Source organism: Cheilinus undulatus, linkage group 8 (assembly GCF_018320785.1).
Source record: "Cheilinus undulatus linkage group 8, ASM1832078v1, whole genome shotgun sequence".
Classification (NCBI taxonomy): domain Eukaryota; kingdom Metazoa; phylum Chordata; class Actinopteri; order Labriformes; family Labridae; genus Cheilinus; species Cheilinus undulatus.
Genome location: NC_054872.1, coordinates 1058365 through 1130453, shown reverse-complemented (window position 1 = coordinate 1130453; position 72089 = coordinate 1058365). Strand labels below are relative to the sequence as shown.

The 72089-nt window shown below is 44.1% G+C and overlaps 1 protein-coding gene across 1 annotated transcript; it reads left to right on the top strand.

Annotated features, from left to right (window-relative positions):
* Nucleotides 1-24837: 24837 nt before the first annotated feature.
* On the top strand, nucleotides 24838-50244 carry LOC121513460 (trichohyalin-like). Its single transcript, XM_041793229.1, has 6 exons — nucleotides 24838-24948; nucleotides 25373-25425; nucleotides 28630-29435; nucleotides 29489-31184; nucleotides 31282-32050; nucleotides 50101-50244. The coding sequence occupies exons 1-6, from the start codon at nucleotides 24838-24840 to the stop codon at nucleotides 50242-50244; spliced, it is 3579 nt and encodes a 1192-aa protein (XP_041649163.1).
* The last annotated feature ends 21845 nt before the right edge of the window (nucleotides 50245-72089 follow it).

Here is a 72089-nt window from a genome sequence, read left to right as displayed (position 1 = left end):
TCATTTAAAAGCAGATCAAACCAGTCCATTATATGTATAATCCTGGTTTTGGACTAAAAATGTGACTGGTTTTAGATCATGGGGACTCTTTCTGTTTCTGATGGTATATCCTGATCAGGAGAGGTTGTAATGGTGAGCTGTGTCCCTTTTATTGTTGCATTCATTGTGTTTGCTGTGGTGATCTTATCCTGGAATGGTGTACAAGGTCAGAATCCTGACAATCAGAACTTCCCATATACCACGTGGTACACCTATGAACAGTCATTTTGTAAATCACTATATAGTTTTTGTTTTTTTTAAATTGCCAGCCCATCAGTGGGCTTCAGATTTTTAAAGGTTCTTTAAAGTGCCGCTGTGACCAGTCCTGCATGTGGCTCATTGCTGAGGTGAGTGTTAGGCCAGCGTCTTAGACACTCTTAGCCAGTGTGAAAATGACAGCATCATCTGCATACATCTGAAAGTGTTGTCCTATACAGTCGTGGACAAGAGTATTGGCATGCCTGTGATGTTTCCAGAAAATACACCATTTCTCCCAGAAATTGTCGCAGTTACAAATGTTTTTGGCATACACATGTTTATTTCCTTTATGTGCATTGGAACAACACAACAAAACAGAAGAGAAAAGCCAAAATTGACATAATTTTACACAAAACTCAAAAAATGGGCCAGACAAAATGACTGGCACCCTTTTAAAACTGTGGGTAAATCATTTTATTTCCAGCATGTGATGCTCATTTAAACTCACCTGTGGCAGTAACAGGTGCTGCAATCTAGAAATCACACCTGAAGCCAGTTAGAATGTCTAAAAGTTGACTCAGCCTTTGTGTTGTGTGTCTGTGTGTGTCACACCAAGCATGGAGAAGAGAAAGAAGAGCCCAGAACTGTCTGAGGACTTAAGAAGCAAAATTGTGGAAAAATATGAACAATCTCAAGGTTAAAGACCATCTCCAGAGATCTAGAAGTTCCTTTGTCCACTGTGCGTAATATAATCAAGAAGTTTATAACCATGGAGCTGTGGCTAATCTCCCTGGACGTGGATGGAAGAGAAAAACTGACAAAAGAATGCAACGCAGGATAGTTGGAATGGTGGATAAACATCCTCAGTCAACTTCCACATAAATTCAGGCTGTCCTGCAGACTCAGGGTGCAAAAGTGTCAGCTGGGACCATACGTGGTCATCTGAATGAGATGAAGCGCTATGGCAGGAGACCGAGGAGAACCCCACTGCTGACAAAGAGACATAAAAAAGCCAGACTGGAGTTTGCAACAATGTACCTGAGTAAGCCTCAATCCTTCTGGGAGAACATTTAGTGGACAGATGAGACTAAGGTAGAGCTTTTTGGAAAAGCACATCATTCTACTGTTAACAGAAAACAGAATGAGGCCTACAAAGAAAAGAACACAGTACCTACAGTCAAACATGGTGGAGGTTCAAGGATGTTTTGGGCTTGTTTTGCTGCTTCTGGCACTGGGTGCCTTGACTGTGTGCAAGGAATCATGAAATCTGGAGAGTACCAAAAGATTTTGAGCTGCAATGTAGGGCCTAGAGTCAGAAAGCTGGGTCTGGGTCAGAGGTCATGGGTGTTCCAGCAGGACAATGACCCCAAACATACCTCAAAAAGCACCAAGAAATGGTTGGAGACAAAGCTGGAGAGTTCTGAAGTGGCCAGCAATGAGTCCAGATCTAAATCCCATTGAACACCTATGGAGAGATCTCAGAACTGCTGTTGTGAAAATGTTGCCCCTCAGTCTAATACTGAGAGAGCAACATGAACAGGAACAGTGGTGAGAGAGTCTCTTGCGCTTCAGCCCCTCCACTCGTGAAGGTCGGTGCTCACAGAAGGACCAGCAACAAACAGAGGTGTTTCAGTGGGTAAATCAGGTAAACCCAATGAAGAAACTGGAGCACACGAATCACTTGATGACGTTTAATCAGGTGCAGAGGACTAACGTTCTTTCGCACCATCATATGCCTGCTTAACCATGGGGTTCTGGGAAGATAAATACATTCACAATGCGAATAATAGTTCATTTCTCCCCAAGATTTCACTTTGGAAAAGATACATAGATGATATTCTGTTTCTCTGGACTGGCACTACCGACAAACTCAATGATTTTCTGGCCTATATTAATTCCACCACATAGTATCTACGTTTCACCGTTGAACATTGAGAAGAAAAAATAAACTTTCTGGACTTAACCATCTATAAAAACAATGAAGGAGGGTTGGAGACCACAATTTACCATAAACCACTAAGCAGAAATACACTCCTCAGAGCCGACAGCCATCACCCTCAAAAACTCATCAATAACATCCCAACAGGACAGTTTTTACGTCTGAAAAGAAATTGGAGTACACACGATGAGTTTGAACGCAAAGCAGCGGAGCTAAGCGAGCGCTTTCTGAGCAGAGGCTACAAGGAAGACGTCATCAAAGCAGCCTATCAGCAGGCGGTGCGCTCCGACAGACCCCGCCTCCTCGAGAAATCACAGCGCCCCCCCCACATCCTCACGCCCCTGTTTCTCCACGGAGTTCTCCCCCATCGCTGGCCAAATTAAACACACCATCATGAAACACTGGCATGTTTTACAGAGTGACCCGGCCCTAAAGCAGATCTGTGAACAACCCCCTCTCATCTGGTTTAGAAGAGCCCGCTCCCTTAGAGATAGACTGGTCCACACAACAACACAACCCCCTCACAAAGCCACCTGGCTGCCTGCTCCTCCCTCTGGTTTTTACAGGTGTGGTCACTGCGCTCACTGCTCAAACTCCTCTGATACCAAACACTTCTCTCACCCCCGGACGGGTAAAGGATTTCCCATAAACTCTTTCATTAACTGCAGTACCACATACGTCATCTACATGCTCAAATGTCCCTGCAGTATGGTTTCTATCGGTCAGACTAAATGTCCCCTCACAGCCATCTGCAACAACAATATGGACTACGCAATAGCACAACATTACAAACAGGTAAATCACGGCTCCGCTGCAACCCTCCGCTTCTGGGGCATTGAGAAAATCTCTCCCTCCCTCAGGGGTGGTGACAAGCTCCTCAGGAGGGAGGCATTTTGGATACACACCCTTATCACAGTTGAACCATTTGGACTGAATGAAGAACTTAGCCTCTCATGTTTTTTGTAATATGTGGATTTGTTACGCTAAGTATGTTACATTTTACCGTCTTTATTGTCGGTCTATGTATTTTGTAAATATTGTATACTTTGTATATATTTGTTGTGAATTATGTTCACATATTCCTGTTTGGAATAGATATTTTGACATGAGTGCTGTCACAGTATTGGTCCACTGCGGGCTGACGTCCCACCTTAAACAACCAATCAGTGTAGTAACTCTTTATTCAGGAGGGGATTTAAGGTTTTCAAACTGCACCAGTACTGTTTGACTCTGATGAAGACGCAGTGCGCGTTAAAACGTTAGTCCTCTGCACCTGATTAAACGTCATCAAGTGATTCGTGTGCTCCAGTTTCTTCATTGGGTTTACCTGGTTTACCCACTGAAACACCTCTGTTTATGAACAGGAACAGGTCCATAGATGCCCAGATCTATGGAGCTAAAACATGCATGAAAAAATCAAACGTCTGTCATTACAGCAGCAGTATTCATCATGAGGGCTGTATTCTTCTGCAGATTTTAGCCTCACCTCATCCACCAAGCTTTGAGTGACAGCAGCACCACAGGCAAACATGCCTTTAAATTAAAAAACAAACTTTTACTCTTTCTATTTTGGTGCTCTTAGCGTCTCTTTGTCTCTGATGATAAATAAATAAAGAACACAGCAAACACTGCTGCCACTGATTTTACACATTCTATTGTGAGCAGCGTCTGCAGTCCGCCGTGATCAGACACCTATCAGCCGCTCGCTCTCAGGGGAAGAAAATAAATCTTCAAACAAGAATTTCTTGCAGAGAAAAGCAAGGACATGGAGCGTCTAAATCCTGCCTCATTATCATATCAATTAAATGTGCAGCTGGAGAAGGCTTTAAAGAATCCACGTCGATGAATATTCCTAAAGCCTGATCAGCTCTGAGAGGAGAAAAAAGGTCTGAGGCCGACCTTGGATATCGCAACCGCTGACCCTTGGCTGGACCGGCCAATCACAGAGTGTTGTTGCCCACGGCTGGATGAGCCAATCGCTGCGTCCAGAGCTGTAAGCCGAGTGTCCTCCGCCAAGATGTGACCGACGTGGAGGTGATCACTCACATGTAAATGAAGCAGACTCAAACGGCAGTTACACATTTAGGATAGAATGAACAAAACTAATGGAAAAAAACGCATCGATTCTCTGATTTACAGACGTCCATGAACGCCTCTGGGGTTTTCAATCCTCCTGTCAGATTTATGATCAGACTTATCCGTCCTTCAGTTTTATGTAACTTTTGTTATAATCCTTACACCATCATAGTTTACTCTACCATCCACTGAGTCAATTCAAACTTTATTTAAACAGGAGTTTATATACAGATCAACACAGAGTGCTTCTGCAGTTCATACCACGTCCTTTTCTCAGAGAAGGGCCGTACTCTTGTCAGAGACCCGACTTTCATAGATCAGGGATGCATGCTATCATTATCATGTTGGTCTCAGTGGATAAAAGCTTCAAAAGTTCAGCATCAGTTTTGCCAAATGAAACCTGCTGCTACCTTTTACAGCCAGTACACTGTGTGTCTGCAGAATCACAAACCCTTTAAGGTAAAGTTGTCATTTTAAGATCAGTGTTTCTCCTATAATTATATAAAGGGGCGCCCCGCCACCCCCAACAGCACCCCCCACCTTCCTGGAAGGTCAAGTTAATTTTATTTAATTGACCTATGGCTAAGTCCCGCCCTCAAATGCGATGAGCCAATCACAGTGCGTATACCACTCCAATACACTCGGATATTGGCTGCCTGGACGTCCATTGAAATGAATGGGAGAAAATTCAGTTTTCGTCTTGTTTTATGAGGTTTTTTTGAGATTTTAAGATTAAAAATGGTCAAACGGTGTTCATGGGGCACATGCGACTCCAACACAAGGTGGAGGCTGGGCGACGGAGTGTATTTTTTACCCTTTCCTAAGCCACATCTAAACTGAGAAAAGTGTCTTCTTTGGATAAAAGTTTTGCAGTAGACCACAACATCAACTCAACGTGGATAAAATTACCAACATCTGCTCTAAGGTGAGCCAGCATCGTATTTGAGGCAACATATTGTGACTTTACTGGAAAGAAATATAAAGTTATCTTTAACATCTCTAACGTTAGCTAAAGTTAGCCTAATGTTAGCTCCTAGCTGCGTTGTTCGTTGTGTCATGTTGCTTGTTGGGAGTTCATTGGCCTATTTTGTTCTAGTTTTTGTTCTTTGGTGATCGTACATCATTGTTAGCTGTTGTCCAAAGGGCTCTAGTTAAACTAACGTTAACTTCTGGAGCTTAGCTTCATGAACTTCTCTGTAATAGCCGAGATAACAAAGGTTGGCAGATGTTATGCTGAATGATTCAGTGTAAATACTGTAGCACCAAACTACCGGAGAGACACTCTGGGTAAAGACGGTAAAAAGGCCGTTATATTGTTGTCATATTCTGAGCCAAAAACCTGAACTTCAGTGGCTCTTTGATGCTGATCCTCTATCTTGTGGTCTGAGATTGTGATGGCAACGAGATGCAGTTTATCACGTTTGCACTGGGACCTGTAAATTTTGGCAGTAACTGAAGCTTTTTATCGACCTTCTCAACAATAAAATGATTAATATATCCCTCCAACGCATAGTTTAGACCCTTTTGGTGACTTCTAGATGATATGTGATCTTTCTGTCTCCAAAAATCATCCATGGCCTCCAGTGAAATGTCTCCTACTGTGACACCTGCCATAGCATCTGTCAGTGAATGTTCATTGTTTGTCTGAGTGAGTGGAGGGGGCGTGGCTTAGCCATAGGTCACTTGTATTTTCTATATAGCCCTAGATCACAACAGAACCCTTTATTAAACAAACTAAATATCCTAATGTTTTTAATCATGTTGACATGAATGCGTGTCATTTCTGAGTCCTGGTTTTCTGCTTGTTCCTTCTGACTACATGAGCAGAGCTGAGCGAGCGGTCTCATTACATCTCCAGCAGGCTGGGTCTTCTCTCAACCCCACCCTATGCAGTTTTGCAGGGGTCCAGTAGACTGGATTTAAGATTTTGAACTGTATCAATCTGGAGGAATTCCTGGTGCTTTGCGAAATAGCAGCCCATTCTTCATCACTAAATGACCTGTTAAGGTCAGTCTCCCATGTCTGCTCGCCTAGCCCATCCAATAGAGCAGAATAATATGTAGATGCTTCTTTACCCTTACCAAAAAGCCAAGTATGTCCCAAAGAATATCTGGTTGTAAAGAGTCATCTGAGGGTCTGGGACGGCCTTGTTAAGTACAGTTGAAACCAGAAGTTTACATACACTATATAAAAAGGCACATGAACTTTTTTTCTCACCGTCTAACATTAAATCAGATTAAACTTTTCCTGTTTTTGGTCAATTAGGATTACCAAAATTGTTTCTATTTGCTAAATGCCAGAATAATGAGAAAAAGGATTTTTTTTAGACAATTTTTATTACTTTCTTCAGAGTCAGAAGTTTACATACACTAAGATTACTATGCCTTTAAACAATGTGGGAAAGCCCAGATGATGATGTCATGTCTTTGGAAGCCTCTGATAGGTTTATTGACAACATTTGAGTTAATTAGAGGCACACCTGTGGATGTATTTTAAGGCACACCTGAAACACACTGCTTCTTTGTGTAACATCATGGGAAAATCAAAAGAAATCAGCCAAGATATCAGGAAGAGAACTGTGGACTTGCACAAGTCTGGTTCATCCTTGGGTGCAATTTCCAGATGCCTGAAGGTGCCACGTTCATCTGTTCAAACAATTATACGCAAGTATAAACACCATGGGAATGTCCAGCCATCAGGAAGGAGACGGGTTCTGTGTCCCAGAGATGAACGTGCTTTGGTCTGAAAGGTGCATCTCAACCCAAGAACAAAAGCAAAAGACCTTGTGAAGATGCTGGCTGAAGCTGGTGAGAGTGTGTCATTATCAACAGTCAAACAAGTCCTGTACCCACATGGGCTGAAAGGCCACTCTCCCAGGAAGAAGCCATTACTCCAAAAGAAACATAAAAAAGCCAGATTACAGTTTGCAAATGCACACAGGGACAAAGACCTTAATTTTTGGAGACATGTTCTGTGGTCTGACAAAACTAAAATTGAACTTTTAGGCCATAATGACCATCGTTACATTTGGAGAAAAAAGGGGGAAGCTTGCAAGCCTGAGAACACCATCCCAACTGTGAAACATGGGGGTGGCAGCATCATGTTGTGGGGTTGTTTTGCTGCAGGAGGGACTGGTGCCCTTCACAAAACAGATGGCATCATGAGGAAAGAACATTATGTGGAAATACTGAAGCAACATCTCAAGACATCAGCCAGGAAGTTACAGCTTGGGCACAAATGGGTTTTCCAAATGGACAATGACCCTAAGCATACTGCCAAACTGGTTACAAAGTGGCTTAAGGATAACAAAGTCAATGTTTTGGAGTGGCCATCACAAAGCCCTGATCTCAATCCCATTGAAAATTTATGGGCAGAGCTGAAAAGGCATGTGTGGCTCAGTTACACCAGTTCTGCCAGGAGGAATGGGCCAAAATTCCTGCAAACTATTGTGAGAAGCTTGTGGAAGCATATCCAAAACGTTTGACCCAAGTCATACAGTTTAAAGCAATGCTACCAAATACTAATGAAATTTATGTAAACTTCTGACTCTCAAGAAAATAATAAAAAATTGTCTAAAAAATTATCTCTGTCATTATTCTGGCATTTAGCAAATAGAAGTAATTTTGGTAATCCTAATTGACCAAAAACAGGAAAAGTTTAATCTGATTTAATTTTAGACGGTGAGAAAAAAAAGTTTATGTGCCTTTTTCTGTAGTGTATGTAAACTTCTGGTTTCAACTGTGTGTCTGATCTGCAGGTATCTCCAGAATTGATTAGGACGCCAATCGTATCACTCCGTCAGAGAAGTGAAGGATTTAAGAATATATCCTTCAAAGCCATGATACACCCCCCCCCCCCCCCAATTACTTTCCAGTAAAAGGTTTCTTTACCAATAGAAAGCTTTAGATTCAGCCATACCCACGCTGAGGGAAACAAGAAAGGGCCAGACTTGGCTGCTGATACTTTCTTGGCTTTCTTTCAATTTTGCTGCAAATGTCTAAAAACTGGGTGGTTTTAACTCTCTGAGGTCGTTGAACAGAAATCAGAAATAGTGGGGGTAGAGCATTAGTGACAGAGGTCTCCACTGAGCCCTCTCTGTGACCAGTGTGCCAGATGTGTATATGTGTATAAAAACACATCTGGAAATCTAATGCCCCCCCTTATCCACTGGTCCCTGAAGCTTTTTTAGGTTTATTCTGGGGCGGTGACTCCCCTGAAAAAAAAGGTTTACCATAATTCATCACATTGTTTAAAATATCAACTTGGAATTTCTAATGGCAGAGATTAAAGCAAGTATGTGAATTTAGGGACACTAATCCTTGTGATCACATCAGTCTGCCCCACAGAGAAAAAGGAGGTGTTCATGTCTGCTCTGGACCTCATCAGACAGGGTTCAAAGTTTGCTTTAACAGCTGCTAACGCTGAGATGGACAAAACAGCCGCTCTCTTGGGAAACACTCATCAGGACCACAACAAAGTCCTAAAGTGGCATGGCATGGTGTGGAAGGTCCACTGGTTCCTGGCTGCTGCTAGTGTGGGTTTGTTTTTATAGAAAGTACTGGGGCCATTCTCTGATCGATCAAACTCCAAATTAAAACTTCTGGACCAGAGACTGACTGAACCAGAGACTGACTGGACCAGAGACTGACTGGACCAGAGACTGACTGACTGGACCAGAGACTGGCTGACTGGACCAGAGGCTGGCTGACTGACTGGACCAGAGATTGACTGACTGGACCAGAGACTGAATGGACCAGAGACTGACTGACTGGACCAGACACTGGACAAGAGACTGGCTGACTGGACCAGAGACTGACTGACTGGACCAGAGACTGACTGGACCAGTCACTGACTGGACCAGACACTGACTGGACCAGAGGCTGACTGACTGGACCAGAGATTGACTGACTGGACCAGAGACTGAATGGACCAGAGACTGACTGACTGGACCAGACACTGGACAAGAGACTGGCTGACTGGACCAGAGACTGACTGACTGGACCAGAGACTGACTGGACCAGTCACTGGACAAGAGACTGGCTGACCCAGACACTGACTGGACCAGAGCCTGACTGACTAGACCAGAGACTGACTGACTGGACCAGACACTGGACAAGAGACTGGCTGACTAGACCAGAGACTGACTGACTGGACCAGAGACTGACTGGACCAGTCACTGACTGGACCAGAGACTGACTGGACCAGACACTGACTGGACCAGAGGCTGACTGACTGGACCAGAGATTGACTGACTGGACCAGAGACTGAATGGACCAGAGACTGACTGACTGGACCAGAGGCTGACTGACTGGACCAGAGACTGACTGACTGGACCAGACACTGGACAAGAGACTGGCTGACTAGACCAGAGACTGACTGACTGGACCAGAGACTGACTGGACCAGTCACTGGACAAGAGACTGGCTGACCCAGACACTGACTGGACCAGAGGCTGACTGACTGGACCACAGACTGACTGACTGGACCAGAGACTGACTGACTGGACCAGAGACTGACTGGCTGGACCAGACACTGGCTGACTGGACCAGAGACTGACTGGCTGGACAAGAGACAGACTGATTGGACCAGAGACTGACTGATTGGACCAGACACTGACAGAACCAGAGACTGGCTGACTGGACCAGAGACTGACTGACTGGACCAGAGACTGACTGACTAGACCAGAGACTGACTGGCTGGACCAGAGACTGACTGACTAGACCAGAGACTGACTGACTGGACCAGAGACTGACTGGACCAGTCACTGGACAAGAGACTGGCTGACCCAGACACTGACTGGACCAGAGGCTGACTGACTGGACCAGAGACTGACTGACTGGACCAGAGACTGACTGACTGGACCAGAGACTGACTGATTGGACCAGACACTGGCTGGACAAGAGACAGACTGATTGGACTAGAGACTGACTGATTGGACCAGACACTGACAGGACCAGACACTGACTGACTGGACCAGAGACTGGCTGGACCAGACACTGACTGAACCAGAGACTGGCTGACTGGACCAGAGGCTGGCTGACTGACTGGACCAGAGACTGACTGACTGGACCAGAGACTGACTGACTAGACCAGAGACTGACTGACTGGACCAGAGACTGAATGACTGGACCAGAGACCGACTGACTGGACCAGAGACCGACTGACTGGACCAGACACTGACTGACTAGACCAGAGCCTGACTGACTGGACCAGAGACTGAATGACTGGACCAGAGACTGACTGACTGGACCAGAGACTGACTGGCTGAACCAGACACTGACTGACTGGACCAGAGACTGACTGGACCAGAGGCTGACTGACTGGACCAGACACTGACCGGACCAGACACTGATTGAATGGACCAGAGACTGACTGGCTGGACCAGACACTGACTGAACCAGAGCCTGGCTGACTGGACCAGAGGCTGGCTGACTGACTGGACCAGAGACTGACTGACTGGACCAGAGACTGACTGACTAGACCAGAGACTGACTGGCTGGACCAGAGACTGACTGGCTGAACCAGACACTGACTGACTGGACCAGACAGTGACTGACTGGACCAGACACTGACTGACTAGACCAGAGACTGACTGACTGGACCAGAGCCTGACTGACTGGACCAGAGACTGACTGACTGGAACAGACACTGGACCAGAGACTGACTGACTGGACCAGAGACTGACTGGCTGAACCAGAGACTGACTGACTGGACCAGAGACTGACTGGACCAGACAGTGACTGACTGGACCAGAGACTGACTGACTGGAACAGAGCCTGACTGACTGGACCAGAGACTGACTGACTGGACCAGACACTGGACAAGAGACTGGCTGACTAGACCAGAGACTGACTGACTGGACCAGAGACTGACTGGACCAGTCACTGACTGGACCAGAGACTGACTGGACCAGACACTGACTGGACCAGAGGCTGACTGACTGGACCAGAGATTGACTGACTGGACCAGAGACTGAATGGACCAGAGACTGACTGACTGGACCAGACACTGGACAAGAGACTGGCTGACTGGACCAGAGACTGACTGACTGGACCAGAGACTGACTGGACCAGTCACTGGACAAGAGACTGGCTGACCCAGACACTGACTGGACCAGAGGCTGACTGACTGGACCAGAGACTGACTGACTGGACCAGAGACTGACTGACTGGACCAGAGACTGACTGGCTGGACCAGACACTGGCTGACTGGACCAGAGACTGACTGGCTGGACAAGAGACAGACTGATTGGACCAGAGACTGACTGATTGGACCAGACACTGGCTGGACAAGAGACAGACTGATTGGACTAGAGACTGACTGATTGGACCAGACACTGACAGGACCAGACACTGACTGACTGGACCAGAGACTGGCTGGACCAGACACTGACTGAACCAGAGACTGGCTGACTGGACCAGAGGCTGGCTGACTGACTGGACCAGAGACTGACTGACTGGACCAGAGACTGACTGACTAGACCAGAGACTGACTGGCTGGACCAGAGACTGACTGACTAGACCAGAGACTGACGGACTGGACCAGAGACTGACTGGACCAGTCACTGGACAAGAGACTGGCTGACCCAGACACTGACTGGACCAGAGGCTGACTGACTGGACCAGAGACTGACTGACTGGACCAGAGACTGACTGACTGGACCAGAGACTGACTGATTGGACCAGACACTGGCTGGACAAGAGACAGACTGATTGGACTAGAGACTGACTGATTGGACCAGACACTGACAGGACCAGACACTGACTGACTGGACCAGAGACTGGCTGCACCAGATACTGACTGGACCAGAGACTGGCTGGACCAGACACTGACTGAACCAGAGACTGGCTGACTGGACCAGAGGCTGGCTGACTGACTGGACCAGAGACTGACTGACTGGACCAGAGACTGACTGACTAGACCAGAGACTGACTGGCTGGACCAGAGACTGACTGACTAGACCAGAGACTGACTGACTGGACCAGAGACTAACTGGACCAGTCACTGGACAAGAGACTGGCTGACCCAGACACTGACTGGACCAGAGGCTGACTGACTGGACCAGAGACTGACTGACTGGACCAGAGACTGACTGACTGGACCAGAGACTGACTGGCTGGACCAGACACTGGCTGACTGGACCAGAGACTGACTGGCTGGACAAGAGACAGACTGACTGGACCAGAGACTGACTGATTGGACCAGACACTGGCTGGACAAGAGACAGACTGATTGGACTAGAGACTGACTGATTGGACCAGACACTGACAGGACCAGACACTGACTGACTGGACCAGAGACTGGCTGGACCAGACACTGACTGAACCAGAGACTGGCTGACTGGACCAGAGGCTGGCTGACTGACTTGACCAGAGACTGACTGACTGGACCAGAGACTGACTGACTAGACCAGAGACTGACTGGCTGGACCAGAGACTGACTGACTAGACCAGAGACTGACTGACTGGACCAGAGACTGACTGGACCAGTCACTGGACAAGAGACTGGCTGACCCAGACACTGACTGGACCAGAGGCTGACTGACTGGACCAGAGACTGACTGACTGGACCAGAGACTGACTGACTGGACCAGAGACTGACTGGCTGGACCAGACACTGGCTGACTGGACCAGAGACTGACTGGCTGGACAAGAGACAGACTGATTGGACCAGAGACTGACTGATTGGACCAGACACTGGCTGGACAAGAGACAGACTGATTGGACTAGAGACTGACTGATTGGACCAGACACTGACAGGACCAGACACTGACTGACTAGACCAGAGACTGACTGGCTGGACCAGAGACTGACTGGCTGAACCAGACACTGACTGACTGGACCAGACAGTGACTGACTGGACCAGACACTGACTGACTAGACCAGAGACTGACTGACTGGACCAGAGCCTGACTGACTGGACCAGAGACTGACTGACTGGACCAGACACTGGACCAGAGACTGACTGACTGGACCAGAGACTGACTGGCTGAGCCAGAGACTGACTGACTGGACCAAAGACTGACTGGCTGAACCAGACACTGACTGACTAGACCAGAGACTGACTGACTGGACCAGAGACTGACTGACTGGAACAGAGCCTGACTGACTGGACCAGAGACTGACTGACTGGACCAGACACTGGACAAGAGACTGGCTGACTAGACCAGAGACTGACTGACTGGACCAGAGACTGACTGGACCAGTCACTGACTGGACCAGAGACTGACTGGACCAGACACTGACTGGACCAGAGGCTGACTGACTGGACCAGAGATTGACTGACTGGACCAGAGACTGAATGGACCAGAGACTGACTGACTGGACCAGAGGCTGACTGACTGGACCAGAGACTGACTGACTGGACCAGACACTAGACAAGAGACTGGCTGACTAGACCAGAGACTGACTGACTGGACCAGAGACTGACTGGACCAGTCACTGGACAAGAGACTGGCTGACCCAGACACTGACTGGACCAGAGGCTGACTGACTGGACCAGAGACTGACTGACTGGACCAGAGACTGACTGACTGGACCAGAGACTGACTGGCTGGACCAGACACTGGCTGACTGGACCAGAGACTGACTGGCTGGACCAGACACTGACTGACTGGACCAGAGACTGACTGACTGGAACAGAGCCTGACTGACTGGACCAGAGACTGACTGACTAGACCAGAGACTGACTGGCTGGACCAGAGACTGACTGACTAGACCAGAGACTGACTGACTGGACCAGAGACTGACTGGACCAGTCACTGGACAAGAGACTGGCTGACCCAGACACTGACTGGACCAGAGGCTGACTGACTGGACCAGAGCCTGACTGACTGGACCAGAGACTGACTGACTGGACCAGAGACTGACTGGCTGGACCAGACACTGGCTGACTGGACCAGAGACTGACTGGCTGGACAAGAGACAGACTGATTGGACCAGAGACTGACTGATTGGACCAGACACTGGCTGGACAAGAGACAGACTGATTGGACTAGAGACTGACTGATTGGACCAGACACTGGCTGACTGGACCAGACACTGACTGACTGGACCAGAGACTGGCTGGACCAGACACTGACTGAACCAGAGACTGGCTGACTGGACCAGAGGCTGGCTGACTGACTGGACCAGAGACTGACTGACTGGACCAGAGACTGACTGACTAGACCAGAGACTGACTGGCTGGACCAGAGACTGACTGACTAGACCAGAGACTGACTGACTGGACCAGAGACTGACTGGACCAGTCACTGGACAAGAGACTGGCTGACCCAGACACTGACTGGACCAGAGGCTGACTGACTGGACCAGAGACTGACTGACTGGACCAGAGACTGACTGACTGGACCAGAGACTGACTGGCTGGACCAGACACTGGCTGACTGGACCAGAGACTGACTGGCTGGACAAGAGACTGACTGATTGGACCAGACACTGGCTGGACAAGAGACAGACTGATTGGACTAGAGACTGACTGATTGGACCAGACACTGACAGGACCAGACACTGACTGACTGGACCAGAGACTGGCTGGACCAGACACTGACTGAACCAGAGACTGGCTGACTGGACCAGAGGCTGGCTGACTGACTGGACCAGAGACTGACTGACTGGACCAGAGACTGACTGACTAGACCAGAGGCTGACTGGCTGGACCAGAGACTGACTGACTGGAACAGAGCCTGACTGACTGGACCAGAGACTGACTGATTGGACCAGACACTGGCTGGACAAGAGACAGACTGATTGGACTAGAGACTGACTGATTGGACCAGACACTGACAGGACCAGACACTGACTGACTGGACCAGAGACTGGCTGGACCAGACACTGACTGAACCAGAGACTGGCTGACTGGACCAGAGGCTGGCTGACTGACTGGACCAGAGACTGACTGACTGGACCAGAGACTGACTGACTAGACCAGAGACTGACTGGCTGGACCAGAGACTGACTGACTAGACCAGAGACTGACTGACTGGACCAGAGACCGACTGACTGGACCAGAGACCGACTGACTGGACCAGACACTGACTGACTAGACCAGAGACTGACTGACTGGACCAGATACTGACTGACTGGACCAGAGACTGACTGACTGGACCAGAGACTGACTGGACCAGAGACTGACTGGCTGAACCAGACACTGACCGGACCAGACACTGATTGAATGGACCAGAGACTGACTGGCTGGACCAGACACTGACTGAACCAGAGCCTGGCTGACTGGACCAGAGGCTGGCTGACTGACTGGACCAGAGACTGACTGACTGGACCAGACACTGACTGACTAGACCAGAGACTGACTGGCTGGACCAGAGACTGACTGGCTGAACCAGACACTGACTGACTGGACCAGACAGTGACTGACTGGACCAGACACTGACTGACTAGACCAGAGACTGACTGACTGGACCAGAGCCTGACTGACTGGACCAGAGACTGACTGACTGGACCAGACACTGGACCAGAGACTGACTGACTGGACCAGAGACTGACTGGACCAGAAACTGACTGACTGGACCAGAGACTGGCTCTACCAGAGACTGACTGACTGAACCAGACACTGACTGACTAGACCAGAGACTGACTGAATGGACCAGAGATTGACTGACTGGACCAGAGACTGACTGGCTGGACCAGAGACTGACTGACTGGACCAGAGACTGACTGACTGGACCAGAGACTGTCTCTACCAGAGACTGACTGGCTGAACCAGACACTGACTGGACTAGAGACTGACTGACTTGACCAGAGACTGACTGGACCAGAGACTGACTGACTGGACCAGAGACTGGCTCTACCAGAGACTGACTGACTGAACCAGACACTGACTGACTAGACCAGAGACTGACTGAATGGACCAGAGACTGACTGGCTGAACCAGACACTGACTGGACCAGAGACTGACTGACTGGACCAGAGACTGACTGACTGGACCAGAGACTGACTGACTGGACCAGAGACTGACTGGACCAGAGACTGACTGACTGGACCAGAGACTGACTGGACCAGAGACTGACTGACTGGACCAGAGACTGACTGGACCAGAGACTGACTGACTGGACAAGAGACTGACTGGACCAGAGACTGACTGACTGGACCAGAGACTGACTGAATGGACCAGAGACTGGCTCTACCAGAGACTGACTGGCTGAACCAGACACTGACTGGACCAGAGACTGACTGACTGGACCAGAGACTGACTGGCTGGACCAGAGACTGACTGGACCAGAGACTGACTGGCTGGACCAGAGACTGACTGTGGGATGATGGTTTTAGTGTAATGCGTGTACCAGTAGCAGCTTTGCTCTCTAACAGTGGCTCTTAGATGTGTTAGAGCTTGCAGCAGTGGTAATGAAAGCTCTCCTGATGCTGCAGCCCTGCTCTACTCTGATACCTGCTGCTAATGCTGCAGTGAAGAGTGCCAGCAGCAGCTTTAATGCATTGTTTGTTTTAATCCTGGGCCTCAGGCGTCGCACGCTAAGCTGAAGCTTTCAGTGTCTTTTTCGCAGTAATGGTTGTTTGAACACTACCTGCTACCATCAGCACATTCAGCCTCTTTTTAAATGAGTTTCTCTCGTTAAACATGTTTTACGCAGCTCGCATTGGTGACAGCTTGTCTAAGTTATGAATCCAAATAAAAACTTTAAAAGCATGTGGGCATCCATCTGCAGAAAATGTAAATGTAGCAAATCACCACTCTGTCATTCCATTAAAAACAACTTTATGGTAACATGACAGCAGGGAGAAAAAGGAGTAATTGATACAAAATCATTTCACACTGGGGCGCAGGATGTTAACCACCAAGGTAGGGGATTTATGCTGGAGGATTTACCTCATCTATCAAAATCAGGACACGTAGGTATGTTTAGGACAATTCTAAGGTCCAGTCAGCCCAGCATCTTTAGATTATCAGAACATGCAGGATAAGTGAGTGATAGAGTAAGAAACCAGATATTCACTGTGCTGAAAACTCAAACTTGTTGTTCCCATCATGTAAGTGGCCCCTTAAGAAAAACAGACTTAAAGCACATGCTCATCACAGGTCCAGTCACACAGTAAGAGCAGTCCATCAGGGTACATGGCCTACATGATCCTAGACCCGCTTCTTTCTGAGTGAAATTACATCATTTAAACGAATGGTGGTTAATGGTAATGCCAGATTTAAAAGCTCAAAATGCTAAAACAGTACAGTTTAGAAGCCATTAGGAGGTCGAATCCAACAGACAGAAAAACATTAAACAAGGATCTGTCTGTATTGAGAGTATGGATCCAAAAAATTTCTCTCTGGGCTAGTCTCCTCAGGATGTCTACCGAGGAGACATCCTGAGAAGACTAGCCCAGTAGAGGAGGAGACATCCTGAGAAGACTAGCCCAGTAGAGGAGGAGACATCCTGAGGAGACTAGCCCAGTAAAGGAGGAGACATCCTGAGGAGACTAGCCCAGTAGAGGAGGAGACATTCTGAGGAGATTAGCCCACTAGAGGAGGAGACATCCTGAGGAGACTAGCCCAGTAGAGGAGGAGACATCCTGAGGAGACTAGCCCAGTAAAGGAGGAGACATCCTGAGGAGACTAGCCCAGTGGGGGAGGAGACATCCTGAGGACACTAGCCCAGTAGAGGAGGAGACATCCTGAGGAGACTAGCCCAGTAGAGGAGGAGACATCCTGAGGAGACTAGCCCAGTAGAGGAGGAGACTTCCTGAGGAGACTAGCCCAGTGGGGGAGGAGACATCCTGAGGAGACTAGCCCAGTGGGGGAGGAGACATCCTGAGGAGACTAGCCCAGTAGAGGAGGAGACATCCTGAGGAGACTAGCCCAGTAGAGGAGGAGACATCCTGAGGAGACTAGCCCAGTAGAGGAGGAGACATCCTGAGGAGACTAGCCCAGTGGGGGAGGAGACATCCTGAGGAGACTAGCCCAGTGGGGGAGGAGACATCCTGAGGAGACTAGCCCAGTAGAGGAGGAGACATCCTGAGGACACTAGCCCAGTAGAGGAGGAGACATCCTGAGGAGACTAGCCCAGTGGGGGAGGAGACATCCTGAGGAGACTAGCCCAGTAGAGGAGGAGACATCCTGAGGAGACTAGCCCAGAGAGAAATGTTTTGGATCCATACTCTTAATACAGTGACACCCAATGGCCTCAGTGATGACATTTAAAAATGTTTCTTAAAGTAATACTGATGTAAAAGAAGTGTGCTCAGATTAATGATCACAGCGTTGATTAAATTTGTTTCTGGTGTTGCGTTGTAGAGTTTAACTTGGCTGTGAAGTGTTGTCAGCTCCTGTACATTTAACAATGATAGAGAGGTGATTGGTTCTGTCTAAGTAGAAACAGCCTCCAGCTGTGTAGTGACTCTGCTCTTGTGAGTTGTTTCAAAAGGGAATCTGTAGATTCAGTTTAACAAATGCTCTGATGAAGGCCTTGTGCCGAAACACATAAGCGCTAGCTTGTGATGTGAGCTTAATAAACTAATAAAAATGGGGATATTTTGTCCTCCATAACTTGAAGTCAGAGATGTGCTGCCTTTTTGAAACTTTCCAAAATTTGCTCTTTCTTCAAAAGTATCGGTACCGTATTGAATTAAAAAACATTGGCATCGCCCATCTCTAATTTACGCTACTCAGTCTGTACGTATGTTTTTGGGCTGCACGGCAGCGCAGAGGTTAGTGCTGTTGCCTCACAGAAAAAAGGTTCCTGGTTTGCTTCCTGGTCAGGGCCTTTCTCTGCAGAGTTTGCATGTTCTCCTCATGCGTTGGTGGGAGCTCCGGCTTCCTCCCTTCACCAAAGACATGCTCATTAGGTTAACTGTTGACTCTAAACTTGCCAGAGGTGTGAATGTGCCTGGTTGTCTGTCTCTGTATGTTAGCCCTGTGATTGACTTCTTTGCTTTTGGCTCTGGAATGCTTGAAGGCTTGGGCTTTGGTGAAGCAGAGTTGCTCCCATGCACTGGTTTAAGCACTAGTATGGAATGTGGTCACTACATTACTTCTCTCGATGAGGATCCAGGACTGTTACAGGACTTAATCTGACGTGGACAAGTCAAAGTAGAAGTCAGTGAAGAGAGCTGCAGCCATGTTCTCTGTGCTCTCCTTCATGCTGGTACTGAGAATGCTTTTTGTAAACTAACTAGCTAACATCATGAGGATGCATGTAGAAGAGGTAACCATCCACAGGTAGTTGGGCTCAGAGCCAATGGAGAACCGGGGAGGACTGGGGAGGGGTACGACTGTACTTCAGCTTTTGTCTTATCATGCTTTTGTCCCCAGCAGACGCTGTGATGCTTCAGATTGAACATTTTATGTTTTCTATGGATTCTGTTTGGTGATGTGTAAATTAGGACATCCTTTGATTGTTGTTTTTACAAATGTGGGTCTTATCCTCTGTGTTACTGAAGAGAGTTAGCAATTCTAGAGTGAAGCATGGCAATATAGTGTATGTCTAAGATCACATCATACAGACACTTTCACCTGGGGTGAACACCAGCCAAACACTGCTGACGAGCAGGATCTGTCATCTGTTTGACGTCAAAGACCGGTGTAACGACTCAACCAGTGACTGTGTTAGCTGGTGACTATACGTCACATCATAACAGATATCCAAAACATTAGGAGCCTTTTTTAGATATGTCTTATTTTATCTTGTCTTCTAAGCAGATATTAGACATAACAGGGAATGTTCAGTATTGATATTGGTATCGGCATATCATCACTAGGGAGTATGCGGCCTCAGGTACTCCCTCACCTTTGCCTGCTGGTAAAACCAACCATGTCGGTGCTGAAGGATCTTGTATCATGTTTGCGGCGGAGTCTTTCCTCCTGTTCTATCATTACATTTCTTTGACGCTGTCACTTTTTCTAAAACTGTTGGACAAATGCTGGAGCGTCCTACATCCCCCCCGTAGAGCTGAGGTTTGTGTGCCTTTCACACGTCTCTTAATCTGCTCGTCCAGATTTCATTTCCTATTTTAGAAATGCTTTGCTTCCAGCGGCAGCCTCTGGAAAGGAACAGGAAGTGTAGTGCAATAGGTGAATTAACTAAAACGACCCAGTTTTGCTAAAAAGGCCGTTCTGCACTAAGATGATTTGAGGATTTCTCCTTTGACGACGAGGATTCCAGCATGTTTACAGATTAGGGGGATCATTTTCAGAATGCATCTCTGTTCTCTAAGGCGGTAATAATCCAAGATGTTCTTTTGACGCTTTTTAGCGATTTGATGAGTAAGATTGTGCTGGATTTGGTGTTGTTCTGCTCCATCCTCTCTCTCTCCCTCTCTCTCATTTGTTTTTGGGCCTGCAGACTCTTTGCTGTGGTTTCTGAATTTTCTCTGACAGTTCAAACACTTTTCATCCGAGCTGTTAGCACAATACTGCACAGTGCTGATATTTACGCTAAAGAGCTCTAAAATTTAAAATGACTGTAGTCAAAAATAGTCTCTCATGTCTCCTCATTGAGGATACTCAACCTTCATGGAGTGGGACATGAATGTGGGAGGCTCTCTTTGGTCAAATGTGTTTTAGCTTTTCTGCTAACAGCCAAAGAGAGATTTTATGCTCCGAAAACTGCTGACAAGATTCCAGTTTGATGAGCATTTCTAGAATCTGATGGAGCTGTGCTCACACAGGTTTAACCCCAGGTTGATGAAGCTTTATTTTTTGCTTCTTTTAGCAGTCTTAGGTAAAATATGTGATGTTTAATCATCTTTACTTTGCTGTTTTTGCACATTTTACTGCAGAAAATGAGCACCGGTTTATTGGATGAAACCTCAAAAGAAGGGTTATTATGGAATAAAGACAGATGTGGTAAATGAACTCTGATGCAGCATCAGCATCTCTTCTGAAGGACTGGTAACAGCTGAATAAAGGATCCACGATAGACATAGATCTGATTCCACTCCTGGTGTTGATTACCAACAGTGCTACCTGTAGATCTAGCTCTTTGAAACTTCCCTGTAACATTTGAACACTGGTTTCTCTCCTTTGTTTTAAAATTAATCCTGTCAACACGTACTGCATTCTTAAAAACGTCTCTGTCCACATAAAATCTCTGCAAGGGCTCATTTTCTCTATGCATGCATGAAAATAGATCCATGCATTCTGAACGTTACAACCATCAAATCCTCAACTGACGTCAGTCTATCATGTTGGAGTGAACTTTGAAAAAGGAATCCACTAGAGGGCGCTGTCTCATGCACATGTCAGCACCATGGACAGCACCACATTATATGAGTGACACATGTCAGCACCATGGACAGTGCCATATTATATGAGTGACACATGTCAGCACCATGGACAGTGCCATATTATATGAGTGACACATGTCAGCACCATGGACAGTGCCATATTATATGAGTGACACATGACAGCACTATGGACAGCACCACATTATATGAGTGACACATGTCAGCACCATGGACAGTGCCATATTATATGAGTGACACATGTCAGCACCATGGACAGTGCCACATTATATGAGTGACACATGTCAGCACCATGGACAGTGCCACATTATATGAGTGACACATGTCAGCACCATGGACAGTGCCACACTATATGAGTGACACATGTTAGCACCATGGACAGTGCCACATTATATGAGTGACACATGTCATCACCATGGACAGCTCCACACTATATGAGTGACACATGTCAGCACCATGGACAGCGCCACATTAACATGCACAACATTTTCAGTACAAACATCAACAATCTCATCTTTTACAACATAAATGCACACTCCTACACTGTAACTTACATTCATTACTCACCAGAAATATTTAAATCATCATCAACTGTATCAGTCCTCTGAATGATAATGACTTCCCTGCAGCAGAGTAGAGAATGACAATAAAACGGGAGCTTACCTGTTTATTTAGCTGAAACAACCCACTATTGATCCCTTCTTTCTCTCTGACTGGTGCTGTTAAGTGTGAACTTGTCTTTGTTTTTTTATGCTGGTGTTTCCATTATCATTGTTCACATTCTTTGCTGACACTACTTTAGTCCAACGTATGCACCACTTTAGCATGAAACTTATCAATTTCAGAGTTCTTTTCACTGGAACTAAGGGGCCAAGCCCAGCTCCTGAAAAACAAGCCCACACCATAATCCTCCCTCCACCAAACTTTACACTTGGCACAATGCAGTCAGATAAGTACCGTTTTCCTGCCAACTACCACACTCCAACTGGTCCATCAGATTTTTCATTTTACGTGGCCTACCACTTGGTGGCTGAGTTGCTGTCGTTCCCAATGGCTTCCACTTTGTTATAATACCACTGACAGTTAACTGTGGAATATTAAGGAGCCAGGAAATTTCACCCCTGGACTTGATGTACAGGTGGCATCCTATCACAGTACCATGCTGGAATTCACTGAGCTCCATTCTTTCAGAAATGTTTGTAGAAACAGTCTGCATGCCTAGGTGCTTGATTTTATACACCTGTGGACATGGAAGTGATTGGAACACCTGATTTACATTGAGTAAATACTTTTGGCAATATAGTGTAGCTGGAGCCAGCCCTGTGTGACTGAATCTATACATGATCTCAGAATGTTCAAATCTTGAGTTTTGCAGTAACAGTGACTCTGTTGGCTATTTGTGTTTTTATATTTCACATCTGGCTCCTCTAAAAGAAATGCTTCTTCATAGTTTGTTCACTGGCTGTGACGCTTTCAGCTACATGAGGAAGGCCTTCCTCCAGCTGCAGGCCTCCAAAGAACTGAAAGCTGCTCTCAGCACAGTGAGGACTCTTCACTTAAACATATAGATTCAGGATAAATCAGTGAATCTGCTGTTTGGAGGGAGAAAAGCTGCAGATCTCCAACTCCACAATCTTCACGCTTCAAGAGGGAGGAAAGGGGGACAACATAATGCCCATAAGCATTTAACACAGTTATGAAAAGCTTATGTTAAATGTTTAATTAAGCCACAATCATGTTTTTTTAATAATGCAGGACCAAATCTCTGAAATATTTCTCTGTTTTTAAGCGTGCCTCCATCACAGCATGGTACCGGGCCGTTCAGAAAAACCTCGCTGAGGTGCAAGCTGTGACCCTGCCTCCGTTTGCTGACAAACTCCCCTGTATATTTGCTTTAAATTTTAATTGCCTGGTAAATTATTGAGAGAGTTAGAACCTGGCTCAGCCTCCCCAGGCTAAGAGCCATGCAATCACACAGCAACAGACTGTTGGTTTGCTGAGGGCCCCTCCCTCACTGTCCCCATGTCTGCTTCTCATGGCCGGCCCCACTCCAAGCATCATCTGGTGCTTTTCTTTAACAGTATCCGGAAACATGATTATTCTTTCTGATGTTTTATTTGTTTTTGTCCACAGGCTGTATAAAATAATGGATCTAACCACTATCATGTCTCTCGTTAGGTTTCTGAAGTCTTCAGTTGACATTTGGCTGTCAGCATGTTGATTTTTGGAGACAGAGCAGCCATGTTTGCGTGAGTGAGACACTGGAGAGGGGAGAGGGGTTAAGCTGAGGTCAGACACACATTATAAGCACCATTACAGCCCAGTCAGGCTGGCATAGGGTTTTAGAATCAATTGGCCTTATCGATAATTATATCCTGTGTGTATAAGCCAGTGGTTCTCTAACCTTTTCAGCCCGTGACCCCCAAAATAAAGGTGCCAGAGACCGGGGACCCCACTGTACCTGAAGGTGGCTGAACACAGACATGCACATTCTAGAATAGTTAAGAAGTTAAGCTGTGATATCCATATTTTATATTTGACCTGAATAATAACCACTCTGATAAAAAAAACAAATATCTTTATTCACTTGTGTAGAAAATAGCCATCTTAAATGAAAACAACTTCTGTTAAAAACATAATTACTAAATTGGCAAAACATGTCAGAAAGATGGGGAAATTAGATTTTTAAAGAATATATTTGGGTTAAAAAGAGGCAAAAAATAACCAAAAATGGGTTAAAGTGGCAAAAGCGGGTACACGAAGTGGTAAGAGGGAATTAAAAAGTGGCTAAAATGGCTTGTCAGTCCAAAGAAATTGGTGGAAATTAGGTGTAATGAGATTAAAATTTGATATAGACTGGCAAAAATTGGTTAACTTTGGTTAAAATGGGCAAAAAAGGGTATAAAAAAGGAATGATAGAGGCATTAATGGGTCAACAGAGGCAAAAATAGGTGGAAAGTGGCATGAATTGGTTTAGAAGTGGGAAAAGCAGGAAGAAAAAAGTGATGGAAAGAGTTTAAAATGGACAAAAACAGGGTTTAAGTGGCAAAAAATGCTCTAAAATTGGCAAAATTGGTGTTGAAAAGTGACGAAAACAGGTTAACATTGGGTAAAATTGGTTTAAGTGGCAACAGTAATTGAAAAAATATTCTTAGTTTTTTTAAGGCATCTGGAGACCCCCTCTCAGTGTCTCGCGACCCCCAAGGGGGTCCTGACCTCGAGGTTGGTTGGTTCACACATTGAAATTGTTGTTGTAAGGATTTTGTCCACAGAGAACATGGATACCACATTTTACTTCTAGAACCAAAGCTGAACTGGGCGCTGTTGAGCTCTATAAGTGATCTGGGTGTAAAGCCCAAAGCACACTGGTGCTGGACCGGCATGCCGCGTCCTTTGACATGGTTCAACTGCCGTCCCAAGCGTATGGACTGCAGTGCGTCAACAGTCAAAGTCCCCACCAGCCACCGCTGGGCTGAGCGTGTGGCTATTGAGGTAAGTCAACTAACACAAGGTGCTGGTCCAGTGCTGGTGTGTTTTGGGCTACACTCCATCAGCCACCGCCGCTGGTTTCAGGGGTAGAGGCGTGTCCTCAAGTGCAGCAGCGTGGCACATCCACGGCTGCTGCTGATGTTGGCATCCATAATGGGGCAATCATTTCAACACTTCAGACTGTGCCGATGTGTTTTAAGCTTAAGAGCCATTGGCAGAGTTGCTAACCAATTAGAAACATTCTGCACTGTAGTCCCGCCCACCACAGTTCTTGGGCCTTTAGAAAGTACTGCCCCCTGAACTGGGACTCTACATTTTGTTAATCCCAAATCTTGATTTAGACCCTGGATCCTGTGGTCAGAAAGCACCTGTACATCCTCACTGACCTTTTGTAGTTAACCCTGATTTACCACTGTCCTGTTCATAGGGTGGACCACGCCATGCTGAGTGTACAGAAGACCAGCCCAAGGATGGTGAATGGTATGAATTCCTCCACCTGCTGGGGAAAACTTGCCATTTCAATCCAGGATAACAGAAGCTGTTGGAAAAGGACAAATGCTAAGGTATATCCATAAACCACCTCTAGATTCCAGCATTTCCTTCAGTATTTGAACGTGTGCAATGCCATATAAATATGATCAGTGACGGGTGACGGGTGCATGTTGCATGCACTTCTTAAATTCCCTGCCCAGATGGACACTGGCCAGTATGCTGCAACCTGTGTTCTAATGATTTTTGGTCAAATGATGATATTTGTTACCTGTTAAATTTTGTATATAATGCTATAATTCTATTGTGCTGCCGACAGATTTTTAACCTCTATTGCACCAAAGTTAACGTACATCCCTATAAAGTATTACGCAGGCCCTCCACCCGTGTTAAGACTAGGACAGCCTCCCATTAACAGCCATCTGAGGTGAAAGGCCTGTACCTGTACATCTAAAGTGGACTGGGAGTTTATTGTGATTCTCAAAGACGAGCAGGAGGGAATAAGAAGTGAGCTGTACCTTACTTAACCTGCTGTTAACTCATCCATTAATAATCCATCCACTTGAAAAATGTGCAGCTGAAATTTTAATCAGAGGTACAACTATCTTTAATAAAAAGCCATGATGAAATGTTTGGTCACAGAGCTCTCTTCCACTCACAGCTCCACAGGAGTCTGGGCTTGTTTTTGTTCCAGTGCTGCTGGAAGTTTAGCATGCAAACACTTCCTCAAAAGACACGGACATGACAATGTGTCTAATAGATTACCAAAAGAAGGTGAGGGCTGGCCTTAAGTGATGATTTCAGCTGAAAACAGGAGCCTCTGGATGCTCCGGCTGATTTATACATGATAACAGCATTTCTGCTGTTTGACAATGGAAAATTCCAGTCAGTATCCATATGCCAGAAGGTAGACAACAACAGCAGCATCCTGAGTTCTGTGTGTTAACATTTTCTGAAAGTCTCTCTCTTTAGAGTTTAGGATGACTTGGAGGAATAACCCCACCTCATCATCCATCCACACAAATCTTCCTGTGTTGTGGAATTTTAAGCCACACCTTTCGGTAGAAGGAGGATGAATTTGAGCACGTCTCGGGGTGGCTGCGCTCTTAATGGAGGGGTCAGTCTGGAAAATACCACTGCCCGGGCCTGGAAGCCGGTCATCAGGAGGCCGCGGCAGTAGAAGTGCCAAACCGGAACATGCTCCACCCAACCTGACCTGACCTGTAATACAAACACAAATCCACAAGCTGCTCCTCCATTTCAGCAGACCTGAAACAGCTTTCACTCGGACTTTAGGCACAGAGAGATAAAGTAGATGAAGAACAGCGAAGTAACCTTGCAAAGCAGATGGATCCATCCCAGAAATATTAACTTTATCCTGTTTGAGGTGAAACAGACAAACTTTACATATTTAATGTCCAAATTGCTCTACTAATCTTGTTTCACATCTCGTTTCTATACAAAGTCCCGTTTAGATAGAATGGACCGAAAGTTGTGTCCATATTTCACGCAAAGAATCATGGGTGCTAGTAAAAGGTGAATAAATCCTTAAATCATTATGCCACTTTGCTTCACAAGTTGGTCCACGTTGCTCTCACACTTCCAACAAACCATTTCAGGGTTCATATGGAACCGAACCTTGACCCCGCTTTTAAGCAGACCAGAGACCGTGTGAGCCTTCACACCCTCCAACACTGATCATCAACTGGGGGCCCAAGGGCCGTATCAGGCCCCCAAAGCTTCCTGTCCGGCCCCCATAAGATCATTAAATTCACAAAAGAGGAAAAGATGTAGTTTTAAGGGTTGCTGTCTGCAGCTGTTAAATCCACCACAAAACAGTTCATATTGAAACAGTTTTACAATGACTTCACATTTCTACAGAAATTTACTGTCATCCATTATAAGTGAATAGAAAAAATGGGTTGAGACTGGCAGAAATTTTGCAAAAATGTCTGCATAAAGCTGTAAAAAGGAGTTAGAGAGCGGCAAAAGTGGTTGTGGAGTGGAAAAAGGGTCAAAAATTGATAGGAAAAGTGGTGAAAGGTTAAAATGGCACAAATATTGGAAAAAGGGGCATAAAGTATCAAAAATTAGTCAAAAGTGGTGAAAATGGTGCAAAAAAGTAATGACAAGTGGTTAAAAGTGGCTAAAATAGATGGAAAGTGGCAAAAATTGATAAAAATAATGGCACAAAATGGATAAAAATGAGCAGGAAAAGTGGTTTTAAAGGGGTTAAAGAGGCAAAAAATCTAAATAATGTGTTAAAAATACCAAAATAAAGCAAAAATAGCCTGGAAAGAGTCTCCCAGAGTCTCTGTCAAGACCAAATCTGGCCCTACTTGATGCCCCCTGCCCCCCAATAAACTGGACTATCCGGGAAAATGGACCAGAGTTCGTTTAAAACAGCTCTGGTGTGGATGCCACCTTTGACTAGAAAAAAGCCATGCATGTGCAGATTTGTTTGTAGGAGTTTTGTTTTGTCCTTCGGCCATTGTTACATAAAAACCTGATGCACTTTGTTTATTATCAGGAGAACATCATTCAGTGACTGTAAAGCCCCGTCTTATTCTTATAGGAGTAACTGTTGATGTGTCTGTATTATAACTGTGATTGTTTTCTAAATGCACGTCTCAGCTCTTTTCTAAACATGCTGCAGCCTTCGTTTCTGTGTATTATTGCTGTTTATATGTGTGTCGGGTTCATTCCCTCCTCTCCCTCTGATAGTAATCATCGTTTAAACACAAGAGCGTCTACACGGCTGCTCCTAAAGGTGCAGACTCTAACTTAGTCACAGTCACTGAGAGGAAGTCAGCACTCATGTTAGCCGTGTGTGGTAAAAAGCTCTTCCTGATGCTCTCATTAATATGGAAATTTAAGCCCGTAAGTGCATCCTAACACCATTACACAGTCATCAAGCTCCTCTTTACACATTTTGTTAATGGAGCGTGAAAATGACAAAAGAAATGGAAACACATTTAATGGCGGAATAAAGCCAAGCATGTATCTTTACTGTCGAGGGAGCCGGCGTCTCCTAGAATGAACCCGACCCTCGTACAGTGAGGTCAGAGCGCCGTTAAGACGTGGATCTAAAACTGAATGAGGGAAGAAACTGCTGCTGAAGAAAGTCCAAACTATTTACTGACAATTGGCTCGAATAAGGGATGAGACTAACCCTGTCATTTCCTCCTCTCACAGCCCTGAGCGGCTGGAGGAGAGATCACATGACCAGAAGATACCCAGAGGAGGACCACAGGAGAACCAGAGGAGGACCAGAGGAGGGCCAGAGGAGAACCAGAGGAGGACCAGAGGAGAACCAGGGAAGGACCAGAGGAGAACCAGAGGAGAACCAGAGGAGAACCAGAGGAGGACCAGAGGAGAACCAGAGGAGGACCAGAGGAGAACCAGAGGAGAACCAGAGGAGGACCACAGGAGAACCAGAGGAGGACCAGAGGAGGGCCAGAGGAGAACCAGAGGAGGACCAGAGGAGAACCAGGGAAGGACCAGAGGAGAACCAGAGGAGAACCAGAGGAGGACCAGAGGAGAACCAGAGGAGGACCACAGGAGAACCAGAGGAGGACCAGAGGAGGACCAGAGGAGGACTAGCAAAGAACCAGAGGAGGACCAGAGGAGAACCAGAGGAGGACCAGAGAAGAACCAGAGGAGAACCAGAGGAGAACCAGAGGAGAACCAGAGGAGAACCAGAGGAGGACCAGAGGAGGACCAGAGGAGGGCCAGAGTAGAACCAGAGGAGAACCAGAGGAGGACCAGAGGAGAACCAGAGGAGGACCAGAGGAGAACCAGAGGAGAACCAGAGGAGGACCAGAGGAGAACCAGAGGAGGACCAGAGGAGAACCAGAGGAGAACCAGAGGAGGACCAGAGGAGGGCCAGAGGAGAACCAGAGGAGGACCAGAGGAGGACCGGGGGAGGACCAGGGGAGGACCAGAGGAGGACCAGGGGAGGACCAGGGGAGGACCAGAGGAGGACCAGGGGAGGACCAGAGGTGAACCAGAGAAGAACCAGAGGAGGACCAGGGGAGGACCAGAGGTGAACCAGAGGAGGACCAAAGGAGGACCAGAGGAGGACCAGAGGAGGACCAGAGATGGACCAGAGAAGAACCAGAGGAGAACCAGAGAAGAACCAGAGGAGGACCAAAGGAGGACCAGAGGAGGACCAGAGGAGGATTAGTGAAGAACCAGAGGAGAACCAGAGGAAAACCAGAGGAGGACCAAAGGAGAACCAGAGGAGGACCAGAGGAGGACCAGAGGAGGACTAGCGAAGAACCAGAGGAGGACCAGAGGAGAACCAGAGATGGACCAGAGAAGAACCAGAGGAGAACCAGAGGAGAACCAGAGGAGATCCAGAGGAGGACCAGGGGAGAACCAGAGGAGAGCCAGAGGAGAACCAGGGGAGGACCAGAGGAGAACCAGAGAAGAACCAGAGGAGAACCAGAGGAGAGCCAGAGGAGGACCAGAGGAGGACCAGAGGAGAACCAGAGGAGGACCAGAGAAGAACCAGAGGAGAACCAGAGGAGGACCAGAGAAGAACCAGAGGAGAACCAGAGGAGAGCCAGAGGAGGACCAGAGGAGAACCAGAGGAGGACCAGAGGAGAACCAGAGGAGGACCAGAGGAGAACCAGAGGAGGACCAGAGGAGAACCAGAGGAGGACCAGAGAAGAACCAGAGGAGGACCAGAGAAGAACCAGAGGAGAACCAGAGGAGAACCAGAGGAGATCCAGAGGAGGACCAGGGGAGAATCAGAGGAGAACCAGAGAAGAACCAGAGGTGAACCAGAGAAGAACCAGAGGAGGACCAAAGGAGGACCAGAGGAGGACCAGAGGAGGATTAGTGAAGAACCAGAGGAGAACCAGAGGAGAACCAGTGGAGGACCAGAGAAGAGCCAGAGGAGAACCAGAGGAGAACCAGAGGAGGACCAGAGAAGAACCAGAGGAGAACCAGAGGAGATCCAGAGGAGGACCAGGGGAGGACCAGAGGAGGACCAGAGGAGGACCGGGGGAGGACCAGGGGAGGACCAGGGGAGGACCAGAGGAGGACCAGGGGAGGACCAGAGGAGAACCAGAGGAAAACCAGAGGAGGACCAGGGGAGGACCAGAGATGGACCAGAGAAGAACCAGAGGAGAACCAGAGAAGAACCAGAGGAGGACCAAAGGAGGACCAGAGGAGGACCAGAGGAGGACCAGAGGAGGACTAGCGAAGAACCAGAGGAGGACCAGAGGAGAACCAGAGATGGACCAGAGAAGAACCAGAGGAGAACCAGAGGAGAACCAGAGGAGAACCAGAGGAGGACCAGAGGAGAACCAGAGGAGAGCCAGAGGAGAACCAGGGGAGGACCAGAGGAGAACCAGAGAAGAACCAGAGGAGAACCAGAGGAGAGCCAGAGGAGGACCAGAGGAGGACCAGAGGAGAACCAGAGGAGGACCAGAGAAGAACCAGAGGAGAACCAGAGGAGGACCAGAGAAGAACCAGAGGAGAACCAGAGGAGAGCCAGAGGAGGACCAGAGGAGAACCAGAGGAGGACCAGAGGAGAACCAGAGGAGGACCAGAGGAGAACCAGAGGAGGACCAGAGGAGGACTAGCGAAGAACCAGAGGAGGACCAGAGGAGAACCAGAGGAGGACCAGAGAAGAACCAGAGGAGGACCAGAGAAGAACCAGAGGAGAACCAGAGGAGAACCAGAGGAGATCCAGAGGAGGACCAGGGGAGAATCAGAGGAGAACCAGAGAAGAACCAGAGGTGAACCAGAGAAGAACCAGAGGAGGACCAAAGGAGGACCAGAGGAGGACCAGAGGAGGATTAGTGAAGAACCAGAGGAGAACCAGAGGAGAACCAGTGGAGGACCAGAGAAGAGCCAGAGGAGAACCAGAGGAGAACCAGAGGAGGACCAGAGAAGAACCAGAGGAGAACCAGAGGAGATCCAGAGGAGGACCAGGGGAGGACCAGAGGAGGACCAGAGGAGGACCGGGGGAGGACCAGGGGAGGACCAGGGGAGGACCAGAGGAGGACCAGGGGAGGACCAGAGGAGAACCAGAGGAAAACCAGAGGAGGACCAGGGGAGGACCAGAGGAGGACCAGAGGAGAACCAGAGGAGAACCAGAGGAAAACCAGAGGAGGACCAAAGGAGAACCAGAGGAGAATCAGAGGAGAACCAGAGAAGAACCAGAGGAGGACCAGAGAAGAACCAGAGGAGAACCAGAGAAGAACTAGAGGAGAACCAGAGGAGAACCAGAGGAGAACCAGAGGAGATCCAGAGGAGGACCAGGGGAGGACCAGAGGAGGACCAGAGGTGGACCAGAGGAGGACCAGAGGAGGACCAGGGGAGGACCACGGGAGGACCAGGGGAGGACCAGAGGAGGACCAGGGGAGGACCAGAGGAGAACCAGAGGAAAACCAGAGGAGGACCAGGGGAGGACCAGAGGAGGACCACAGGAGAACCAGAGGAGGACTACAGGAGAACCAGAGGAGGACCAGGGGAGAACCAGAGGAGGACCACAGGAGAACCAGAGGAGGACTACAGGAGAACCAGAGGAGGACCAGGGGAGAACCAGAGTAGGACCAGGGTTTATGCAGGAATTCCCAGATCCTGTGAGTCCATCGTGCGAGTATTGAGTAAACATAAAGTTACTTTTACTTTCTGAGGCTGTTTTTATGTTTTCAGTATTTTTTGATTGTGTTGCTTCTACCAGCAGTGTTAATGTAGTCGACTAAAACTATGACTAAAAATGTTCATCAACATCCTTCCTTTCCATGACAAAACTAGACTAAGACTGGCAAAAACAGATCTGTGATGACTAAAACTGACTAAAATTGAGTTTAGTTTTTGTCAAGTTAACTAAAACTGACTAAAATTGAGTTTAGTTTTTGTTAAGTTAACTAAAACTAGACTAAAATGGGATGTAGTTTCTGTCAGACATTGAAAATCTGTGATGTTTCTCCACTGTGGCTAAATCTGTTCTGCCTCACAGCTGTAGAAAGCAGGGACCCCAGGTTTGGCAGAGAACACACTACCATGGTCTGGTACCAGATTTAGACAAGAGAATAAATGCTTGGACTAAAAGTAAAGACTTAAATGTGAGGACTTTTTAAGGAGTAAAACTAGAATGAAACTAAAGACGAAGACTAACATCCAAAATCAACACTAGTGAGCACATCAGAACGTTGAAGGATATGTGCTGTCAGATGAAATCCTGTGATTTTCAGTGGTGTAAAAAGTCCTTGAAAGCTATACTTGAGTAAAAGTAACGATATCTCACTTAAAATCTACTCAGGTAAAAGTGAAAGTCACCCATTAAAATAATCACTTGAGTAAAAGTCTTAGAGTAGCTCGTATTAAATGTACTTAAGTATCAAAAGTAAAAGTACAAAGAAACAGAACAGCTAGAAATAGCTGTTTCTCTCAAGCTTTATTTAGTTTAATTTTCACTCCCTTCACCTCTTGCTCCCTCTCTCCCTCCCTCCTTCTCCTTCTCCTCTCCCTCCCCTCCTTTTCTCCCCCTGCTCCTCCCTCCTTAAGTAAAGTCCACAGATTTGCGGTTCATCTTCAGCAGAAATTGGTTTTCAAAATAGCTGTGTTCAGCCGTGCTCTTCGTGGGCTGAAGACAAGTCCTGCAATGCTAAATAGTCGTTCACAGGCTGCAGAGGCAGGGAGAGGTGTGTTCAGCCTCACAGACAACTTGCAGACGGCAGGAAACGATTTCAGCAGGTCAGTGGGTCCGTCTTCTTCTGAAGCACAACTAGCAGGATGTGGTGTGGCGGTATCTCCACTACCGCCAGTGGACGAGGCTGATTCCATGTTGCTGTTGACTGACAAATATTTGCAGGTGTGGTCACAGGTCTGACTGAGACGAGCCCTCGGCTTCTTCTTCTTCTTTTTGAATTTCCAGCAGACTGGACGCAACCAAGGCGTATTGTCGCCTTCCACAGGTCTTTAGCGCTGGTTAGTCAGCGCCTCAAATTCTGAGCCTCAGCTTCATTTGAGAGTGCCAGTTAGTGAGAGCATGCACAGTCTGGATAATCCATATATGATGACACAATTATATTCACACTTTATTTTGTAGCAAGTAACGACAGTCACAATATAAATGCAGCGGAGTAAAAGTATATATTTTTTTCATTTGAATGTAGCAAAGTAAAAGTGAAAGTTGCATAAATAAATATAGAAACTCAAGTAAAGTATAGATACTCCCAAAACTTACTTAAGTACTGTAACAAAGTACTTTTACTTCGCTCCTTTACACCACTGGTGATTTTCCACCTCACAGAGCTAAAAGTAACTAAACCTAATCCTGCCACAAACCTAAAATATGTTGATGTAAAATGTGATGAACCCCGAAAATCAAATTTCAGCCATAAAAACATCTATAAGTTTATGAAATTAAACTTCAGATCATGAGAAATGAGGCTTTGAAATCGGTTGGATGGTATGGGCGTGTCTGTTCAGTGAGCTGAAGCCACGCCCACTCAGGAGAAATACAATCCTCTCAGATTAGAGTAGAGACAGAATACTGGGGATTATGAAATTTACTGTTTTCTGGCACAAATCCCTCTGTTATAAAACTTTTTTAATTGTTAATTTTTTGGGGCTTTTTTTTCTTTGGCTTTATTGACAGAAGAGGACGGTAACCTGACAGCCAGATGGATTTGTTTCACACGTTCATGTGGAAACCTTCAATACTTAGTGCTGAGAAAGGGCAGAGGATTTGAAAAAAAAAAAAAAAAAAAACTAGGGAGTGTGATTGGATGAACGTTCTGTCTGTCACATCTTCATGGGCCAATCAGAGCAACAAAATGTGTAAAGTAGCCACGACGGGGTGCGCATGCGCAGCTACTGAGGTATAACGTGAACCATGGTGACTGTAGACATGTCAGTACACGACTTTTGTTCTTCTTTTAACCAAGAAATGTCGTCAAGTTTTGATAAAACTGGTACTTCAGCAGCATCCACGCTAATCTCTTCTGCCATAACTGCACCGGTCTCTTGTTGCTGCTTGCTTACGTCAAGACTCTGCCACGCCTGAAAGTCCTGCCCCTCTTTGCTGATTGGTCCTGTCACTTTCTAACCGCGCCCAAACTGTTCAGACGAGAGCTTTGCAAGATGGATTCACCAGTGAGAAACAAGGAAATGGGCCTTGCTTTGCAAGGTTAGCAAAAAGTAGGATTCTGGTCTAATTCCCCCGGTTGATGCGTCTCTCTCAGTTCCGTTTAACAGTTCATTAGTTCAGACCTATTTTCAAAAATCGACTTCCAAATTCTACACTCTCATTTCAATCATTTTTTCCTATACTCTCTTATGGTCACATTTAGTCATTTCCTGTTTTACAGAGGATTTTTGGGCTGGCCTTGTTAGCTGTTGGGCTACTAGAGGGGTTTGTTTTTATTGGCCCTCGGCTGGTTTAGTCCCAGGCAGCCTCTGCTTTCATGGAGGACAGATGAAGACTGAAACCCAGTTCCACAAAAACCCTAAAACCAAAAATGTTTTGGCTCATAAATGTCTGGGGTATTCCTATGGAGTCTCCACAGTTCTGTAAAGTAACATCAGTGTTTTCTGTCTCTAGTGGAACAGCAAACACCAGAGAAGGTCCTGGGCTGTGCTGGGAGTGGCTTGAAATCTTAATATTGATACCAGCAGTTTTCCCACTCATCTTGAAAAGATCTCCCAAACTCTAGAAAATTCAGACATGGAGCTATTTTTCTTCCTGCAGCTTTTTAAAAATGTCCTGTTTGAGAGGGTGAAGCAAACAAAAGCCTGTTCAGACGTCTGCAGTACCAAGAATGAACACTAACATTTCCACATGGTTTAAAATCAGACCTTACTGTCAAACCAAGCTTGCTGCATGGCATAAAGTCTTCCACATGGTGAAGCCGTTTCCTCCACTCTGACTTTGTCAGCTGAAGTTTTCCTCCCGTCCCGCTCGCTGTAGAGCAGATAAGAGATTAGATTACCTGGAGATTGCTCTATAATTACCTGTTGATCTGGAGATTACGGAGTGGACATCTCTTGATCTGCAGACACTTTATCAGAGGATTATCGAGAGGCAATCAAACAAAGACCCATCTCTGGGGAGGGATCACAGCAAAGTGATAAATGCAAAAGAAAGACAAGGCAATTAACCTTGGCTTCTGTTTTCAGGACCACCGAGGAGAGACGCCGAGCCCTACGACGCTCCGTGAAACTTCACCAGTCTGATGACCTCAACATTTTATCACAGCAAAGGTCAAGGCAACAGAGGAAACATCCAGAGATGTTCCTGTTTTCATCAATTTGAAAAATAAACTACAATAATAGGACACTAGATGCTTCATAGAAGACGAATTAGATGTTAAATTATCCAAACACCTACAAGAACTTAAGAAAAGTCTTTAGAGTACGTGAACATAGAAAATAAACCAATCATTATCAGATTTCTGGAGTTACTGATGTAGGCAGGTCATTATTGGACTAGCTTTTTTCATTAATCAGGTTTTATTCAGTGCATGAACACTTCTGAGTAAAGTCCATGTTTTTATGCTCATTTAAATAAAGGATATGGATATCCTTCGTTTCCTAAATGGGAAGAAGAAGTGAAATTGTTTGATACTAGAGAAAATTCCTACAAAGTGGTTGAGGCTAGGACTGGGCAATCAATTGCAAATTAGATCAAATCACAATATGGCCTGCTGCAATTTACAAATCTCAGAAGGTGAGATATTTCTGTAGCTTGAATGTGCCAAAAAAGCACTTTAATGCCTTCATTTTTGCAGGAGCAGAAGTTTTCGGAACATAATGCAAACATCAAGTGTCCATTTTTTTTTTTTAGAATGGTTTACAAAAATCCCCCTTTCTTTTTTTATCCTGCAGGCCGGGTAAAACTGCACCAAGGGCCGGATTTGGCCCCCAGGCCCTGGGTTTGACACCTCTGCTGTAGATCCATTTGGCAGTAAAATGGTGAAATGTATGACGAGAGTGTTCCTGACTGAATGAAGGTTATATTGATTTATCGCTTGTATTTGTTGAAAAAGACATACCTAATAATAACAACATATTAAATCACAATCACAATAATGGAACAGAAAATTGCAATTAGATTATTTTTGCAAATGGTACAGCTCTAGACGGAGCTAAGAAGCATGGAAGGTCGGTTCTCACTGTAAGTCACTCTGAGCAGCTAAGAGCTGAGAGAGCCAGCAGCGCTGTGATGCTGTAGCTACAGGTACGTAGGGCTGTACATGCATGTGAATGATGGTAGGAACATGTCTACATGGAGAAATAAGGCAGTCATACATGCAGGGAAGGAGATTCCAGAGATGTGAAGACCTGGTTCTGTTTTTATAAAACCCTTCACTCAGCAACATTTCCACTGCTCCTTGTTCCCTCACATAACATTGTTTGATCCCATCACTTGTGCACAAATGTAGGCCTGCGTCAGTTCTCGTAGCGAGGAACAGAAGGCCGAGTTCTGTATTTTTGAAGCTGGGTTGTATGAGCTGCTCGGTAATAGCAGAGCCGTTAGCCTCCAGAGATTTCTGTCGGCTTTACCCTTAGAAACAGTCAAAACTGTAGACAGGTGCAGCTGCTCTGGATAATTTAGCTTTCTCTCTGTAAAAATGAGCAAAAACAATACTGGCTCGTTGCACTAAGGGTATAATCGATTTTATTTTACTTTTCTTGCTCATTTTTAAGGAAAGGTTGCTAAATCAGGTGGAGTAACACAGCTTATCCTGGTTATAGGGCTCAGCTGACTGGAATCTCTGGAGGCCGGTTCTGCAGAACCTCAGACCTGCTAACTTCAGAAACACAGAAATATCCCTTTAAAGCACATCAGTGCTGTGAATCAAACTGAACTAAACATGAGACCTTTGGCTGTCAGTAACGAGATGTATTCAAGGTCAGTTCAGTAAAAATGAGGATTAGGACACTGGTAAATAAAACGCAGCGTTCAAATGTGCAGGGCCGTGTCCAGCTTTGTGGGAGCCCCATGCAAGATGCTGTTTGGGGCCCTCTAGTCTGCCAAACTAGGTTGGACAAATTCCTAATCCATTAGATGATCCACAACCATGCCACAGTCTATTAGACTTCACCAGCAAAACAGGTGACAGTCGTGATAACCCCTCATATTAGATTATTTATGGTCTTAACCTGTATTTGTTGTTTTATACTGCAGAGTTTAAATTACATTTACTTCAGTTTGTGATATTATGGTTCTGTGAAACAAAACAAAACACCACATCAAAAACTACTCAGCTGTAGGAATGGAGGCAGGATAGTTCAGATTAACAAACTATACTGTCACAATAAACAAATGTGGAGGGAGACTGCAACTAACGCAAAACCCAGTCAGAGCAATGACCCACTACCACAACAGTCCAAAATGACCAACAACAGGCCTGATATTTATTAGCCACTTAATAAATAACTAGTGTTATTTAGAAAGCACCTTTAGATAGAGGCCTATAGAATACACACTATGCTGGAATTAACCATAAATAATCCTAAAGTAATGATAAGTGCCAAATATCTGAGAAACAATTCCACTGGACAATGAGGTAGCAGATATCTACACAACAACACAGGTAACGTTAACGCTCCTCAGATAAGGCTGAACAGCCTCAGCTTTGGGGCCCCCTAGTGGCCTGTGGGGTCCTATGCATTTGCGTACTCTGCATATATCAAGAAACAGCCCTGTGAATATGTCAGTGTTTGAGCAGAAACTCTAATATCTACTTTTATGAAGATGGGAAATGTTTTTATCATTGATATAAATCAATATAACAGAAGGAATCATGTAACTGTTCATAGTAGATCTACAAGCAAGTAGATTATGAACCTGTGTTTAGACATTGTTCGTCTGTGATCCAGGGTAACAGTTATCGATAATCCTACAGAGTCCCAGCAACGTCTCTAACAGAACCCCCCAGTCTCTGTCAGCCTCTTTGGTTCTAGAAGAAAAAGCCAGCATTCTGTAGACATTTTATATTTTATTTCACAATTTTAAAGCCTGAAGCAGCGACCTGAGAAAACCACGACTATAGAACATTTGACTCGGCACAAACACAGCAGCGGTACAACACTGAGGACATATTTTATTACAAGGATGAAGGAACTACGTTTCCCAGAGTCCAGTGATCATCAACTGGTGGCCTGGGGCCACATCAGCCCACCCTCACATCTTCCCATCCAGCCGCAGAACCAGTATCAAATTCAGAACATGTGCAGAGGAAAACGTGGAATTTCAGGTATCCTTTCTTAGTAACTCCCTACAGCTATTAAACAACTCCAAAAACAACAGAAACAGTTGAATCAGGAATGACTTTATTAATGACTTTACGTTAGTAGCGTTTATAACTCATGTTAAAGACGTATTTATCAGTCCATTCTTGGTAAAAACTGACATTTTCTGTGGAAATGTTTGCCTTCAGATGCTAATCACTACACTGACTACAAATATCAGCTTATCATTTAGCTCTCAGTCGCCCCCTTGTGGCTGAATGTGGTGTATGGACTGATCTCACTGTGAGAGCCTCACAATTTAACATACGTTTGAAAGAAAACAATATCTTAAAAAATGTGTGAACGAGACCATTTTAGAAATGTCTTTGTCTGAAAGTTCGACCCCTAAAGTGCCTGTTTAGGAAACAACGGGCCCTTGCACAAATGTAGTTGATGGCCCCTGCTGTAGTCCATTGTGATTCTTTTTTTTTTTTTTTAATTGTTAATGATATTTTTTAAGCTATAAAACCATAAATGTTGCTTTATACAAACTAATTGTAAGAGCTGAAGTTGTTGATTGTATTTTTTAAATGCTCATTTTAAATTTTATCCTAATTTATTGCTTCATTCTACAGCAGCAGAAACTGACAGTTTCATTCTTGGCCATGCTTTCTGGAGTCAGCAACATCACTGGGACTCTAGGATTGTGGGTATTGTGGTATTTTTTGGTTAAGACTGCCATGTTTGTCTCAAAAGAGGTTGATGATAGAGCTGAAAGATTTGCAAAAAACTAGTCTATTATTAACAAGCTTTAAGCTATAAAAGAGGAGGCTGGGGTGGAGGAGGTGAAGCTTTAGTCTATAGAGGAGGAGGCTGGGGTGGAGGAGGTGTTAGTCTATAAAAGAGGAGGCTGGGGTGGAGGAGGTGAAGCTTTAGTCTATAAAGGAGGAGGCTGGGGTGGAGGAGGTGTTAGTCTATACAGGAGGAGGATGGGGCTGGAGGAGGTGAAGCTTTAGTCTATAAAGGAGGAGGCTGGGGTGGAGGAGGTGAAGCTTTAGTCTATAAAGGAGGAGGCTGGGGTGGAGGAGGTGAAGCTTGAGTCTATAAAGGAAGAGGTGAAGCTTTAGTCTATAAAGGAGGAGGTGAAGCTTTAGTCTATAAAGGAGGAGGCTGGGGTGGAGGAGGTGTTAGTCTATACAGGAGGAGGCTGGGGTGGAGGAGGTGAAGCTTTAGTCTATAAAGGAGGAGGATGGGGTGGAGGAGGTGTTAGTCTATACAGGAGGAGGCTGGGGTGGAGGAGGTGAAGCTTTAGTCTATAAAGGAGGAGGCTGGGGTGGAGGAGGTGTTAGTCTATACAGGAGGAGGCTGGGGTGGAGGAGGTGAAGCTTTAGTCTATAAAGGAGGAGGCTGGGGTGGAGGAGGTGAAGCTTTAGTCTATAAAGGAGGAGGTGAAGCTTTAGTCTATAAAGGAGGAGGCTGGGGTGGAGGAGGTGAAGCTTTAGTCTATGAAGGAGGAGGTGAAGCTTTAGTCTATAAAGGAGGAGGCTGGGGTGGAGGAGGTGAAGCTTTAGTCTATAAAGGAGGAGGTGAAGCTTTAGTCTATAAAGGAGGAGGTGAAGCTTTAGTCTATAAAGGAGGAGGTGAAGCTTTAGTCTATAGAGGAGGAGGCTGGGGTGGAGGAGGTGAAGCTTTAGTCTATAAAGGAGGAGGATGGGGTGGAGGAGGTGAAGCTTTAGTCTATAAAGGAGGAGGCTGGGGTGGAGGAGGTGAAGCTTTAGTCTATAAAGGAAGAGGTGAAGCTTTAGTCTATAAAGGAGGAGGTGAAGCTTTAGTCTATAAAGGAGGAGGCTGGGGTGGAGGAGGTGAAGCTTTAGTATATGAAGGAGGAGGCGACGCTTTAGTATATGAAGGAGGAGGCGAAGCTTTAGTCTATAAAGGAGGAGGTGAAGCTTTAGTCTATAAAGGAGGAGGCTGGGGTGGAGGAGGTGTTAGTCTATACAGGAGGAGGCTGGGGTGGAGGAGGTGAAGCTTTAGTCTATAAAGGAGGAGGCTGGGGTGGAGGAGGTGAAGCTTTAGTCTATAAAGGAAGAGGTGAAGCTTTAGTCTATAAAGGAGGAGGTGAAGCTTTAGTCTATAAAGGAGGAGGCTGGGGTGGAGGAGGTGAAGCTTTAGTATATGAAGGAGGAGGTGAAGCTTTAGTATATGAAGGAGGAGGCGAAGCTTTAGTCTATAAAGGAGGAGGTGAAGCTTTAGTCTATAAAGGAGGAGGCTGGGGTGGAGGAGGTGAAGCTTTAGTCTATAGAGGAGGAGGCTGGGGTGGAGGAGGTGTTAGTCTATAAAGGAGGAGGCTGGGGTGGAGGAGGTGAAGCTTTAGTCTATAAAGGAGGAGGCTGGGGTGGAGGAGGTGAAGCTTTAGTCTATAAAGGAGGAGGTGAAGCTTTAGTCTATAAAGGAGGAGGCTGGGGTGGAGGAGGTGAAGCTTTAGTCTATAAAGGAGGAGGTGAAGCTTTAGTCTATAAAGGAGGAGGTGAAGCTTTAGTCTATAAAGGAGGAGGTGAAGCTTTAGTCTATAGAGGAGGAGGCTGGGGTGGAGGAGGTGAAGCTTTAGTCTATAAAGGAGGAGGATGGGGTGGAGGAGGTGAAGCTTTAGTCTATAAAGGAGGAGGCTGGGGTGGAGGAGGTGAAGCTTTAGTCTATAAAGGAAGAGGTGAAGCTTTAGTCTATAAAGGAGGAGGTGAAGCTTTAGTCTATAGAGGAGGAGGCTGGGGTGGAGGAGGTGAAGCTTTAGTCTATAAAGGAGGAGGATGGGGTGGAGGAGGTGAAGCTTTAGTCTATAAAGGAGGAGGCTTGGGTGGAGGAGGTGAAGCTTTAGTCTATAAAGGAGGAGGCTGGGGTGGAGGAGGTGAAGCTTTAGTATATGAAGGAGGAGGCGACGCTTTAGTATATGAAGGAGGAGGCGAAGCTTTAGTCTATAAAGGAGGAGGTGAAGCTTTAGTCTATAAAGGAGGAGGCTGGGGTGGAGGAGGTGTTAGTCTATACAGGAGGAGGCTGGGGTGGAGGAGGTGAAGCTTTAGTCTATAAAGGAGGAGGCTGGGGTGGAGGAGGTGAAGCTTTAGTATATGAAGGAGGAGGTGAAGCTTTAGTATATGAAGGAGGAGGCGAAGCTTTAGTCTATAAAGGAGGAGGTGAAGCTTTAGTCTATAAAGGAGGAGGCTGGGGTGGAGGAGGTGAAGCTTTAGTCTATAAAGGAGGAGGCTGGGGTGGAGGAGGTGAAGCTTTAGTATATGAAGGAGGAGGTGAAGCTTTAGTATATGAAGGAGGAGAAGCTTTAGTCTAGAACGGAGGAGGTGAAGCTTTAGTCTATAAAGGAGGAGGCTGGGGTGGAGGAGGTGAAGCTTTAGTCTATAGAGGAGGAGGCTGGGGCGGAGGAGGTGTTAGTCTATAAAGGAGGAGGCTGGGGTGGAGGAGGTGAAGCTTTAGTCTATAAAGGAGGAGGCTGGGGTGGAGGAGGTGTTAGTCTATACAGGAGGAGGCTGGGGTGGAGGAGGTGAAGCTTTAGTCTATAAAGGAGGAGGCTGGGGTGGAGGAGGTGAAGCTTTAGTCTATAAAGGAGGAGGTGAAGCTTTAGTCTATAAAGGAGGAGGCTGGGGTGGAGGAGGTGAAGCTTTATTCTATAAAGGAGGAGGTGAAGCTTTAGTCTATAAAGGAGGAGGTGAAGCTTTAGTCTATAAAGGAGGAGGTGAAGCTTTAGTCTATAGAGGAGGAGGCTGGGGTGGAGGAGGTGAAGCTTTAGTCTATAAAGGAGGAGGCTGGGGTGGAGGAGGTGAAGCTTTAGTCTATAAAGGAAGAGGTGAAGCTTTAGTCTATAAAGGAGGAGGTGAAGCTTTAGTCTATAGAGGAGGAGGCTGGGGTGGAGGAGGTGAAGCTTTAGTCTATAAAGGAGGAGGATGGGGTTGAGGAGGTGAAGCTTTAGTCTATAAAGGAGGAGGCTAGGGTGGAGGAGGTGAAGCTTTAGTCTATAAAGGAGGAGGCTGGGGTGGAGGAGGTGAAGCTTTAGTCTATAAAGGACGAGGTGAAGCTTTAGTCTATAAAGGAGGAGGTGAAGCTTTAGTCTATAGAGGAGGAGGCTGGGGTGGAGGAGGTGAAGCTTTAGTCTATAAAGGAGGAGGATGGGGTGGAGGAGGTGAAGCTTTAGTCTATAAAGGAGGAGGCTGGGGTGGAGGAGGTGAAGCTTTAGTATATAAAGGAAGAGGTGAAGCTTTAGTCTATAAAGGAGGAGGTGAAGCTTTAGTCTATAAAGGAGGAGGCTGGGGTGGAGGAGGTGAAGCTTTAGTCTATAAAGGAGGAGGATGGGGTTGAGGAGGTGAAGCTTTAGTCTATAAAGGAGGAGGCTGGGGTGGAGGAGGTGAAGCTTTAGTCTATAAAGGAGGAGGCTGGGGTGGAGGAGGTGAAGCTTTAGTCTATAAAGGAGGAGGAGGCTGGGGTGGAGGAGGTGAAGCTTTAGTCTATAAAGGAGGAGGCTAGGGTGGAGGAGGTGAAGCTTTAGTCTATAAAGGAGGAGGCTGGGGTTGGAGGAGGTGAAGCTTTAGTCTATAAAGGAGGAGGCTGGGGTGGAGGAGGTGTTAGTCTATACAGGAGGAGGCTGGGGTGGAGGAGGTGTTAGTCTATACAGGAGGAGGCTGGGGTGGAGGAGGTGAAACTTTAGTCTATAAAGGAGGAGGTGAAGCTTTAGTCTATAAAGGAGGAGGCTGGGGTGGAGGAGGTGTTAGTCTATACAGGAGGAGGCTGGGGTGGAGGAGGTGAAACTTTAGTTTATAAAGGAGGAGGATGGGGTGGAGGAGGTGAAGCTTTAGTCTATAAAGGAGGAGGCTGGGGTGGAGGAGGTGAAGCTTTAGTCTATAAAGGAGGAGGCTGGGGTGGAAGAGGTGTTAGTCTATACAGGAGGAGGCTGGGGTGGAGGAGGTGAAACTTTAGTCTATAAAGGAGGAGGCTGGGGTGGAGGAGGTGTTAGTCTATACAGGAAGAGGCTGGGGTGGAGGAGGTGAAGCTTTAGTCTATAAAGGAGGAGGCTGGGGTGGAGGAGGTGTTAGTCTATACAGGAGGAGGCTGGGGTGGAGGAGGTGAAGCTTTAGTCTATAAAGGAGGAGGCTGGGGTGGAGGAGGTGAAGCTTTAGTCTATAAAGGAGGAGGTGAAGCTTTAGTCTATAAAGGAGGAGGCTGGGGTGGAGGAGGTGAAGCTTTAGTCTATAAAGGAGGAGGTGAAGCTTTAGTCTATAAAGGAGGAGGCTGGGGTGGAGGAGGTGAAGCTTTAGTCTATAAAGGAGGAGGTGAAGCTTTAGTCTATAAAGGAGGAGGTGAAGCTTTAGTCTATAAAGGAGGAGGTGAAGCTTTAGTCTATAGAGGAGGAGGCTGGGGTGGAGGAGGTGAAGCTTTAGTCTATAAAGGAGGAGGCTGGGGTGGAGGAGGTGAAGCTTTAGTCTATAAAGGAAGAGGTGAAGCTTTAGTCTATAAAGGAGGAGGTGAAGCTTTAGTCTATAGAGGAGGAGGCTGGGGTGGAGGAGGTGAAGCTTTAGTCTATAAAGGAGGAGGATGGGGTTGAGGAGGTGAAGCTTTAGTCTATAAAGGAGGAGGCTAGGGTGGAGGAGGTGAAGCTTTAGTCTATAAAGGAGGAGGCTGGGGTGGAGGAGGTGAAGCTTTAGTCTATAAAGGAGGAGGTGAAGCTTTAGTCTATAAAGGAGGAGGTGAAGCTTTAGTCTATAGAGGAGGAGGCTGGGGTGGAGGAGGTGAAGCTTTAGTCTATAAAGGAGGAGGATGGGGTGGAGGAGGTGAAGCTTTAGTCTATAAAGGAGGAGGCTGGGGTGGAGGAGGTGAAGCTTTAGTATATAAAGGAAGAGGTGAAGCTTTAGTCTATAAAGGAGGAGGTGAAGCTTTAGTCTATAAAGGAGGAGGCTGGGGTGGAGGAGGTGAAGCTTTAGTCTATAAAGGAGGAGGATGGGGTGGAGGAGGTGAAGCTTTAGTCTATAAAGGAGGAGGCTAGGGTGGAGGAGGTGAAGCTTTAGTCTATAAAGGAGGAGGCTGGGGTGGAGGAGGTGAAGCTTTAGTCTATAAAGGAGGAGGAGGCTGGGGTGGAGGAGGTGAAGCTTTAGTCTATAAAGGAGGAGGCTAGGGTGGAGGAGGTGAAGCTTTAGTCTATAAAGGAGGAGGCTGGGGTTGGAGGAGGTGAAGCTTTAGTCTATAAAGGAGGAGGCTGGGGTGGAGGAGGTGTTAGTCTATACAGGAGGAGGCTGGGGTGGAGGAGGTGAAACTTTAGTCTATAAAGGAGGAGGTGAAGCTTTAGTCTATAAAGGAGGAGGCTGGGGTGGAGGAGGTGTTAGTCTATACAGGAGGAGGCTGGGGTGGAGGAGGTGAAACTTTAGTCTATAAAGGAGGAGGATGGGGTGGAGGAGGTGAAGCTTTAGTCTATAAAGGAGGAGGCTGGGGTGGAGGAGGTGTTAGTCTATACAGGAGGAGGCTGGGGTGGAGGAGGTGAAGCTTTAGTCTATAAAGGAGGAGGCTGGGGTGGAAGAGGTGTTAGTCTATACAGGAGGAGGCTGGGGTGGAGGAGGTGAAACTTTAGTCTATAAAGGAGGAGGCTGGGGTGGAGGAGGTGAAGCTTTAGTCTATAAAGGAGGAGGATGGGGTGGAGGAGGTGAAACTTTGCCAGTGGCAGTGTGATGCATCAGCATTGATTCAAGCAGGGATTAGTGAGAAGTAGGACATATTTACATGACTGTGTTGAGAGAAAAAGCTTTAACTGGCTGTGGGAGCTGGGAGGCAACAATGGGTGTCAGCTGGCTATCAGCGAATCACAGCTAGGGGTATTACTTATGTGAACTAATGCTAAGCTTCATCAGTGTTAGAATGAACTAGGGCAGAATTATTACAAATATATATCTACTCGCTATGTTTTCTGCTCAAATTGGAAATTTAAAATCAATTGCTTTGTTGAATGGGGATTATTGTTTTTCTGTTGCTCGCTTTAATGTTGAAAAGGAAAATTTTTGTAAACCATTTTAAAACACACTTGAATGTTTGTGAAATGTCCATAAAATCTCTGCTGATGCAAGAATAACATATTGAAGTGGTATTTTGACATATTTCAAGTTAAAGCAATATTGCAACTCTGCGATTATTAAATTGCAGCATGCCATATTGCCATTTAATCTCATCTGGGATTAATTTCCCAGCCCTAGGTAATATCTTACTACTTTTTGGTCTTCTACATGAGCATAAATCATTGTTTTAGTGTGTGGGGAGTCTAACATCTGATAACATGGCTAATAACCCAACCCACTTTGAGATATTCCATCAAGGACTTTACTGTTGGGGTCTCAGCAGTGGCGTGTCACAGCACATCTCATAATAAGTCATATTATCATTGTTAGACTAAAATGCAGAAAGTTCATTTGCAGTTTTGCAGCTTCTTAATTTTTATCATTTCACATCAGGACATTCTAGGCCAAGGGTGTCAAACCCAAGGCCCAGGGGCCAAATCTGGCCCGTGGTGCAGTTTTACCCGGCCTGCAGGATCACATCATATTTAAATTAGAACTGGCTCACAGGTCTGAGGTCTGCAGATTTCTTCCAGTATAGAAATATTGCTTTTTATCTCATATTTTGACCTTTAAACTCATAATGTTTACTTTCTATCTCATATATTTGCCTTTTGAAAACATTATTTTGACTTTTGATTTTGCATTCTAACCTTTTTAACTAAGATTTTGACTTTTTATCTCAGATTTTAAGCCTTTAAACTTATCATTTTGACTTTTTTTGAAATCTCAAAATCATTTATCATCAGTTCTTCTCCCCCTTAATGGATTACCTGTGAAAATAAGTTTTACAGTTTATGGTTAAATGTTGACCCTGTTAGGCCCTCAGGTTAGACCTAAATTCAGATTTTGGGCCCTGCTGTGATTGCGTTTGACACCCCTGATCTAAGCTATTCCTGTCTGTGTTTGTTTTAGCATATTTTGATTAACGCAGCAGGCAGTACTAACAGGTATCTATTTTTTGTTACCAGGGTCCAAACAACACTAGCTGGACCAAACTGGAACCATCACTACTGTCCAGAGGAAGTATCAGATGACAGAAAGCTGGAGTTATGACTGCAGGACTTCACGTTGAGGCGACCCGGTACCAAACGGTGACCTCTATGAACCCTTACCCTCCTACTGTGATTATAGAAATAAAGTCCCTGCTCTGTTGGATGTGTATCTTTAATGTGAAGTAGTTCCACATTGTTTCAGTGATGTGGTTGTAATTCTGTGTCATTCTGCAGTGGTTATAGCCGTCGTAGTTAAATCTTCATTTCCCTGCATCCTCTCCATTTAAATCTCCTCTGAGAGCAAACGTGGAGCTCAGTGTATGTAAGTCAATGTTCTATGATGATTGTTAAATTCTGCTCACATCATGATGAGCGGCTTGGAGGAGAGCAGGGCGGCTGATTGTTCTTTAATAACGTTCTGCCCATTAGAAAGGTGTGATGGGATCTTGCCATTATAAGCCATAAAGCCATGTTCCCTTTAGGTTTGACGTCCATTTATATGCAGATGACGTCCGTCCTGTATCGGCGCCGCTCGTAATTGGGCCGACAATCTGTAAAGGAGTGCAGAACACACCCTTATTCTTATCGCTCACAGAGGAAGAGTGTGTAGCTACAATATAAACCCACGTGTCAGCCCGTGTTTGAGTATAATTGTGTGTGACTGGACCCGGTGATACAGAGCGCCGAACGACAGCCTTCATCTCGCCGGCTGGGATCTCGGCGCGCGTACATCTCAGATGTTAATTTGAAAATGAAGGATATCTCCGGCGTTTTTTCTCCCGCTCTCTGAGCTCATTCTTCAGACGCTGAGAGCCTCTTCATATTTCTGAGGAAGCCTCGGTTTATCTGCAGTCCCCCGGAGGTTGGCCCGCTTCATTCCTGTTCCTATTCTGCCACTATTGATCCATTATCACAAGTATCCATTTCACTTCCAGGACGGACGCCTTCTTAATAAGTGACCTTGTTTGCATCAAGGTGGTTGAGTCTTATCAGCCACGAGACGAGGAGACGGAGGATTCCAGAACAGGACTCCCTCTGCTATCCGGATTTTCATTTGTTATTAAATTTGTTCTGCAGATTCAATATCATTTAAGAGAGCGCTTCCAAGGCTGCTGCTGGAAATCAATAGGACTTAGCCGGCCCTGCCAAAGAACACGCCCTACAGCTCGATACCGCCACAACGCCGGCACACGGTTACCAAAGACCCCCTCATTTCCTGGACTGAGGCTGCACATGTTATTATGTAAATTCAGTCATCAAGCTCAATCACAAATATAAGGAAGCCTTCATCTTTGTGGCGGTCCATCTTTGTTTTAGTTTGATGTAACAGGACCTTAAAATAAACCTGATCCAGTGTAAGCTACGGCCCACAGCTGCTGTGGGAAATAAAGTCAAGCCTGGGAAATACACAAAAAACAGGCATCTATACAGTATAGTATCTATACCTATCCATTAATATATCTATATTTATATATGTTAGTGCTGTCAACTGATTAAAAAAATTAATCAAGTTAATCCATCACTATGCTGTAATTAATCATGATTGATCACACCATTTCTTTAGTTTTAGTCATTTTTAGATTTTTAAACATTCTTATTATCAGGTGTAGCCTTCCCAAATCCCAGCCCCGCCCACCGCCTATGAGGCTCACTCTTGTAAGTGTGTGTAGGAACTTGGAGGTGTCACTCACACGTTGGAATGGTATCCCAGCAGTGAAGTTTGGTGGAGGGAGCATCAGGATTTGGGGCTTGGCTGCCTCAGGGTCTGGGCCGCTCGCCATCATGGAGGGCAAAATGAATTCCCAAGTTTATCAGGGTATCCTTCAGGATAATGTCAGGGTGGCTTTCCACCAGCTGAAGCTCAGGAGATGATGGGTGATGCAGAAGGACAATGACCCTAAACATGGAAGCAAAACTAAACAGCATGGCTTAAAAAAAAAAGAGAGAGAAAATCTACCTATTGGCGTCATCCTGACCTGAATCCAGTATAGATGATGTGGAACGCCGATCACAGCAGACAGCCTAAGAATCTGGCTGAGCTGAATCAGCAGCTACCAGACACTTGGTTGGGGTTAGTGCTGCCAAAGGAGGTTCAACCAGTTTTTAAATCCAGGGTTCACTTATTTTTTCCAGCAGCACTGTGAATGTTTAATGCCTGCGTTCACTAGAGACATGAAATATTTGAATTGTTTGTGTGGTTTTAGGGTAAGCACATTGTCTTTGTCCATACTTGAGACTTAGATGCAAATCAGATCACATTTGATGACCAGCTAATGCAGAACAATAGATGATCTCAAAGGGTGCATGGGCTTTTTCTTTCACTGTATATGAGTAGATATATGGTTGTCAGAAACTTTTGAAATGACCCTTTAACATGGTCTTTTTTATGCCCCTTGAGTTTCTGTTCTTCAGTTCTTTTTTATCTCAGCGTGGAGGTAAATATGTGTGGTGTTGGTTCTTCGGTATAAATGGTCTGAGATAATTAACTTTTGGAGAGTTGAGCTTTTTCCCCTGAGGCTGAAATCGATCTTCCTCCTGCAGACTGTGACAGTGAAATACAGGTTAGCCCAGAGCCAAGAGCCTTTTTAAGGCTATGAGGGAATCAAACAGTAGGCTAGTCAAAACTAACTCATAGCAGCGGTTAGTTTAAAACAAATACATTGAAAAAATATAATATAGAATGATGTTTTGGTTGTTTTATTGAAAAATTCATAAGATGAAGAACTTGTCAAATAATTGTTGATTAAATCACAATCACAAAATGGGGGAGGGGGCAATTCCATCTTTTTCCCCAAATTATTCAGCACTAGTAGGCAGTAACAGTCTGACAGTCTGTGGTTTTTTAAGAAAAAAAAAAAAAACTCCATTATTTCAGATTATATAAGCTATATATATATATATATATATATATATATATATATATATATATATATACATATACTTTTGGGTCATCATAACAGTGTTAATAGTACTTCAACAGAAACAAATAAAAAGCCACAAGTAAAAACAGTGTTAGGCATGTAGAGCACTATGGACTTACCCTGGAACCTGAAGTGCCACAACCTCGGACTGGAAAGGAGGAGGAGTCAAGCTCAAAACATGTACATGTCCCTCAGCAGCCAAGGTCAGGCTCAATGGCATTTCCTTTGGCCAGGCCTTTTCACCCAGGGGAGACCGTCAGTAGTTCTCAGGCCCGACAGGTGGCTACCTAACCCTACTACCCACCTGGACAGTACCCTAGGCTGTGCTTACTCACCACATCTACCCCTTACTACACCCTACAGATGTGGACTTTATTTTTTCAGATGATTTTCCCATGCCCCTGGCAATATCCAAGGACATCCAGAGCTCTACAGGGGTTGTGTCAATTCTCCTTCCAGCCTTTCAAGCCCTGCCTCACCTTCCTGAGTCGTCTGACGGTTTGCCAGAACAACCTTGGGGCCAACCGGAAGTCCTCCTCCATGGCCTCCCTGAACTCCTCCCACACCTGGATTTCCTCTTCCTCAACTCCTGAAGCTACCTGATACCTGTCAGCTGCTTCCAGACCCCTGGGACAACCAGGCCTTATTTCCTCAGCTTGATGGTTGCCTTCACCGCAAGTGTCCACCAGCGGTTCCTAAGGTTGCTGCCACAGTGGGCACTGATAGTCTTCTAGCCACAGCTTCTGGCAGCTGCTTCCAAAATGGAGGCTTTGAACATGGATCACTCAGCCTCTATGTCCCCAACCTTCCCCAGGATGCACAGGCAGTTCTTCTGGAGGTGGGAGTTGGGGACCTCACAGACAGAGGTCTCAGTAGTTCCCAGTTCACCCTCACAACTCGTTTAGGCTTACCAAGTCTGTCTGGCAGCTTCCTCCGCCATCTGCTCCAACTCACCACAAGGTGGTGATCAGTTGTGAGCTGAGGTCCTCTCTTCACCCGAGTGTCCAAAACATACAGCCACAGATCTGACGAAATGACTTATGAGCATCCCTGTGTTTCAACACAGTGTTTGTTACAGCCAATCCATGACTAGCACAGAAGTCCAATAACAAAGCACCACTTGGGTACAGATTGGGCAGGCTGTTCTTACCAATCACCCCCTCCAGATGTCTTCACAGTTACCCACATGGGTGTTGAGGTCCCCCAGTATGACCATGGAGTCCCAAGGCGGCACCCCTTCCAGGACACCAGCCAGAGACTCCAGAAGGCCAGGTACTTTGAGCTGCTATTCAGTGCATATGCACCAATAACAGTCAGAGCTTTTCCTCCCCGCAACCCAAAGTCGCTCAGAATTTGAAAGATCTAATAACAGGTAGAGGAGAAAGGACATAGGATAGAGTTTAGGATATGGGAGACCTCAAACTTGTTTTAATTAAAAAAAAAAAAAAAAAAAAATGTACCAGCCGGACCTTGTTAATAAAAAATAATACCTTTTGTATGGAATCTATTTTTTCAAACATTCTCAGTAAAACCTCAGAAAAACCTCCAACTAGAAGAAAAAACTTCAACTGGGACTTCTGGATGGCAACGGAGGCAGATGTGTGCGAGTGAGCGCAGAGGGTTCAGTCTGCCGTTTCATTCATAACTTCTACCACTGGTATGTGACCTGGCTCAGTATTTGGAGATACACTGCAAATGCAGTCTGAGGACATTACCATAACCGCTACAGTTGATATCTAAGACTCTACTTTTGTAACTGATAATTGCGACCAGAAAACCTCACGCCAATCACACTGAGTGCTTGCACCTGCCGAATTGAGCGCAACGGCTGGGACTGAGGTTACTCTACAAACTTAATGGGAGGCGGTGAATGGAAGTAAAACTTTTGCTGGGACTGATGAATATTGATGAACAAATGACTCAGCTACATTCCTCGATGCATCCATTAAATGAAGTCCAAACCAGAGTGAGCACTACTGAGGATAATCTGGTGGATGCAGAAAAGACGATCAAAGGGCTGCTGAAAACAGTGGATATGTTGGAAACTAAGGTGGATTACCTAGAAAACGAAAGCAGACAGTGCAACTTGTTGATTTATGGCGTGATGGAGGGTGGAGAAAAGAAGGACACCGTATCGTTTATACACCACTTTTTGGCGGTGATCCTGGGCTGGAATATTCAGGAAGATTCCCCGCTGCAGATAGAAACGGCGCACCTCATCTCTGCACCAACTCATCAAGAATCAGACTTATCACCGTGAAGTTTGGGAATTTCCAACAAAGATTTAAAGTGATGAACTGTGCCCAGGAAATAGGACAACTTCTCTACGACGGGAGACGGATCTCCATCTACCCTGACTTCAGCCCGGCTGTCCAGAGGAAGTGCAAGCTATTTGTTCCAATTAAAAAGAAATCACAACTTGCCGGTACAAGGTATGCGATGCTCTTTCCTGCACTGCTCTCGGTAAAATATAAGGGCTCCAAATGGACTTTCCAATTCCCCACTGAAGCGCAGGCTTTCCTGGATGATCTGGAAATTAATGACGGAGACTCCCCGATGAAATGACTGTAAGAGAACTGACCTGCTTGTCTTTGATGGACATACTGACAGCTTACTATGAGTGAGAAAAACTGGAAATTGCATTTTAGGACTTACATAAAAGAGGGAATGATAGATCAAAAAGTTTTTTTTTCCCATCCTTTTCTCTGCTGGTTGAATAAGTTGTTTGTCCCCTCCTTTGTCCTCCTGTTTCTTTTAGATTATTCCAACAAGATATTATTTTTTTGGGGCTAAATTACTATTTTGAGATAGTTGAAGAAGATACAAGATCTCCTAAATGCTGGCTTTCCTCTCTGTCTCCTCCCTCTTTTCACAGCTAGGGTAAAGGGATACTTCAACATTTTGGCAAATTCGTCCATTGCCATAACCCCTATAGTCGTAGTAACAGGTTCGTTACCTTCAGTTGTTGGTGCTGTTTTTAGATCGGCCGATGCCGAGTTCGGGCCTGCTGTGCCAACTCAATGTAAGCAGACGGTATTCCGGCTTTCCCTCATCAAACTCATCAAATACACAATCCAACAACTCCAAAACGCTCTCGTGGACAAGTTGTGACCTGCACATTCACCAGGCTAGTATCCCTTTAAGAAAAAAAGATCATTTGAAAAGGGAAAGAGAAAAAAGGGGGTGGGGGTATGGGGTAGATGTAATGTAGGCTAAATGTTTTTAGATGGCAGACACCCAGTCTTAGTTAGGGTAGGTGATGGCTAGTATCAGCCCCCCCTCACTGATTGGTACTTGTCCCATTGTGTGTGTTTGTTCTTTTGTGTGTGTGTGTGTGTGTGTGGTTTTTTTTTGTTTTTTTTGTTTTTTTTTGTTCTTTTTGGTTTTCCTCTTTTTCTCTCAGGGGAGATTATTGTTGTCATGGTTCACAAAATTGGTCAAATGGATATTGAATACTTTATTGGTCTGCAATGACAATCTCTAACTCTTCTATTAAAATTTGCTCTCTTAATATAAAGGGTTGCAAAAATCCAGTGAAGTGAAACAGATTATTAACTCTTTTTAGAAAAGAAAATGCTTGTGTTGCAGTGTTACAAGAGACACATTTAACTGATGAAGAACATAAGAAGCTTAAAAAAGACTGGGTAGGTCATGTTTACTATTCTTCATTTAATAGTAAAAGAAGAGGAGCAGCAACATTAATAAGTAAAAAATTGCCGCTGATAATTTATCACTTTGAGGCTGATTCACAAGGCTGTTATGTTTTAATTCACGGTTTTTTATATGGTGAAAAAAAAACACCATCTTCAATGTAAATGCTGCTCTAGGCTTGAATCCATCTATCTTTACGTGTGTAACTGATTTACTGGTTAAATAAACCTGTCCATTTATGATTTTGGACTGGAACTGTGTAATGGACAATAGAAACCAGGTTTGAGCACAGCTAAGATAAACCCTCGACAGCAGATGATAATAGATGTTGATGTAGATATTTGGTTGTAGATGCATCCATACGACAAAGACTACACATTCTTCTCTAATCCACATAAAATGTATTCTAGAATTGATTTCTTTTTGTGATCAAAGCCTGTACAGAGTTTGTATCATATAGTATTGGAAACATACATATATCAGATCATGCACTAATCTCAGTAGAAATTTTTATTTCTCAGTCTGATAAATACCAAAGTTCATGGCAATATAATAGATCGCTATTGTCAGACCCTGATTTTTGTGATATGGCAAACAAGAAACCTCTGGATTTTTTTTTAAATAAATGATAATGCAGAAACTGACCCATCGAACTTATGGGAAACTACAAAAGCTTATCTAAGGGGTGTGATGATTTATTTATTTATTTATTTGTGATTTATTTATGATATCATAATGTATTGCCAGAAAGAAGAAAATAACCAAAGAACAAAGGAGATTAGAATTAAAACTCCATGATGCTGAATCGATGCATAAATTAACCTTGTCTAAAGAAAGTTGGGATAAGGTATTGATTACTAGATCCATACTTGATACATTTCAATCCCAAAAATCAGAAAAGGCTCTATTCCTACAAAAGTATATAAAAGTATGAATTTGGAAATAAATCAGGAAATTATCTCGCAAATCTAATGAACGATAAGAAACCTAGTACTGCGATCATAAAACTGAAAGATAAGAATGGTAAATTAGTTTATAAATCCTCTGAAATCTCAAACGTATTTAGAGATTTCTTTTGTTCTTTATACCAATCAGAAAATTTGGAGAGGATGTAATGATTTTTTTTTTTTTTTTTTCAAAAAATTAAGCTGCCTCAAATTAATGAAGCTGATAGAAATTTGCTTGAAGCTGAAATAACACCTGAAGAAGGGCAAAAAACTATAAGATCCTTAAAAAGTGGGAAGGCTTGTGGTCTGGACGGTTTTCCATCTGAAGTTTAACTAGACCTTTGAATCAATTTTTGTACCTCTATTGATAAAAACATTTAAGCACTCTTATCAGGTTAAGAAATTACCCCAATCCATGCAACTGGCCACAATTAAGGTGATACCAAAAGAACAAAAAGACCCAGAGATCCCCTCTTCATACAGACCCATATCAACCCAAAACATAGACTGTAAAATATTAGCCAACGTTTTGGCAACACATCTTCATTTGGTTTTGCCTAAGCTAGTGTCAACAGCCCAAACTGGTTTCGTTCCAAACCGCCACTCACATTCAAACTTACCAAGATTGCTTGGTATTATGCAGTATGTGAATTATAATAAAAATAATGGAGCAATAGTTAGTGTAGATGCTGAAAAGGCTTTTGATCGTGTAGAATGGAATTATTTATTCAGAACACTTGAGGAATTGTCTTTTGGCGATATATTTATTGACTGGGTTAAGTTGTTTTACGCATCCCTACAAGCTGCACCATCTCTCAGATATTTCACCTTGAGAGAGGCACAAAACATGGCTGTCCTTCGTCTCCCTTTTTGCCTTGATCATCGAGCCCTTAGCTGAAACTGTTAGATTAAGTGAACAGGTGAAAGGCATTCAAACAGATACTAGCATACAGAAAATCTCACTATATGCCGACGATGTCCTTTTATACGTAAATGACCTGCCACATCCATACCTGCCTTAATTAAAACAATCGAAGATTTTAGTATTTTTTCTGGATACAGAATGAATTATGACAAATCTATAGCTACTCCGCTTGGGAGTAACTACAGAATGAATCCTACAGATGATTTCTCTTTCAAGGTGGCTAATAATGGGTTTAGGCATCTTGGTATTTTCTTCTCTCCCAAGCTCAATGATTTAATTAAGTTTAATTTTTTACTTCTAGTTACTAAAATTAAATCAGATCTTCAAAGATGGATGAACTTACCTGTATCTCTATTAGAAAGGATTGCAGTCATTAAAATGAATGTTTTGCCACATTTATTGTATCCTATCCAGATGCTACCTATTTCCATTGCTATAAAATGGTTTAAATTAATACACAGTGCAATTAATACATTTGTTTGGAAAAATAAGCAGGCTAGATTGAAGCTAAAAAACCTCCACCTCCCCATAAAAAAGGGTGGACTAGCTTTACCTAATTTTTGTATTGGGCTTCACAACTAAGATTTGTCACAAACTGGTTAAAACATACCCAGTTCTCTCTTACAGATTTGGAATTCATCAGACTCGAAAATTTAACAATCTGATCTTCCCTTTGTATCTTTCAAAAACCGACAAACGGATATAAGGGATAATTTTATAGTTACAAAAATATGCAATTCTTTGAGTAGGATACGCAAACATCTTGGAGGCTGTCAATACAACCTATTGTTAGTAGCCCTGATTTTGAAAACACCTGTGTAGACTTGGGATTCTGTGACTGGAGAACTGCTGGTATTACTAAAATCAATGATATGTATCAAGGTGGCGCTCTAAAGTCTTTTCAGCAACTACAAGATGAGTTCAACCTCTCACAAATACATTATTTTCGTTACTTACAACTTAGAAGTTATTTAAATTCAATTCTACATTATAAAAGTGGTGACAAAATGAAAACACTGGATCGTCTTATTATGAAAGCAACAACAACTAATAAGAAATTGATTACGTACATATATGACCAATTGCTTGTGAATGATAAGACTACACTGAACATTAAAAATAGCTGGGAAAAAGACTCTGGACTTCACTCGGATGATCAGACTTGGGATCGAGTTTTGTGTAATGCCATGAAAATCACTAGTTCAGACAAATCACATGAAACACAATATAAGATAATTAATAAATTACCCCTGAAATACGTAGTAAACATGATAAATCATGTCCTAATACATGCAAGAAGTGTACAAAACAACAATGAGTGCCATCAATGGTCTGCATTAATGGTCATCGGAGTGGACTGAATTTAATTTACACACTGCATGATTTACCCCCCCCCCCTTTTTTTTTTAAGTTTCTTTTGTTTTTGTGCTTTTTTTCTTAATCGTTTTATGTTTCGTCAGGGTTGGACACTAGAACAACAGAAATGTATTTGTATATGTTGACATCTTGCTCTTATTGAGCCTTTATATTCCGCTGTTCCAGTTGATATAAAATGAAATAAAATGAAATAAAATAAAATAAAAAGCTGCAAAAAAATAAAAAGCTGCAAAAAAAAACCTTCTACAACCTTCTACAACCTTCGTTGGCCACCATGAAATGGCCGTAGGTCTTTGCTGATATATTTTTCTACACTCTTTGTGATCTGTTGACCCTGCTGACTGTCTTTTGTTTCCCTGTCGCTTTTTCTCCTTTCTCATTTTTTGACAACAGGAAGCCAAAATGTCTCCACACGTCAGATTTAAGTCATTTGAGTCTCTGCAGTCTCAGAAACGTTGTCACTCGTCTCTCCCTACTACATGAACTCACCATGTTCACGTTGTAGAATCAAGCAAGCAAGTGGAGCGCAAAGCATGGTGGGTACGCAGGGTCTGATGGGAAGTGTAGTTTCCATCAGTAATGTATGCTGATTAATCACATTCTGATCACACAACTTTCTAAGAAGCTTTGTAACTTTGATTAGATGTAAAACTTCTCTGTGCTCTTAAATATTTAAATTTCATGGATAAAATCCATATTCTACGTATTAATACCACCATGATTGGTGGGCAATCCTGTTTTGTTCAGTTACTATTGAATCAAGAAAGCAGCCTTTCTCAGATCATTGACATATGTAATTAATTGCAATGGATTAATTACAAGGCCTATAGTTAGTTGAATGACAGCACTAGTTTCCACGTCTGTTATCTCTGTTCCACTAAAAAAACACGCTTTCTGCCCTGAAGACATACCGTTCAGCACCGTCACATGTCCAGGACGGGGTTAGGGTACGCATGGCTGCATTAAAACGTGCTTATTAAAATACTGGTTATTAATACATGTCAATAATATATAGCACACGTGAATTTCTCTCTTTTTTTTTTTACTTAATGTTAACAACAAAACCAAAGAAAAGACCATCTGATGGACCCTAACGCAGCTCCCATGTGGGCTCTTGGTTTTCTTGAGATCCTTTTAAGCCCGGTCCTGAGCCGCCGTTCAGCCATCACAGCCTCGGGGGACTTCCTGTTATGTGTCACTCCATGTCCGCCCAATAACTGTAACTCAATTACTCAGCCACTTATCACCCGCCTGTGCTCGCCCCATGCTTTTACACAGTGAATGTTTACACCCAGAGAGAGAGAGAAACACTAACACAGCAGAGAGAGGGACAGTGGATGAAGTCTGCATACAAAGATCAGCTGTTGTCTTAAATATAAAGACCTATTACACAGCAAAGTCAATACGAAACATTTCATATCACGAGCATAGACTCACCCTGGTGACATACGATCTGCTCAAACCGATGACTTCTGAACAGCATGGTCAGCACCGTCTGCACACTTTTTCTGACATGTTCCTCCATGCATGGACTTTTGAATCTTGGGGTTACGGTTCAACTAGCCACCATGCTAACTGGTGATATTCAGCTTAATGTAGCTGTAGATGTTATGAACCTTCTGAGGACGCTTACACTACAAGAAGAGGCATGTGTTACTCAAAGTTCACTCTTTTTCAAACTGTAAGTTGTAGCCAGTAACTTGTTTCCCCCTCTGAAAGCCCTCCATTTTATCGTTCTAATGATACTATCCATGCCTTTATATCTTTCACAGGACATTTCCTAGTGAGCCTGGAACTTGGATGACTTTCTGTGGTCTCTAAAGATTAAATCCACACCAGTAACTCTGATATTGAACATATTTTCATGCAGTTATCCTTTTTAGGATGGGCTAACTTGCTATCTGCAGGGGGGCATATTGTCTCTTTGTATCCCAGAATGCTAGGCTGTGTGGCGGGCTGTTTTGTCGTCATGCAGAACAGAGCATGTGCACAGATTTATAAACTGGAGAAGAGAGCCTGAATGACTCACAATAGAGAGCAATAAACACAGAGAGGCCGTGACGTGTCCCTCGGAGTCTCTGCAGACAGGAACTGCTTTAAATTATGACTCAAATTCCCCAAAGCGCAAGATGTTTTTGTAAAAATGTGAATATTTGGAGATGTGGCGTAAACATACATCAGTTTAAGGAGAGTGAGAGTAAATGTCCATATGGTGGTCAATGGTAGCTGCTACTGCTCTAAGCTCTTTTTTCCCTCCAGGACTCCTTATAGTGGCATTACTGAAAGCCATGAAAAGCAATAATTGACTTTTTTTGCCAGTACCTGCTGATACCAACATCATTCTTTCCTACTAAAAGAATCCACCTAAAAGGAGCCCTTCTTTGGTTCAGGGTTTCCTAGATATAAATATTTTCTATGAAACTGAAATGAGATGATTAGTTGACCCGCTCCACCAGCTCCAAAACCAAACTTATTATTAGCTCCAAGATTCTGTTTGGAGCTGAATGGGTAAAAATTCACCCCCATACTGCACCTCTTCTCCAGCTGGGTTCACAGCAAGTCACCAAGACAACAAAACCAACCTGCTGAGGTTATTTACTTCATTTCTTCACTGTGTACCAGGGCGTTCTGCACCCTGCTCCATGGTGAAACACAGCCGTCTGTCTATCACTGAATTTGTTTTGTTCTTCAGGACAATCACTCCTCTGTCACTTTGTCTCCGTCACAATAAAGTTACTGATGTCTGAAAGCTTTTTAATACAGTTTGTCTTTCAGTTTTAATAACCCAGACACATTGGGACACGATACATTCAGATTCATTCAGAGCTGTCTTTGGAGGGTGAAATAAAGAAATCTGCGTTATTGTGTCTGAATGGAGGAAATGATTCGAGACTTTAATAATTTCATGGTTTAGGCTGCAGGAAGAGAGGAGATGAGTTAAGACTTAAGTTTTCATTTTGTCTGCTTCTGCCTTCTAATGTATGATGCCTGTCCTCATAAAATACCTCCACTCTGGGGCAGGATATGTTCTAACCCATTCTGACCCAGGCTAGAGGTTTATATATATATATATATAAATATAATATTAACAGGCCTAATATATATACAGGCCTGCAATTAATCCGGAAAGCTTAACACATTAAAAAGGCAATAACACAGTTTAATCATATGACTAAGTTTGACCAAAACTTCCTGCCGTAGTCTCCTGCGCAGATGTTTACGTCTCTGGGGTGAAAAGGTAAAAGGTGGGTCAAACAAAGCATGATAGCTAATGTTGCTAATGTTAGCAAAGACGCTAACAACAGGGGATCTAGCCATTATAGCTTATGTTGCTAATTTTAGCAACGAAGCTAACAACAACACGAGATCTAGCCATGGTAGCTAATGTTGCTAATGTTAGCAACAAAGCTAACAACAACACGAGATCTAGCCATGATAGCTAATGTTGTTAATGTTAGCAACAAAGCTAACAACAACACGAGATCTAGCCATGGTAGCTAATGATGCTAATGTTAGCAACAAAGCTAACAACAACACAAGATCTAGCCATGGTAGCTAATGTTGCTAATGTTAGCAACGAAGCTAACAACAACACGAGATCTAGCCATGATAGCTAATGTTGTTAATGTTAGCAAAGACACTAACAACAACACGAGATCTAGCCATGGTAGCTAATGTTGTTAATGTTAGCAAAGACACTAACAACAACATGAGATCTAGCCATGGTAGCTAATGTTGTTAATGTTAGCAAAGACACTAACAACAACACGAGATCTAGCCATGATAGCTAATGTTGTTAATGTTAGCAAAGACACTAACAACAACATGAGATCTAGCCATGGTAGCTAATGTTGTTAATGTTAGCAAAGACACTAACAACAACACGAGATCTAGCCATGATAGCTAATGTTGTTAATGTTAGCAAAGACACTAACAACAACACGAGATCTAGCCATGATAGCTAATGTTGCTAATGTTAGCAACGAAGCTAACAACAACACGAGATCTAGCCATGGTAGCTAATGTTGCTAATGTTAGCAAAGACGCTAACAACAACAGGGGATCTAGCCATGATAACTTATGTTGCTAATTTTAGCAATGAAGCTAACAACAACACGAGATCTAGCCATGGTAGCTAATGTTGTTAATGTTAGCAACAAAGCTAACAACAACACGAGATCTAGCCATGATAGCTAATGTTGTTAATGTTAGCAACAAAGCTAACAACAACACGAGATCTAGCCATGATAGCTAATGTTGTTAATGTTAGCAACAAAGCTAACAACAACACGAGATCTAGCCATGATAGCTAATGTTGCTAATGTTAGCAACAAAGCTAACAACAACACGAGATCTAGCCATGATAGCTAATGTTGTTAATGTTAGCAACAAAGCTAACAACAACACGAGATCTAGCCATGGTAGCTAATGTTGCTAATGTTAGCAACGAAGCTAACAACAACACGAGATCTAGCCATGATAGCTAATGTTGCTAATGTTAGCAACAAAGCTAACAACAACACGAGATCTAGCCATGATAGCTAATGTTGTTAATGTTAGCAACGAAGCTAACAACAACACGAGATCTAGCCATGATAGCTAATGTTGCTAATGTTAGCAACAAAGCTAACAACAACACGAGATCTAGCCATGATAGCTAATGTTGTTAATGTTAGCAACAAAGCTAACAACAACACGAGATCTAGCCATGGTAGCTAATGATGCTAATGTTAGCAACAAAGCTAACAACAACACAAGATCTAGCCATGGTAGCTAATGTTGCTAATGTTAGCAAAGACACTAACAACAACATGAGATCTAGCCATGGTAGCTAATGTTGTTAATGTTAGCAAAGACACTAACAACAACATGAGATCTAGCCATGGTAGCTAATGTTGTTAATGTTAGCAAAGACACTAACAACAACATGAGATCTAGCCATGGTAGCTAATGTTGTTAATGTTAGCAAAGACACTAACAACAACACGAGATCTAGCCATGATAGCTAATGTTGTTAATGTTAGCAAAGACACTAACAACAACATGAGATCTAGCCATGGTAGCTAATGTTGTTAATGTTAGCAAAGACACTAACAACAACACGAGATCTAGCCATGATAGCTAATGTTGTTAATGTTAGCAAAGACACTAACAACAACACGAGATCTAGCCATGATAGCTAATGTTGCTAATGTTAGCAACGAAGCTAACAACAACACGAGATCTAGCCATGGTAGCTAATGTTGCTAATGTTAGCAAAGACGCTAACAACAACAGGGGATCTAGCCATGATAACTTATGTTGCTAATTTTAGCAATGAAGCTAACAACAACACGAGATCTAGCCATGGTAGCTAATGTTGTTAATGTTAGCAACAAAGCTAACAACAACACGAGATCTAGCCATGATAGCTAATGTTGTTAATGTTAGCAACAAAGCTAACAACAACACGAGATCTAGCCATGATAGCTAATGTTGTTAATGTTAGCAACAAAGCTAACAACAACACGAGATCTAGCCATGATAGCTAATGTTGCTAATGTTAGCAACAAAGCTAACAACAACACGAGATCTAGCCATGATAGCTAATGTTGTTAATGTTAGCAACAAAGCTAACAACAACACGAGATCTAGCCATGGTAGCTAATGTTGCTAATGTTAGCAACGAAGCTAACAACAACACGAGATCTAGCCATGATAGCTAATGTTGCTAATGTTAGCAACGAAGCTAACAACAACACGAGATCTAGCCATGATAGCTAATGTTGTTAATGTTAGCAACGAAGCTAACAACAACACGAGATCTAGCCATGATAGCTAATGTTGCTAATGTTAGCAACAAAGCTAACAACAACACGAGATCTAGCCATGATAGCTAATGTTGTTAATGTTAGCAACGAAGCTAACAACAACACGAGATCTGGCCATGATAGCTAATGTTGCTAATGTTAGCAACGAAGCTAACAACAACACGAGATCTGGCCATGATAGCTAATGTTGTTCATGTTAGCAACGAAGCTAACAACAACACGAGATCTAGCCATGGTAGCTAATGTTGCTAATGTTAGCAACGAAGCTAACAACAACACGAGATCTAGCCGTGATAGCTAATGTTGTTAATGTTAGCAACAAAGCTAACAACAACACGAGATCTAGCCATGATAGCTAATGTTGCTAATGTTAGCAACAAAGCTAACAACAACACGAGATCTAGCCATGATAGCTAATGTTGTTAATGTTAGCAACAAAGCTAACAACAACACGAGATCTAGCCATGGTAGCTAATGTTGCTAATGTTAGCAACGAAGCTAACAACAACACGAGATCTAGCCATGATAGCTAATGTTGTTAATGTTAGCAACAAAGCTAACAACAACACGAGATCTAGCCATGGTAGCTAATGTTGCTAATGTTAGCAACGAAGCTAACAACAACACGAGATCTAGCCGTGATAGCTAATGTTGTTAATGTTAGCAACAAAGCTAACAACAACACGAGATCTAGCCATGATAGCTAATGTTGTTAATGTTAGCAACGAAGCTAACAACAACACGAGATCTAGCCATGATAGCTAATGTTGTTAATGTTAGCAACGAAGCTAACAACAACACGAGATCTAGCCATGATAGCTAATGTTGTTAATGTTAGCAACGAAGCTAACAACAACACGAGATCTAGCCATGATAGCTAATGTTGCTAATATTAGCAAAGGCGCTAACATCACGGGATCAAGTCATAACGCCAAGCTACAGCAGCGCTGTCAAGCAGACCTGGATTTGTCCCTAAAACGACCACATCTAAGTCGACTAATGCGATGGCTAACGGGTCACCAGAGACTGCAGACCATCGACATCGCTGTCGACAAGGGGCTTAAAGACATCATCGGGGTCTCCTCTGATGACCCGTACCACAGAACACCTACAAGAACTACTGTCACAAGAATCTGTCAATGACAGCTAAAAAGGCAACTAAAGTGGAGCAGCTGGCCCGAGCTACATTTATTAGACTGAGGAGAGACCACTGGACATCAGTCAGCTACTTTAGCTACACCTGATCGTTCACTTTACAGCACGGGTTATTTTCTACCTGGTGTGTTTGTCTGTTGGGCTCTACTGCAGTTTATAAATATTATAGATCAGTAAATGAAGACACACTGATTTACAAACCACAAATCAGTTTAAACACTCTAGTTTGTTCAATATTTCTTCATTTAAACACCATACTTTTACTAATTTATCTCAAACAAAAATACAAGTAAATGGTAGTGATTTTAATGTTAATTTATAGATAATAATAATAATAATAATAATAATACATTTTCAGTAAGAAGTGCAGTACATAATGTTAAATAATGAAAATAAACACTTGATAAAAAGAATGCTTAAAAATCAAGAAATTACTAAAACAAAAGAAAAGTGTGATGAATCATGATTTACTTGATGTTTTTCTTGATCAATTAACAGCACTTTATATATATATATATACTGCCATGCATTTCTAGTTTCTGCTGTGTTTTTGCATGTCTCTCTCAAGCCCCGCCCCCGTTAAATTACACTGATTCAAACATGACTGAGGCTGTCTACCAGTTACAGTAGCATACATAGAAACAGGCAGCGGTAGCAGCAGCTGCCTCCTGCGGTGAAAAATGGCGTCGGAGGAGGCGCTGATCAATCATCATGCCACAGACAGACTGCAGGTGACATGCTTGCCAGGTGAACCTTAAAATATACATGCAGCCATATATCACCAGCATGACAGGAACATTAGAGAGAGGCGGAGGAGTACGAGGAAGTCAACGCCGAGTCAATCCGCACACACACACCGTCAAAAACACACACTTTATTTCCTGCCGGCTGTGAGAGCCCGGCTGACGGAGGAAATATGATAAATTTGAGCCGCAGATACGGCGAGGAAGAAGAATAGAGCAACGTTTAGATGGTGCTCCTCTGAGAGGAGAGCTCACACAACCCCTCGTCCTTTTGGACTCTAAAATAAGGCTGGGAAAAAAATCACTGAATGACAGAAAATACTGTTTTAACAGTCTGGGAGTGAACACACACTCAGCTTTTGGTTAATATGAAAGAAAAACCTAAATCAGTCAGGTTATCCTGTCTATTTCTGCACAACTTTAAGTGTCAGGGCTATATTTCATGTTGACTGCAAAACATCCACCTGATTTCCACCTGATGCAGTTTCTTTACTTTTACACTCGGCACTCAAATTTAAAAAATCGTAAAAGATCTTGTGTTCCCATTAGCACTCAGGGAGGTTTTATTAATCAGGATACCGACAGGATGCATGCAGATTTTTACCACCTCCTCAGAGGAAGCTTGTGCACCATGTAAAAGAGATAGTTCATGTTTTTACTCGCATCAACGCTGACTTGGGGCTTTTCTTTGTGCTAGATTGTGCCAGAACAGGACACAACCACTCCAAGGTCTGGACCACCACTAAATTGATTGGATTCAGTGCCTCATTTGTCCCTATTTACTCTGTTTACCCCTCTCTTAAATGTCAAATTTTAACAGCTGTGTCTTTATTTCATTTCACATTTAAATCACCTGTTAATGCTGTTTTTGCACTGATGTTTATGCTAAGAACGTCTAGATAAGCTGGTGTTGATTTGGTCCTAGAGCAGGTTTGGCTGACAGCTGATACTAGAGAGGGTGAGGGGCTCCATCAGTGGATGACTACACCTACTTCAGCTGATTTTTAGCAGTAATTGGTTTGTTTTTATGTTTTTCAGAACATTTTTAACACCCTCTCTCCACTGAAAACACTCGATCTGTGTCCTCAGGTCCAAACGTTTGATAAATGAAGCACTGGGCTGAATCCTCAAATACTGTTGTAGTGGATTCAGTCCTAGTCCTCCAGGGTGCCAGTGCTTGGACAGTTCTTTTTAATATAAACATAATATATTTAATATTATATATTTTATATGTATTTTTAGAATTTTCTCCCAAGTGTACAAAACGGTTTAGTGCAGCAGTTCAATAAAACAGCGCCACCATCAAAAACCTTCAAATGCCCCCTGAGTCACGATCTCTGCTCCGGTATTTACAATCTTAGCAGTCACTCTGCATGCTCTTTTTTGACGAAGTGAGACCTCCTGTCCTTTCACACGCTCTCTGTACAAGCCGGGCTAACCGGAACTACCTTGATTTTTGGCATTCCTGGGAAAGCACCATCATGAGGAGTCACTGGAGACCTCCAGCGGGAGGAGAAAGGACCCTCAGACCCTCCCAGAGCCTTTTAGGGCTTCTTAATTGTACTTTTTGCTCTCACTTTGCTATCATGTAGTTATCATGCTAAGATGACATTGACAAAGATGTTCATTTGTTAATGAATTTTTAGAATTGAATTATCCACACTGTGTCGACAGAATTTTCCACTGTGTAGAACAAAAAACTCACACTCTCCCTCCTGGAGCTCTTTAAGGCCACATAGACCACATTAAAAAAACACTTATTTTCATTCTACTGCCATTGCAATACAGAAATAAGAAATCCTGATAATTCCTCTGTAATTCAGTCATTCAGAGGTAAAAACAATTGCACACAAAAAAAATCCCACCAATTTTTGCCATTTTCCATGTTTGCAGAGAAGCATTGTGGGAGATAATGACCTTGTTTGAACTGATGTTGAACTGGGTGTTTTCTATGGATGTCAGAGTCTGATGCGTGTGTGTTTATTGAGAAATTAGTGTGTGTGTGTGGTTGTGTGTGTGTGAGTGTGTAGGTGCAGCCAAAACACACACTGAAATCTGGGCTGAAAAACTGTATTGATGAAAACCAGGAAAAAATGTATTTTTATATCTCGGCCATAGTTAAAAATAAAGAAATAGATAAATCAAAAACATGAATTTGGTTATGTTAGGAATGCATCCTGGACTTATGCCTTCACAGTTGTAGTTTTCAGTGTTTTTCATCTGATTCACTTATTTCTGATATGATTTATGTGCAGAGACATTACAGCAGGTTACAATAGAGATCTAGAGGGTTAAAAACCAAGATTATTTATTCGTTCATTCTACATTACTGAGCGTTCTAGGCATGTACACGTGTATTTGTGTGCAGAGATGTGGTCCGTATAATCAACAGTTCTCACAACATTTTCTCTGATCTATGTCTATGAAGTGAAAAGATAAAAATCCTGGGGCGTGCAGATAGTCCAAAAACAGATCTTTAAAACAAAAAAAAAGATAAAAATCCTCTTTCATCAACACGACCTTTGCAGCCATGTTTGCATCACAAATAAAAATTTGGAAAATAAGAAGCAGCCAATCCCTGCAGAGCAGAGTGTAAACAACACAGCCCTGTGTGTCCACCTGTTCATGCAGGTGCACCTGCTAAAAAGTGGCATTATGTGAATGAACTGGCATTTATGGAGTTAAAGTCATGAAAATGAATTCACATTTGCTGTACACGATGAGGACTGGAGTTGAGGACCAAAAAACAACATTTGTCCTGTCATGTTTATTATTTTTACATAAAAGTCACTGTCCTAAAAGAGCTTTAAGAGATATGCACGATGGCTGACTCTAATTTATAAGGCTCTTATATTTATAAGGCTTGATTCCCCCTTATTTGTGCACTTTATGGCAGAAAACAAGCAGTTGCTATGCCTTGTGTTCTTGCACTACACGTGTTTTATCTGTTCCTCAGGTAACGACTGAATTTGGTCAAAGAGCTGTCAGCTTTGCTGAGTGGAATACTCTACTGACTGAACTGAAACTCTCTGAAGTTTTTCCACTTCTCTTCTATCCTGAGGGACAGACAGCGTGAGACCACTGAACAGTGTCTGTGTTTTTAAATCTTAAATTGTTGTTGTTGTGTTGTATGTTTTAATCTATACTGTCACTTCTTTGTAACTGTTCTTATAACATGTGCTGCTGACCTCTTGGCCAGGTCAGGTGTGAAAGAGACCCTGATCTCAGTGGGTTTTTAATCTGGTTAAAAAAAGGTTAAATGAATAAATAAATAGAGGGAAAGTGTGATTTTTGTCTAAAAGAGGTCTTGAGGGTTAAATACATTTGAATGGTTGAAAAATGTCAGAAATCGGGGTCACAGATGTTAGGTCGTCCCGAGGCCCCACCTGTTGGCAACCTCTGCTTTAAGCCATCAAAAATGCCCGCTTTTCACATCATTCCTTAAACAGCTTTCTTATTTTCATGCAACTTCATAAACACAGTCTGCAACTGTGTCCTTCCTTGCTCATAAATCCACCTCTTTATCTCCATAAATCTTTGTTGTAATAATACCTCCTCGTGTTTGAGCACCGAGAACAAAACCTCCAGCAGAAAGCGCCAGCATTGTGCCCGGCATGACTCCCAGCGAGCAGTACTGTACTTAAACCATTTAGAGCTAATTATCAGAAAAACCTTTCCATTATCTGCTGACCTGTGCCTACAAGGCTGCTATTATTTTTTTATTTCTGCCCTGGTGGAGCGAGCACGCTGTAATCAGTTTAATTAGACCAAATAGACTCCCTCCATCTTCTCTCTGGGGCCGAGCTCTCAGAAACACAGCAGACTCTATTATTCCTGCACCGTGATGAATGGTGTTAAGATGATGTTGGATGAAGAGGAGGCTGATCATGTTTGCTGCAGCAGGAAAGGTTTGACTCAATGCTAATGTATGCACAGGCTGGCATTTGGCCATGCATACTTGATTTCTAAAGTTACACAGAGTCACAGAAGGCTGCGTCCTATGAAGAGGAAGCATGGGTGTGAGAGAGAGGCAGGAAGAATAACTCATCATATCATTTTTACAGTTTAATCTCAGCAAAGAAAGACCAGAGCTGCCTGTTCTTCTAGATCCTCGTGGTTTCTGCCCTAGGGTTTAAAAACTAAGAGGTTCACTAAAATGAAGAGGATGTAGTTTTATTCTTGAATGTTAACCTGAAGACTGAACCACAAAAAGAAATCAACAAGCTAAAAAAACAACCAGGAGGACGAGATGAGGGAATATCATGGTTCAAATAATCACTGAGTTAATGCAATGACTGCAGTAAATGTGAGAATGATTTTCATGTCATACAGCAGAAGTAGCATGCTTGTATGTGCAATAAAAAGTGCTTTTGGATGTAGTTGCTGTCATCGTCAATGCATTTCAATCAGGAATAATAATATTCTAATTGCACCAGTATGTCCACACTAATAAACCCTGCAGCTGCACCCATCAAACTTCTCTAGATCCTACTGAAAATGTTCTTTAGCAACAACATGAGCCGTACAGAGGCGACCTTTACCTGCAGAAATAAAAAAAAAATGAGCATACAAAGAACAAAGTTCAATTCAAAGCATGCATAGAAAGTTTCTGGCCTCTGTAGCAGGTCAGGCATGTTCTTGTTTAAATATTCCATCTCTCTCTCAGCAGGTGAACTAAAGACAAGGCGCCTCCCCGGGGAGATGTCCCTCCTCATTTAAAGGACCAGCATGATGGCGACACAAATGACAAATCAATAAAGCCTTTAACATTTGTATAGAGAGAGAGGAAACCTCTGACAGCACTCTGTTCATCAACATGTGAGAGCTGCAGGGTAACAACACCTTCATCGTCGCTAAGAGCTGATCCACCTGACCAGACTGCTGCTGCTGCTCACACTGCTACTTGTCCAATGTGTGCACATTTGTGTTTACTGATCACTGGGGTCACTGATGCATGCTCTTATTATCATGATTCTTTACATCAGTGCTTCTCCACACGCTCTTTAATGACAAACTGTCTGAACATTTCTAACCACTCATATTTATTTAATGAAAAAAGCTCCAGCTAGGACCTTTGATAGACTAAAATTTATGACTGGAAGAGAAACATATCTCACTACATTTTCCATGAAACCTCTACATTTCTGACATTTTCCTGTGATTTTGAGACATTACCTCATTATCATAAGAAAAGCAGCATTGGTGTTCAAAGACCAGACTATTCAGTTGGAGGCCCTGGGGCCAAGAAAGGCCACTGAGGTTATTTTAAGTGGCTTTAATCAGATTACTTAGAAAGATGATGCACACATTCTCTTGGCGTTGTCTGTTAAATAATGCATGTTTATGGGCTGCACGGTTCCTGGTCAGGGCCCTTCTGTGCCGAGTTTGCATGCTCTCCTTATGCATGCATGGATTCTCTCCGGCTTCCTTCCACCACCAAAAACATCCTCATTAGGTTAATTGGTGACTCTAAATAGGTGTGAATGTGAGCGTGCCTTGTTGTTTGTCTCTGTATGTCAGCCTGGCGACCAGTCCAGAGGCCTGTACAAGGAAGCCAGATTTTCTCTTATTATTATTCCTCTTATTATTAACCCTGGATTTTCTGTACGATGACACTGGTTCACTTCTCACCAGGATAAATCACCGCGATAACTTATGCTGGACGGCTAACCTGCTCCGGATGTTCTGGATATGTTCTGGATACAAGATCAGCGAGTATAAAAGCACCGCCTCCTGACCAATCAGTCCTCTTGGAAAATGGCCTGCCCATTCTTAGAAGATCCTTTAGACGTTAGTGCACCGAAGAGCGCTTAGAAGAGAAAGAATATTTGGGGATAGATGCAATCCTTTCAATTTACCCGATGACATCCTATTTCCTGAGAAGGAGGCCCTCCCCCTGTTTTCTTTAAATTTCATTTTTTTCCTGTGGGCTGCAAACAATATCAAATAAACTCATCCATACAACAGTGTGGAGAAATAAAGCCTTGTCACTTATCGCTTGGAAGTACATTTTTATATTTGATCTTCACTTGTTCCCAAATCCTTTTTGCTTCATTAGGGTTGCATCTGAAATAATGGGGTTAATAATAATGGTCACACATGGCATAACTGCAGAAACATGGATTAATGGAACACACAACTACTCGTGCCGTCACGGTGAGGAATTAATATTACAACACTAAATTCACAGAGTAAGCTCTGTGACACTGAGTGATCAGAGTGCTGTCCGTTTATATTGTCCGATGAATTAATATTGTATGATCTAACAAACTTACACATTAACAGAGTCTGCATTTTCTGCCAGCATTCCTTTCTGGCTTTTGCTGCGGCGACAGTGTTGAGCGCTGATCCAGATTGGAAAACCCTGGGTGCAGTTGTTGAGTTGATAACCAGCTTCGTCAAACAGCTGGTCTGGATTGTGAATGTCTTGATAAGTCAATCCGGCTAGCGGAGAAATATCCCGGGCTTGTTAATCCAGCTTTGTTGTACAAGCCTCAGGTTGTACCCCAGTGACAGCTGAGATAGGCTCCAGCACCCTGGCGACCCCCAACGGGAAAAGCGGTATAGAAAATGGATGTTTATCATATTTGTATGATCATGTCATTTGTCTGGTAAATGATGGTGTTGCAGTTATCCTTGTTTATTTCCTTCCTCTCATCTAACCCCAACACTGACACGTGTGCTGATTCGCTCCACGCAGTTCAATAAGCCAGACAAACTACCTCCTCTACTTTATCCTCCTACGAACCAGCGTCCTCATTTTAGGACATTTGCACCAAAACTCAGGACTTAGACCAGTTGGCCTCATTTGTGGACCCTGCCATCTGGTGGTCACAAAAGCACATTACAATTATCAGTGTACATTCAAGATGGCTGCCAGTCTAACCAAAATGCACTGCAGCCTAGCTTGAGACAAAACTTGTTCTGTGAGCTTGTTTTCGTTTATCTACATCTTTTAGAGCTGTCAGCATGGATGCATTGATTGCACCTGGAATGTCGAGGCTCCAGTCAGTTATTGACCTGAAGGCTTCATATGTGCTGTGGAGAAAACAGTGATGAGACTGAAGTGATTCTGTCCAGTATTTATTATTTCTCTAAGCACCTTCCTGATGCCCAAACCTGTTACAGCTGATGACCAGAGAAGAATGAATCATCAGAGGACTCTCCTCAGCACAGATCTGTACTCAGAGCACGGCACACAGACTGTAATTACAGAGATCAGCCTGTCTCCACCACTCCATCCCATCCCTGCTCTAATACACAGCTGCCATAATATCCCATTAAGACATCAACATCAGTAAGCAGGAGGCACGCTGCTGCTTTCAGCATGAAGCCTGAAAAATCGGCCACACTGCAGGATTACCAGTTCACAGAGAAACCATCACAGTCCAAGAGTTCATTCAGGCCCAGAGTTAATGGAGAGGACTGCCTATGAGAACAGGGGGGTCTGGATTATAAAGACCTGCTCTAGTAGACTGACGTCAGGGATCACTGGTTTGATGAACTGTTTTTTGGCTTTGCCTCTTCATTTGGTACCAGTTTGGCTTCTTATATGGAAAATGACAACAACAATGAAGGAAAGGAAACTGGATCTCCAACAGAATCCAGCTCCTGTCCTTGGTATAAAAGATCTGGCTCCTTTATCAGTCTCTTATCCCACAAGATTTATTTTCACAGTACTTCATCTTTATTGTTCCTTAAGGGAAATTTGTTTTGCAGCCAGGTAAACAACCTGAAGATAATCATTAAAAGACATCTTCAGACATCTGTAGTGAAAGTGAAGTGCTTCATATCTGATTATTTTTAAGAATTAGATGTGTAATGGCTGGCCAGGCCTGGC

Coding starts and splice junctions, on each gene's coding strand:
- LOC121513460 (XM_041793229.1), top strand. CDS start 24,838: ATGCCGCGTCCTTTGACATGGTTCAACTGCCGTCCCAAGCGTATGGAC. Junction 29,436..29,488: donor GGACCAGGGGAGGACCAGAG/GTGAACCAGAGA, acceptor GAGGTGAACCAG/AGGAGGACCAAAGGAGGACC. Junction 31,185..31,281: donor GAACCAGAGAAGAACCAGAG/GTGAACCAGAGA, acceptor GAGGAGAACCAG/TGGAGGACCAGAGAAGAGCC.